A 70,624-nucleotide genomic window follows, 5' to 3' on the forward strand; every position below is an offset into this window, starting at 1 on the left:
TTCATCAAAAATCTCATGGACCAGCAACGAGCTCTTGTCAACCAGCTGAGCACTCATGTGAAAACTGGTGGCTGTTTCTGGGCCCCACGTTTTAGTCCTTATGGGATTTATTTTGCAAAGACACTGGAGTGAGGTCTGGCGTGTGTCCCCTAGGTGGCATCTACAGACCGTGCAGTGACCACGCTGTCCCCGCCGGGGTGGCAGCCCTGGGACACAGCCTGGGACACAGCCCCACACCCAGCAGCAGCACGGTGCCTTCAGAAACCCCTCAGCCAGGCACAAACAGCATCTCCTCGGGGATGATACCCGTTTTCTTAAACCCAGCACCACTCTTCCCCCTGGGCTTGAAGCCAGCTGCTTGTGTTTGTGGTAAGAGACCCCGTGAAGTTCCTGCACACACATCGCATTGGGATCCTGCTCTGTAATTCACCCTGTTAAAAGCATTGAGACACTCTGCTCTGCCTCTATAACACCCTTTACAAGCTGGGCTTAGTTTATAATTTGCTTAGTTTGCAATATGGGAAATGAAAGCACAGAGGAGCCCTGGTTTGCCCAAACAGATTGCTCATAGGACCAAAAAACACTGGAAAAGGGCCTATTTCCCAAACCGCTGCTGCTCTCCAGGAGATGCAGGTGGAGGAAGTTGCACGAGGTCATGGTGGTCTGGGTCCCTCTCCAGGGACTCCAGTTTGGTTTAGCCCAGTTCAGGTTCCCATCTGCCTGCGGTCTGCTCTTCCAACCTTGTTGGTCTGCTGCTGTCACTGCTTCCCTCCTTCCCAGCACCCTCCGATCTTTCAGCAGCCCTTCTCCTCCTCCTCTGTCTCCCCACGCTCCCTACGTGCCTCCTCGGAGCCTGTCCCCCTCAGCCAGCACCCCCTGGGGAGCCCCACACACTCCCAGGCAGGGTGCTGGCAGCCAACCCTCTTTGCTCTGCCCAGACTGGCAAGGGGAAAGGGGAACCATTGGGAAAACCCAGCTTTTGAAGGCAGGAGCTGAGGAAGTGCCAGGCAAGTGTAGACCCCTGCAAGCAAACATCTGATGGATTAAATACACCAATGTCATATTGAAGGACCCTAGAAATAATCCTGGAATTCATCCTCTCCCACCCTGGAGGAGGTCAAAGGGATGGAGGTGCCTCAGAGAAGCAGCTCTCTGACCTACATCGCTGCACTGGAAAGCGGGATGTTGTCTCAAACATGCTGCCTATAGAGCCCATGTGGGAATTTGCTTGGGAGGCAGTTCACCATCCTGGGAAGGGACAGGGTGCAGCAGGCTCCAGCGCTGGCTCAGCACATTGGCAGTGCGACATAAAAAACCGCTGCTATCCCTGCCCATGCTGCTTTGTCTGCTGAGAGCGCAGGATGCATTCCCTATAGGTGTACCACGCAGGATAATAAATGTCCAATCCCTGCCTGGAGGCAGTGACAGATTGGCGATTCATTTCGTTCTGACCTCCTTGCACATGGCACCACTCAGGAGCTGGGGATTCAGCCACGGTGGAAGCCGTTCAGACATAACTCGGCCAAGGACAAGGACACATCCCTCCTCTTTCACAAAATTTTACCTTGCTAAGGCATTTCTTGGATCCCTGTTACTAGACATCTAAGGACACCAAGACCTTAGAGCATCCCTCCGAGGCTGGACCAGGGTCCCACCCTCTTGCAGAGCCTCGACTGTAAATGCCCAGCAGCTCAGTAAGCCCATCTAAAACCCCAGCAGCCCAGAGAGGCTTTTACGCTGGTCCCTGCAAGTGTGGCTTGGTCCATAGGAGCAAAATGAATCTGTGGAGGACACCCAGACCTGAACTGCTTGTACGTGGGGAGGGAAAGAGACCCCTTGGCAAACTCACCACCTACTAAATTACTGAACCTGCACAAGCCAAGCTTAAGGAGACAGAGCAGGTGATGCTAAGAGAGCTGTTGTGCTTCTGGGCTGGGATTAGCTGTCAGAAAGATTAACCAACACTAGAAATCCCAAGAATGGAGGAGAACCACAAATGATGTTACTGGAGACCCAGGTGAGCAGCCAGAGCAGCCGCTGCACTCACAGTCTGACCTGCTTCGCCCTGCCCACTCCCCTGCCTGACACTCCACAGCTAATTTTAGGTTAAAGGCCTTTTATCGGCTGCCAAGCCTCCAGTATGCTCCAGGCAGTCTGTAAGAACTAAGTCTCCTCCCCGCGGCTTTCTGAAGGGAAATACTTGCAAGGTTTTGAGGGCGGCAGAAGTGACAGCTTCCCACGAAGCAGCCGTAGCTCCTGTGATCTGCCCTTGGAAGTGCCCAGGAAAAATATCTCCTGGACCAGAACTTCTCGAAAGGCATTTCTGTGCCTCACTCAACCTGTTTTGGCAGCTTCAGGGGAGCCTCTCACCTGCTGTTGAATGAGTCACCCCCACTGACTGGAAGGCCCCAGCTATTAAAAAGCCTAAATTTCCAGATGGTTTATAAAAAATAAAAGATCCACTTTGGGGTTCTTACCTTCCTACATTGCGTGCCTTTGGGTGATGTTTTTCAGCCTTCTCTTCCCAATTTTCCTGTTTGAATGGAAGGTGACCATTCCTGCAGATCCAGCATCTCGAGCCTGAACACAGACCAGTATTTTGGGACTCAAGGGTAAACCTGAGCAGCACAAACACCTCTCTGCCTAGAAAGCAAACAGAGCCAGTTCCTTCCCGTGGGGGAGGAATTCATGGACACGGCAATGACTTTCTTGGCAGCAGCAAAGCTTTCAAAGTGCAGAGTGCTTTCAAAGGCAGCAGCTCACTCAGCCTTAAATGGGGCAAATTTTGCATTGTGCATCTTGCTGAACACACCTTCCAGCTGGAGGTAGTTTTGAGCAGACCAGTGCACTGAAGTGCCAAGCTGGAGCCAAACCTTGCAAAATTAGTTAATTTAGATGTTTATGCTGAAGTTAATGGCAATGTGGAGGCTTTAGCTGTGTTGAGTCATCCTGTGTAGCGACAAAACTCCAAGTAGAAAAAGACCCATGAGACCACGTCCCTGCTCCCAAGTAGATGCAATTGCCTTTCTGTAAAGCTCACGAGCTGGGACGATGGACTGTGCCTGGTGGAGCTGAGTGTGGGTTTCATCTGCTCACAGGTAAGAGCACTGCCAGTGCACCTTCTGCTGGCACATGAACAAAGAAGCAGCTCCAGCTGCTTCCCATTTCCTTCCTGTGCTTAAGATGTAAACCTGCAGTTATCTGTGCAGCTGGTTTCTGAGCTTCTTCTCTGGATAATTGGTAAAACACAAGCAGCAAGATTGATTGTAGAATTGAATTAGATGCTGAGACTGCTAGCTGCACATCCCGGCCCTGCTCCGGGGTCCCAGCACCCTGGAGGCTGTCATCTGTGCAGCAGGCAGGAAAAAGCAGGGGAGATGGATGGGGAGAGAGGAATGAGCTATAGCAGACATCTGTCAGTGCATCCGTGAGGGCTCTGCTGCTGGATTCAGTCCCACTGAATTGCAGCGCTGAGAGGTTCAGAGATGGTCTCCTGTCTTGTGGCTGGGATACGGCAAGGGAAGACTGCCCTTCCCCAGTGCACATCTGAACCACAACATGAGCTGGTGACCTCGCACAGTCTGGGGCTGACCATGGTGAATTTGGGCATTCGGCTTTCCTGCAGCCCAGCATCAGCACAGATAGAGCCTGACCCAGGCTGCCTTTTCACTAGTGAGCATCATTCCTGCCAGCAGGCATTCCTGGGTAGCCTGAGGTCAAAAACTCCCCATGCAGAAGTCTGGATGTGAAAGTTGCCTCTAGCTTCATACCTGGCTCTGTCCCAGATAGCCTAGGACATGCACAAGGGAGGTGGAGGAGTCAGGCTGCAAGGAAAAGAGATCTTCTACAAGTGGGATACGCTACTTTGCAGAGAGGTGGAAAAGGAGGAAAAGTGGAGGGTTTTTTATTCCCCTCTCCTCTCCCCTCCCCTCCTCTCCTCTCCTCTCCTCTCCTCTCCTCTCCTCTCCTCTCCTCTCCTCTCCTCTCCTCTCCTCTCCTCTCCTCTCCTCTCCTCTCCTCTCCTCTCCTCTCCTCTCCTCTCCTCTCCTCTCCTCTCCTCTCCTCTCCTCTCCTCTCCTCTCCTCTCCTCTCCTCTCCTCTCCTCTCCTCTCCTCTCCTCTCCTCTCCTCTCCTCTCCTCTCCTCTCCTCTCCTCTCCTCTCCTCTCCTCTCCTCTCTCCTTTCTTCACCCAGAAAAGGGAAATGCACAGCTCCAAAGGCAGCTCTGCCCTGTTATTAACTGCTCTGCAGAAGAAATTAGTGCAGTTGCCACAGCAATGCTCCATGTGTGAAGAGGGAGGTGCGGGCTGCCATGCACGACTTTCCCATTCACACACAATGCCCACCACTAAGACATTCCAGAACACATGCTGAAGGGAGAAACACATCCCTGTCCAAACTGGATCCCTTTCTGCAGACCAGTTTGTGATTTCCTCTTTCCTCCTGTAATAAACTGCAGTCCTTCGGTTGACCCTTAGTCAGCAGTTAATTATTCCTAATGAAGGAAGATTCTTGGCTGAGAAATGATGGAATAAAACATGCATGAGAAATACACTTAGTGAACTGTCAAGGGCCTTAAACTCTACAGAATGAAGCATTATAGGTATATTAATAATGTCTGTGCTTCTCATGGAGCGAGGGACTTTATAGAACAAGACAAAACCAAAAGACATACCAAGTAAATGACTGGCCTTTTCCCCCAGGTGAAACAGGGAAAACCTACAGGATCATAGTTAACATGTGTCTGGAGAAAAATATTTGATAGAAAGAGGATTTTTACCTACTTAGCCAAATAATTTTATCACTGCAACTAGTAGGCAAGCTAACTTTCCCATCACTTCCCACAATAACCACCTCTTCTGAACACGGGACACAGCTGGAGAAACAGAGAAGGTGGAAAGTTTTTGGACTCATCAAATATCAGGTGATTGTCTGTGAGGTTATTGTAAAGAAAAGATGTGCCAACATCCCCAAATATGCAAAAAAAATGGGCTGAAAGGATACAAAACTGGACGACACTTTGCCAGACTTTTTCTGACTGCATGTACAAACCATTTTATACCGGCACCATCCACAGTAGCCATGAATGTCTTCCAAGAGCAACGTTCTTGGCCTGAGAAAGATGGAGGAACTTGGCTTTGGAGGACATAGTCATGCAAAACACCTCAAACAACGGCTGAGTCCATTTTCAGGTCGCGTTATCCTGAAGCAGATGGAGACGGGGCCTTGTATGAGTGTCGAGCTTTGAAGGGAGACGTGCCCGTATCAAAGCTCTTTCCCCGCGAGACTGCCAGTCGCCGTCATGCCAAACGGCGCGGTTGCTACGAGAAACAGCCGGCACCACCTCCAACACATCCACCGTCTGGCTTCCTCCCATCTCCCAGCGCAATGGCCCAAGCTGGCTGGTGTCTTGGCACAAGCCCACCCTCTAATTAAGGCATAAGAGAAGGAAGGGAAAACCTTCAAAGAAATCCCACCAACAGCCCTTACAGGAAAGCTTAAGACTGCCCAAGCAATTGTCTGATCTGAGTTCTCTTCATACCCTTCCTGGCATGGTCTTTCTTAGCTTCCCAAGCCCACCTGCCCCAAGGGCACCACATCTCTTTGACTCTGCCCTTCGTGCCACCACAGAGATGCCTTTTGTAGAATTTTACATTGTGTTTGGATTTTTATTTTATTTTTATTTTGCCGCTTTTTGCTCTCTGCATCAAGGCCCTGTGCGTCATTCCTTCTGGGTTTTATTTGATTGCTTTTGGAGATGAGGAGATTAATATTTCATCAAATGTACAGGGAATAAATAACCAGATTTGAAAGACATCCAGAATGTCTCCTGCTTTGACTGGCATTTACAGACCTGATGAGTGGGGAGCTATTTTTGCCACAAGCTGTTTCTGAGGAAGTCACAACGCTTGCCGTGATCTTTGCAGGACATTTCCATCACCCACAACATGTCCATGCCCGTGATGTTGTGTGGTCACGCCCAAAGGAAGGGTGTTATCCGTTGCAACATTTGCAACACTCTGGATGTGGCCATACAGTGGCAGATCCCCAGAGGCACAGGCATGTCCCTGCATCAGCAGAGCTGCACCGGCCACCATGCAACAGCATCGTGTACACCCATGCAACTCATGTACCTCCATGCAACAGCATCATGTACAATGCAACGGGTCCCCGTGCTGCTAATGCAGACACAGCCACCAACAGGATGGCTCTGGACTGACAGGGTCATGCATCTCTCTGTCACACGGTCCATGAAAGCAGAGCACTTCTGGCTGGTGGTTTGTTGGGATCAGTCTCCAGAGTAAAACCGTGGAGTTTTTCCCAACCACAAACTGAGGCGTTTTGTTTAATGGGAAATGCCAATCTGCACATTGGCAAATTTTGGTTGACTTAGCTAAAAGCATTTTTATTGAGGAAAATAATAATTATGACTATTATTATGATTAGTTTAGGATTCTGTCTTGAAGTTTAATTAGCTGTAAAACAAAAGCTTTTGTGTTTCTGTTCTATTCAAAATTGACACTTCCTCCCCAAAGAAATTTGAAAAATATGACAGGCTATTTTAAGAAACTTAGGAATCATATGAGATGTTCAGTTATATCCCAGATCTTTGTGGGTTTCCCAGCTTCCCTGAGTTTGCTTGTTTTAATTTGCAGTTTTGGTGGTTTTGTTAACATGGTATCTCTTATTGATGCACACAATCTGAGGGAGGGGAGAAGAAGGGGTGGGAGGGAATTATCTGTGTACTGAAGGAATCAGTCGTTTACTGCATAGAGCAATGAGTCAGAGCGAAACCCAGCCCAGTGCATGATTTAGTTGGGTTTTCATTCTCCCAAGAGAACGCTGGTTTCTCTCCCTGCATGACTGCATGGACAGCTTCTGCATCTCCAGCAGGGTTTGATGGGATGAACAGGGGTCTGAAGTGTCCAGAGGCCACCCAAGGCTTTCTCAAGGTCTTCAGGACCCAGAAGCTTTTCTGCCAGCACAGCTCTAAGGTAATAACCGTTAAAGGAGGTTGTTGATTGAGTAACAAGCCGTTGGCTTCCCTCCCTGCAAGGTATTCAGCAGGTCTGTGGTTTAAGCTTTCCTGCTCTTCCTTTCAGAGCAGCCGTAAGGCTTGCAGGGACGAGGCAGGCTATGCAGAACAATCAAATACAACAGGGCTACCCCAATTTGGGACACGATTATATGGTGTGGTGACCTGGAATAAGGGAAACCTGGTCCCAACAACCACTTTCTTTTATCAGGTAGAATTTGAAAGCATGTTCTTCCCCTCACTGCTGGTCTAGGAGGAGGGAAAACGGTCAGACACAGGACAGAAAGCCTGAAAATGGTTTTTAAAACTAGGGCAAAAAGCACGTCCCTTGGGAGAAACTTGTGTTGTGGTTGTGTTGGTTTTTTCTCAGCCTACAGTTGTTAACGCAGCTCCACGTGCTGACAGTCCTTCCTCCACCAAGAACACACTGAAGAGCATCCTCAGCTTCACTCGTTTTATGCAGTAAAGAAACACTCCCAACACACTGGTAGGGAAACTGAGGCACATTGCTGATCTCAGCTGTATTTTTCAGCTGAGAAGCCAAATTCCACTCTTCCATCAACCTGATCTACATGTCCATGACGAGGATTATTTTTTTTCCTGCACGTGTCCCACTTGGAAGCAAAGCCCCATGGCCCACACTGCTACCAATGCCCCATGAGGGAAGCGGGGACACAGGTACCGTGTTCCCCCAGTGCAATGACTGGCCCCAGTCTCATCCCTGTTGTGCAGGATGGACACATGGCGTTGCACGTTTTTCCCAAACAAGGGGAGGGGGTGGCTGCAGGGGACAATGTAGGAGCACTGTGGTGGTGTAAGTCACACAAACAGCCCCACAGAGCAGCCGTCGTGGAGCTGCTCAGAAACAGGACTGTCAAACCATATGCAGTTACATAAAATAATAATAATAATAATATACCGAAGGCAGATAAAGTCAGGCTAAATCACTCCTCTCCCTCCTTCCTGGAAATCTGATATTTCTCTTCATTCTCCCCATCCCTAATACCCATCTCCCACGTTTGTCTCTGCACCGCACCGAGGAGTTTGAGATTAACCATGACGAATGGACTGATTTCCTTGTCTCAGGGACTGTTTTATTTTTCCTTTGCCACATCTGACAAGTTGCATTTTACTATAAATCCCCTCAATTAGGCCTTTCAAATAGCACTGCAGCCGTTTCCCTGATATATAGGGAAGGAATTATCTTCATGTCCCTGACAACCAATTCCTTGACTAAAAATAGTTGATGTTCACTTTTGCTTTCCTCCCATCACCTCGCACTTTGGCCACCTGAGAAGAGTGTGGCCACTGCACATGTCCCACTTGGTGGCCATGGGCAGGCTGAGATGGCTAAGGACAATCCCCAGGGTCTTGGCATGGAAACGGAGTCTCTGGTGCTCCCCACTGCAACGTGCCCTGGGGTGCACAAAGCCCTGAGAAGCCCCCGAAAACCAGAGCATGGAGCTGTGTCCTCAACACACGATTCACTCAGTGAATGGGCTGAATCCAGGCTGCTTGAGGGTGCGGGAGCTTTTTCAAGCCTCCTTTAGAAAGTTTTGCATTTTCTATTGGGCTTATTGAAGTGAAAAGTGACACAGAGGTGGCTCTGGAGTGTGTCTCATCCTGTCACTTGTCAGTGGTAGGGGTGTTAGGAGAGCTAAGAAACAAAGAGTTTCCTGAATTTACCAGCGCTTTACATATTTTCAAACATCTTTGCCAAAGCAATGACACAGTTGATTAAATCCCACTAAGGCGGAAAGATTTATGTCTGTGTTGTTTATTCCCTTTAATTACTGGGCCAAGACCATTTACCCTTTGGTGTCTGGGATGGGTCATTGGCTGCACTCATGTGCTGGGGTACAGCCCTGGATGGCCACTTGTGCCTTGGTCCAGCAGATACAGGAAGGACCTTGATTACCTCCTGCCCTCTCCCATGCTTCAGATACAGAAAGCAGCTCCGCAAAGATGGATGGAGGCTTCAGCCATGAATCCATCAAGGGACGCTGCCCTCCTATTGATCTGTCTGCAATACGTTGTGGTCTGCAGCCGTTCCAAGAGGCAGAGGCTGTGGTTGGGACGAAGAGGGGAGCATTCCCCAGCACCCCATGAGAGGCTGTGGGTCGATGCACCAGCATCAGGTAGGGGAAACATCTTTGGTCCCCCCAGGATGGTGACCCCAATGGCAACATCTTCCATCATCCCCTTCCCAGCACCACACCTCAGCTCTCTTTATTTCCTCAAGGAAAGAAGAAACCCTAACTCGCTGCCTGGCTTTCTGCTGCCAGGTCACCACTGGCAGGTGGAGCCTGGCTCGCTCCCGGGGTGGGGGCACAGCAGTCACAGCTGGGACAAACTCCCCCCAGCCCCAGGTGGGTGCAGAAGAGATGCCCTGACACTGCCTTGGCACAGAGGACCAGGTTTCACCCAGGGAGAGATTCACCCAGCTCAGAGATGGACCCAAGCCTGGCCACAGCATCCCCAAGAGATGGGGATGTGGAGGACCCCTCCCCAGGAGCCCAGCGTGGCGACTGCCAGGGGACAGCAGGAGGTGACACAGAGAGGCATGACAGAGACCCCTTAACATCAGGGGTGGGGGTGGGGGGGTGTCATTAGCCAAGACCCCAGGAGCAACATCCAGGCTCCCCTGACTACCCACTCCTGCTCCCCACCCTCCCCAGGACACACATCCCCCAAACCAGCGCCCCTCTCCTCTGTCAGTTCAAGCCCCCCCTGTTCCTGACCCTTCACCTCTGCCTCTTCCACCACATCCTATGAGAAAAACCACCTCCCCACAGCACCCCCACCTCCTCCGTGACTCAGTTTCCCCCTGCGATGATCAAGTGCCCCCAGCACAGCCCCACTGCGTGGAAGGACCTACATCCACCTGCCCCACGTCCCCTCCTTGTCGCAGGAGCATCTCCCTCACAAGGAAGGGGAAAAGGGGCTCTCACCTCCCTCTGTGTTCACCAGCCAGTTTGCAAAGGGGTTGCAAAGGGTGGCGGCAGGAGGGGAAGCCTCCCCTTCCCTCGGTCCCTCTGTCAGAGCCCTGGAGTCAAATCCCCGAATGCGCAAACCCTCCCGCAAATCGCAGCCCCAAGCCCTTTGCGTACCCGCAGGGGACCCCGCAGCAGCAGCTGCAAAATGGGATTGCGGGGGGCAGAGAGGGGAAAGTCTGGTCCAGGGGGAGCCGGGGGGGGGGGGGGGTGCAGCTGGGTGTCCCTGGGCCGGTGGGACGTTTCTGCTGCTAAAGATGCTGAGGGAGGGAAGGAGAAAGGGAAAAAAAAAAAAAATAGAGTTGGAAGGCACTAGGGAGGTGGAGGAAGGAAAAGGGGAGGAGGAAGAGGAGGAGGGAGAGAAGCGGGGAGTGGGAGGCTGGTGAGGAGGGATGTAGCCCATCGCCAGGAGCTGGAAGGTGGGAAGCCAGAAGACCAGCTCCCAGGGAGGTTATAAAAGGCAGGAGCCGGTCGCTGAACAAAGGCGAGAGCGAAAGGTCCCTGCCCGCCTCCGTGCAGCCCCGCCGGGACCCGGACACGCTCCTTTGCACGAAGCCCCGAGGATTTTATCCCCGACGGCAGAAGGAGCCCAGCAGGAGTGGGGACCGCTGCCAGCCATGCCCCGGAGAGCTGGGCACAGTGGGAGTTAAGGATGGTGCCCAGCCTACGTCCTGCCCTCCTCCTCCTCCTGCAGGTAAGATGCTTTTTAAGTCCTCTTCTCCCAGAAGAGCCCTTCTGCCTTCCTCCCCATCACCCCTCCGCACCCTGCACCACTCGCTTTCTCTGCAATGACTTTTCCATTTCTTTGAAGGAAGGGAAAAGTAAAAGGAGAAACAGCTACACAAAGGGCCCTCGGGAGAATTCCTCCAGTCGAGGCACAGCAGCTTGGCAAAAGCTCACGATGCCCAAAAACTAGCGGGGAGGGGGCTGGAGTCACTGAAAAGATCGTTAAAAGGGGTGAGACTTGCAGCCAGGTCCTCCCCAGCACAGCCCAGCTCTCCCAGCAGCTCCCCGCCTTGCACCTCCCAGTGAAACCAGCTGCCACCAGTTTCCCTTAGGCTGCTAGGAGGGGGAGGCTGCTCTGGGGGTGTGATGGATGGGGACAACACAAACGCAATGCCTCATTGTACCCCCTTAATTGATTTTCTTAAGAAACCTCTCCTTTTACCCCCACCTTGAAAGCACAAGACTTTCCTCTCTAAATCGCTCGTTGTGGAACTGTAGCCACTGCTAATTTTGCAGCTCTGCACAAAATGCAAATGCTTTGTCAGAAGCAATATTCCTCCTCCCCGAGGGCTCATCAAGAAAGAAAATGCTCCCAGCCCAAAACATGTTTAAATCCCAAACCCTCGGGAAACGAGGAGACAAAAAGGTTTCCAGTGAAATCTTGAACATTATTTGAACAAACCCATGTAGGCAGTTAAACAAAATGATCAGGTTTTTGATTAAATCTCTGTGTCAAAGAGGGTTAAAAGAAAATATTTTCCTGGGTCTCTGCAAAATGCTGTCTCAGTGGCCCGGCTGTGACTGCAGAGTTAGAAGGGCAGAAGAAGCAGAGGGTCAGCCTTCCCCATTAGCACTGTTACGGTTTACCCCACGGGCTGGTTTCTCACTGTGCATCGCCGGTGGTCGGAGCAGGGAGGAGCATTCAGCTGCACCTTTGGGATAGGAAAGTTCTCACCTAAGCGATGAGATGAGCTAAATGCACCAGGCGACCTCCTTGCCAAGTTGGTGTTGCTTTTAAATGCTCCTCTTCTGAGCAGCTGCTTTCCCCTGTAACTGCACACCCCTAATCCTGTTTTATAGGAGCTCTTTTGCAGCTATATTCCTTGGGTTTTTTTGGTTCTGATGTAAGAAATGAAGGTGAGACAGGGCAGAATCTCTTCCCCCCAGCCCAGGTCCTCCTTGGGCAATATGTGGGGACACCATTGGCAAAGCCACAGACCCCGCATAATAGGGGCAGGGTCAGAGATGGGCACAGCCAAGCGAGCATGACAGCTCCCCATAGCTACTGTGTGAGCAAAAAGTGGTCAGAAAAAAAGCCCGTTAAGTGCTGAGACACAGGTCCCATTCTCTGCTAAACCTCCTCAGGCTCAGGGGTTTCCCTAGCCATCCCTAGGTGTTCCCCAAGGATGATTTCCTTGTGATGACAGGGGGCCAAATTCTCAAAAAGCTTCCAGAGTTTCAGAGCAAAACCACCCTTGTGCTGTGTCTGGGACCAGGAGGGGGTCACAAAAAACAGCCCAAGCAAAGAGAAGTCTCTCCCAGCCAGCTCCAAAAAGAAACACCCAATCTACAAAACACCTCTTTGCAGTCAAACTATCTATTTTTCCTTATAGCCATATGCATTCAAAATTCAGACCCTTTTCCAGCACAATCCCAGCCCTCTCCTGGGGACAGCATGGGCTAAAGTCCAGCCTTAAGTGAGCGCATCCCTGCAGCCAGGAGTACCCACAGCTGCATCCAGCCTGCGAGCACAGAGACTTGCAGCAGTCCAGCTCCAATGGAGAGCTCAGCAGGGGTGAATGTCCCCTGCTTGGGAAAATTTTGCAGCCTGCAGATCCCTGGGCTGGCAGAGCTAAGGTGTTTCCCACGCATCTGGCCAGCAGCTCCAGTTCAGCATCATTTTGTCCACCTTGCCTTGCTGGGTAGACATCCTTCAGGGGGTCGGACAAACAGACCAGGAGACAGGCAGCCAGAATTGCTGCAAAATGCTCTTTGGCACCTTACGAGTCATTTCAACAAACTAAACAAGTGGTTAAAAAGAAAGAGTTCACCTGCAGCTCTGCCAGGAACTGATGACATTTCTGGGGCTGGTAAAACTGCTTGCAAAAGCATTGTATGAAAAAACAGAGTTTGCTGCTGGGGGTGGAGAAGTTTCTCCTCTCCCTTGATCAGCCAGAGCAGCCATAAGCCCAAAAACCAGCCCCCTGCCCCTTCGCTGCTCAAATCCTTGTGCAAGACGTGAGCTGCACTAGCAGGACACGCTGACCCTGGGGATCTCTTCCAGTCCTCGCTTTCCTTAAAAGCTGGAGTTGATTCAGTGTGTATGAAATCATCCCCGTGGTTTCGCATCTCCAGTGAAGGAGTGAATGGAAATGGCACAGCCCGTTCCCAGAATAGCTGCTCTATCACCATAGGATGAATATATAGAAATACAATGAGAATAGCCTGCACAGCCGGCTCAACCCTGCCCTGAAATACAGCTCTGCTCACCAGAAATCCTGCATAGGGCTGGCCCAGAAGTTTGTTGCGAGTGACAAGCTCAAGCTGAGGTCCGAGTTTGCAGCATTTAGAGAGGCTGCATCTGTGGTTTTGCCTTGGAGAACAGTATTTGGACCCAAATGAAAGCTCAGATCATGGGGTTCCCTCAACAAACAGAGCCCAGGAGCCATTGTCCAGTGCTTGAGAGCTGTCACTTACGAGCTGGTGGCTCTTTCTGAAGATGGTATAACATACCCAGAGGCCCATCTGTTGTTTTCCCTTTTTTCCCTAACTGTATTTTGAGCTAATAGAAGAGATCATCCTCTCTGCGGAGTGTCCTGCTTTATCAGTGAGTCACCCACCCAGAAGCAATCGCGTCCACTCAGATGGCGGAGCGAAGGGCGTTGGCCTTTTGCAGATCGTAGCCCCTCTTCCACCCTGAAATCCTTGGAAAGGCAATGGCAGATGCAGCTTTGGTGTGACCAAGCTTTCCCTAGTTATGAATGCAGATAAACTGGAGGCAAATTATAGGTGAATTAAATGGTGGATGTTCAGCCCAGGGTATGACCCTAAAAAGGTGATGGGTGAAGGTGGAGGCTTGGGGCAGCTGAGATGTTGGAGGCAGCTGGGGAAAATAAATCTCCAACCCCAAAATGAAAATATTTGTGAATGCACACGGGTCCCACATGTGCAGTCTGCAGGAGAGTTTAATACAACCACCTTAGAAAAACCACCCTCCCCCATTCTTGTGTCCATCGTTCCAACTTTTCTTTAGCAGCCTTTCCTCTGGCAAATCCGGATGCCACAGGAGCCACTTTGATTCATGCAGTGTCCCCTTCCTCGGCTTGTTTGTGCCTTTAACTTCCAATAGCCAAATACCATTATTCATTTTTCACCTGTCCCCAAAAATCCATTCCCCTTTTGATAGATAAATGAAGTCAGAATTATTTATGGCAAGCGAGAGAAACCAGAGCTTAATCCAGGAAAACCTTTAATTGCTCATAAATCAGGTTTTACAGGGCATTCACTTAGCCCTGATTGATATTCTTTTGTTAGGATCTGCATCCAGTATGCTCAGAGAGAGACTCCAAACAGAATAAATACTCTCTCCAAAGCCTCTGTCTACACACAATGGGGACTGGCCCTCTAATATGGCTAAATTCATAAATTCACAGATTTTAATGCCAGATGGAGGCATTCTCACTGCCTGCTCTTTCCCCCTGAGTAACATCAGCTGCAGAAAATCCCCCCATGGTTCTTGCTTAGAGCCTCGTTCTGCTGCCTGCGCTTTGCCTTGATGCCTTGACTCTAGCAGGGCTTCTGATGTGGCTTTGCACGAAAGGAAGTGAAGGAGCAATGGGGTGCTTGTTCGTAAAGCGGGGAGTCTCGGAGAATCTTTGAGCTCAGGGAGTGGCAAAGCATGTCATGCCAGGGCTGAGGCAGGGGGGTGTATAGGGGGTCCTTCACAGACCAGAGGCTGACTGGGGGTTTCATTCATGGCTTGGACTGGGGATGGGTCATATCCAACTGAAAGCCCTCAAGGTGGAGGTGGTAAGAAGCTCACCAGCTGCAGAAGACAGTGCCTGGAAGCCAGAGGAGACAAGGACAAAGGGATGCCCCACAGCAGAGCGAAGGCAGGGGACAGGGAGGGCTGGGCAGCAGGGGCTGGAGGCACCCTGGCCACCTTCAGCATATTTGAGGGGGCAGCTCTTTCGGTCAGGCTTTTCAAGGCCACCTCCAGCCTCTGGCTGCGGTGTTGGCAAGAGGTGCTGCTCTGTGCTCTCCCTTTCTGTGCCACTGATGTTGCTCTGCCAGCTGAGGTTGACATCCAACTCTTTTAACATTCACCGTATTTAACACCCAAAGTCTGACACCTTTTTCTGCAGGCTCGAGGCCAAGAGCAGGCTTGATCCCAGCCTAACACCCCAGGGAACCTCAGCAAAGGTCCAGGGCAGAGACTGTGCTCAGCCCTTCCCCTGCCCGTGTGTCCCAGGAGCTCTTATTCTTCCACACCAAGTGTCACAGGGGACACAGCCAAGCCGGGGAGCAGAACTGATGGGTGAGAAAGGTCCCTACAGCACGGGTGACTCCGGGGTGGCTGGTGTTGATCCCCCTCCCAGGGAGGTCTCAGTGTCCATCACCACCCGCTGGTCCCACTGACCTCTCCAGCTTTGCAAAGCCACTGGCTCGCACTGCTTCATCCTGCTAATCGCTCCACTCCCCAATTACAGCCCTGTCAGCAGTGGAAAACCCAAGCCCCATCTTCGATTGCTAATTAGGCTACGAGCCATCTATCTCGCTGCTCAGAGCTGTCAGTCCTTCCTACCACGCAGATCCGATCTTGTTTGAGGCAATAAGATATCAAGGGGGGACAAGCCTGTCTCTGGGTAGTGCGGCGTGGGGGATTGATGTTTGACTCGGATGTGAATATATTAATTAATATCCGTGGATTGCTTTGGAGAATGAAAACACTGCAGGGGGACATTAATTCCTAATTGTTATTAATTGAATTTTACTGCTAGGTCAGTGGCAGGTCACAGAGACTGAAGGCCGTGCATGTGTGTGTGCGTGATTGTGCTGCTCACACCCATACCAGCCGCGAGACCCCCAGCCCCCTCGTGCCAAAGAGCTGACACTGTCTCAGCCCACTGTGCTGCATCTCCTGGCCCAGGGGACCTGCCACCCTGTGCCCCTCATGGGGCGTTCCACCAGGACACAGCTAGTGGGTCTGGATAAGAGTAACACATGGTGTAGCACAGCCTGAGTGACCTCAGGCAAATTGTACTTAGTGCCTCAGTTTCCCTTCTGGGACAGCCTTGACTTGGTGGGTGGTGGGACACCGACTGCAGCTGGTGTTTGCCGTGTGTGGGACGCAGTAAACACTGAGCAGCGTCAGGTTTTGGTGTCTGGGCTGTGCAGCGAGGACTGGTGGAGGCTGGCTGATCCCGCTCCAGGAAACGTGGGGGTGAAAGGAAGGAGCTTGCTGCTCTGCGAGGTCTGAGGTTAACCCAGCACCATCGGCGTCTGCTGCGATGCCTCCCCGTGTGTAAAACGGAGATGTTAGCAGAGCCTGGAAGGGAGCTGGGCAGATGCTGAGGCAACGGCAGTGGAACCATTGTTGATGGAGGAGAAGCTGCTGCCAGTGCATGGCCTCATGGGGCCTGTGCGCCTCCCAGCAGAACCATCATCCCCATGGGAGCAACTCCCCAAGCTGACCAGGACCTCTGTGCAAAGCAGCTGCTTCTAGAAAAGCAGATTGCTTTTCTTTCCCGTGCAGCTGAATGCTCAGCTGAAGCTCTCCAGGATTTTGGCAGTCTGAGAGAGGTCACGGAGGTGTTCTTCACTGCAGAGCATGATTTGCCGTAGCCTATCTCAAAGAAGGGCTGGCAGGGCAGAGGGACACGGCCCCTCTCTGGCCCGAGCATGACCCACTGTCATTTCGGGGCTGCTGAGGTGTGCTTGGCTCCAGCCCAGCCAGGCTGGGACCTGCTGGGCGCCATGTGGCATCTTACGGCAGCGATGCTCTGGCAGGCGAAGCTCTTCATGAACGGAGCTTTGACCTATTCTCTCTGCAAAGCCTGGGGAGGGGTCAAAGTAACCCGCAAAGAACAAAACAGAGAGCCCGACCGTCAGGGTACCACATCAGGATGCTTTTGGCTTGTGCAAATCCACCTGCAGTCGCCACCTTCCCCAGATTATCCCCCATGAGCTGGGGCTGACAGGAGTGGGAAAAAACCTCTGCTCTGTCAAGTGCATTGGCCATATTGCAGTGAGACAAAAAAAAAGCTGGTAGGGTTTGTTGTGTGTCGGGGAACCTTTTTTTCCTTTCTTTCTTTCTTTCTTTCCTTCTTTGCTTCTTCTGTAGCTGTTTCAGCTCATTTACAAAGCCTGCAAAGAGCCAGAGACTGCACTCCATCCATACCCCCTCTAGCTGTAGCTTGGTCCATGTTGCTGCTCAGTGCCAAGACCTCTCCCTGTGTCTGGAAGGAGAACAGGCACTGCCAGGCTGGAGCAGGCTGCAATTAGGAGAAACACGTCCAATTAACACTTGAGAGCCTGTTCAGGTAGGCAAACCATCCCAGCCCCTTTTGAGAGGAACTCTTCTGTCCCAGCTACCCCTGCAAAGAGCCATCAGGTCCTCTGGGCACCAACTGCAGGCATCAATGCAGAGGGGAGACGACCCTGCTACACCTCACTCACCCATGTCTGGAGTTTGAGTGGTCTCAGCTTTCAGCAAAGAGACCAGGGAGGTGCCTGGTTCCTGCAGGACCAGCACCACAGGAGCTCCATGCAGCACCCGCGCTCAGGGCAGGGTTTTGCTGCCGGATCCCCTGTGCCATCTGGAGCAGTCATAACAAGGAAGCTATTCTCAGCTCCATTTATACGTCTGCCTGACATCTCTCTTGCTGTCAAAACCAACTTCCCAAGGCAGTAAATAGTTGTTTGGAAAAGAGCAAGTGGGTGCTGAGCTTGTCTCCCTGTCTGAAAAAATCCTGTTAATGCTTTGGTATGGTGAGGGGACTGCTGGGTGTGCCAGCAAGAGCAGCCAGTGTTTATATGTCTAAAGGGCAAGAGGAGGACTGTCTTCTCCCTCCCCAGAGCAGTTTTGAAGGTAAACGGCACTCAGGAAGAGAGATCAGTCAGTAGGGACCAGCCCACCGCCCTGGGGAGCTAAGAGCTTGCTTGCAAGTAGAGGAGGCTGCAGCCTTTCCTGCCTCTAAGACTCAGGTTTGAGTTTCCTGAGGGATCTGTATGTGCTTGTATTTTGGGGCATGGCTCTGCCGCTCAGTTAACAGTGAGCTTTCCTCCAGGGGTTTGGTCAGTCCTTGCAGGGCAGCCTTGGGGTGAGAGAAGTGGAGTTTAGCCTCATCCACCACTGGCATTCGTCCCCTGAGCAGAAGGGATCAGCCCATGTCACCATGTCACCAGTCTCTGAGCCAGAGGAGAAAGTGGGAAGCTGCTCTGGTAGAAATTGATGTATTTGATAAAACAGCAGGTCCCTCCTTCCCCCATCTGCCTCCCTGGTGAGCTTTCGATCTGACAGCACCGTCCCTCTGCCGTCTTCTACTTACAATTGCCTGCCTTGGTTTTAGTTTCCCCAAACTCCTGCAAAGGCACAAAAATTCACTAGTAGCTTTTCCAAAATAACTCCCTATGTCAATGGTTTTCACTTGCAGCAGAGCTGCCCGGGAGCTGCTCCAGAGAAGGGATGGGATGGATGCTGGTCAATGCTTCCCAGTGCAATGGGAATGTCAGTGTTTGCAGACAAGATTTTCTCCTGAAAAAAGGCTTTAGCCAGACCCGGTTGACTGTGGATCAGATCTCCTTAAGGATGTGTCTTAACATCTTTCCACTGACAGCTTACAAGGCTGTGATTTTAATAAAGTATTGAAAATCTGAGCATGGTGTCAGGCTCATCATGTTTCCCCTGTCTGCTCTCAGGATGCAAAGATGCTAAAACTAAAACTGTTGATTTAATTGCTAAATAGCAGAAGCTCCCACGACCCAGCAGGGGCTGTGCTGGGCTGCAGTGTGGCTTGCTGAGGGGGATATTTGGGGCAGGAGAGGATCGGTGGGTGGGAAACAGAGCAGAGAGCTTCAGTACTACAGCCCCGGGCTGAATAAACCCAGCTCCTCTGGGCTGGGAAACTTGCAAACCCATCCTGCAAATGGGCAAGTGTCAATCGTGCAGCTTTTTGGGGGGGCATCCAGCAAGACATGGACCAGCTCAGGAGGGACTGGGGGCTGGGGAAGTGGCATATTGCACATATAACCCTGCCTGTGGTCTGCTCTCTCCCTGTGCAGGCGTTTCTCCTCTGGGATAGCCCAGTTGCAGCCTCCATCCAGGAGCAGTACTGCGAGAGCCTGCCGCCCGTCACCAACCACACGGGTGAGTGTCCTGCATCCCCAGCCATCCCCAGGGGACCCCAGCGGCAGGGATGGCTGGACAAGGGTGTATGGGGGTGTCTCTGGGCTGATCTGCAGTTGCCCGGCTCCTTTTTCGGGGAGGTGGGTTGTGCTGAGGCTGCGTTGCAGCCCCGTGCTGGCTGCTGCAGCAGCCTCTTTGCAGGGTGACAGTTGAGGCAGGTAGAAGATGCAGAGCTCAGGAGAGCTAAAAATAGAGAAAATAAATGTCTGTTGGTCTGGGCTCAAGGGGGAAGTGAGCAAAGAAACATCTGCCTGGCCCCTGCTCCTGCACTGCCTGTTCTCTGCCATGCCCAGGGACACCAGGACACTGTCCCCTATGTCCATCCCCCTCTGCCATCCCCCTGCCCAGGGGTGACAACTGGAGGTTGTGACTTTCTGCGGAGACCACATCACCAGTGCAGTGTGGCTACCATGTGCTCAGGGCTCGGCCACACTCTGTCGCCCAGCACTCCTAGATGTCTGCCACTGAGCACTTTGGGACTCCACCAGCCACGAGGAGCTTCTGGGGACGTGGCCATGGCCAGGGCTGGCTCAGCTGAATTGGGTGAGGCCAGCAGGGTCATGGGCAGCTCACTCCCACTCAACACCCATACATGGGCTTGCATCCAACCAGGCCAGGCCCAAGATGTGTTTGTGCCAAAACTGGCTTTTAGCCTATATTCAAGACATGACTTGGATGTCACCTCAGCAGTGACAGGTCTGGTTCTGCGACAGGTTTTGGGGGAGGAAAAGTGGCTGAGGGAGAGGAGAGGAGCTCACAGTGACAAGGAGGAAAGTCCTCTCCAGCTCAGGGATGCTGCAGAGTTCGTTTTCCAATGATTGAATGAAGACTAGAGCAGGCACGAACCAATTGCCAGGCTTGCCCCAGTCCCTGCTGCTCAGAGCAGCTCTCTCCATCAGGGTGATGGATGGCCGTGGAGGCCCGGTGCTGACGGATGGCTGCCCACCACCCGGCTCCCATTAACAGCAGCATTAAAAACTCCTTCTCAAAAAATAACATCTTGCCACCAGCTGATTCAGTGCCTGGCCGAGCCCAGGCCACCACGGCCCTGCAAGGAACGTCCCCAGAGCATCCCCAGCCCAAGAAATGGAGGCAGAAAGCAGAGGGAGAGCAAGGCTGCCAGTGGAAGTGGAAGTGGAAGTGGAAGTGGAAGTGGAAATGGAAATGGAAATGCCTGTGTGCTTCTAGGCTGGGCACAGTGCAGATGAGAAACCTGGTCATCACTCATGTGCTTTTCTCCCTGAAGGTTTCATCACTCTACTCAGGAAGGTGGTTGTCCTTGGCCATGTTAGGCTGTGATAAATGGCATTTGTTTTCTTCTTACTCACCTCCCCTGGTTCAACATGTGTCCAGCTCCGTGGGCTCTGACCCACAGAAGCACCGGCCAAGCACTGCAGGGCCCTCTTGTGATGCACGGACCCACTGGTGGGATGGCCATGGGTAGCACTCAGGCCCCAGAGCCTCCTCACAGGCTTTGGCACCCGCTGCTGGAACCTCCTGAGCCCAGGAGAGACAGCAGAGAGAGGGGAGAATTTCGCCATGGCTTTGCTGATACATATGCCCTGCAATCACCACCACCCTCAAGCAGTGGGTGCTGATTTCTGTAAGGATTGGGCTTTGCTCAGTAGGGATTTATTAGTGTGAATCCCAGCAGGATTTAGTGCACCCTGGAACAGGGGAACACAACATGTCAGGCTTCAGATTTACAAAATCTCCATCGCCTCCACGCACCTGACCTGTCAGCCCTGAGTAACTCATCCATTTGGCATGGGGCTGGTGCATCTGAGAGCCACTTCCAGCTTGAGGAAGGGGCTTAGAACAAGAGGTAGAAATGAAACTAATTGTCTGATGTCAGCTGCTTGGTAAGTGGAGCTCAGTGCCAGCCCTCATCCTTGGGGTCCATTTAAGCCCTGCCTGACTCAGGCAGCAATTCCTAGGGAGGGATATTTACAAAACTGAAAACTTTGTTTTGAGGCTATTTAACATGGAAAGTTGTTAGGATGATGCTAATGAGAATTGCAGTGAGGCCATGAGACTTAATTTGTTAATGTCTGCATAACCCTTGGGAAATGGCACATGCTGATAACACGAGCCCCGCGGTCCTCCAGCACGCAGCTCGGCAGGGCATCGGTTGGATGCAGGGAGGGGCCCTGCCTCGTGCCTGTGTACAGCATCTCTCCTCTGAAAAACAGCCCAGTGTGGGTTCTCCTCCTCTCTTGGGTCACCAGTCCCTTCATTATTTAATCTCACACTTTTTAATGAGAATGCATGGCTGGACAGTGATATCACCAGGGTGTCAGCACTCTCCGAGGTGCATGCACTGAGTTGGAAAGGTCTCTGCTCACAGCAGTGTGGTGGTGGCAGACCCAGGGCAATGCTCACCAGGCTCACGGGGTGAAGGCATTGCAAGAAAGCCCTCAACCCAAGGAGGGAACAGCTGAGCCCCACAGAGCTCCCTTGTCCTGCCTTCCTATCAGCAGTGATTTAGCCATCCTCCTCTAAGCACTCCGTCTCCACGCAGGGCAATGTCCCTTGGCATTCAGGCTCCCTGCACAGGTGTGATGGTCCAACCTGATATTTTAGATATGCATCAAAAATATTTCTCAGTGAGCTCCTGATTCTGGCCACTGCTGGGACACATGAGCATCCACTCACAATTGGTCACCCCATCAGAAAGGCTGCTTTCCTCAGTAGCCATGAATATTTTCTCCTCCAGGCAGAAATCGTACCAGGCTGGACTTGAGGTCAACATGGTGCATCAGGGAAGTCGGGTCAGCTGCACCCCAAAACATCTGGAAGGCAAGAAATTCCCAGATTAAGCTTAAAAAGGAAAGCAGTGAGGATCAGCATCCCTTGTCCAGGGTGGATAGGAACCTGTCCCAGGGGCTCCCAGCCTACAGATTGGCTCAGACCACAAATTTGTCTTCCTGATGATTTCAGCTCCCCGGGGTCTGTGCACAGCTGCTTCCCACCTTGCCCTGCCCCAGAGCACCTCAGGAAGGGGCAGGGTCATTTCACCCATCGGGCAAAGCCTCCCCTGGCAGCTGCAGGACCACTTCCCATCGGGGCACTTCCCTGGGGAAGGAAAGGGGAATCTGAGCAGATGGGAAAGGCTCTTCCTAACGAATAGGTGAGGCTTTTCCAAAGCAGCCCAGCAGAAAGCACTCGAGTGGAGAGAGCTCGGAGCGCTCACGGGGTTGTTTTGCCATTCGTAGCAATCAAGTTTGGATCAGCCCAAGGAGTTGGCATCCAATTGCTAATAGCCCCGGTTGGTCCTGGCTGCACGTTTCACTCCGTTAAGCTGTTAAACTGTTATCACAAGAAATTGTTATCCTCAATCCCGTGTGTGCGCTCGGGAGAGAGGGGAGCACAGCTGATTCCTTCCCAGAAGATGTTTCCCACCACTGCAAGTTCACCTAAAGCAAAGGAAAATTACACCAAAGGCAGGCAGAACTGAATAGAAATGTCTTTTTTTTTTTTAAACTGGAGGTTTTTTCAAGGAGGGGAAGGGAGCACAGCTTTGCATTTAAATAAAGCAAATCAAGTTGGTCCAGATATAGCAGAAGTCTGTGGCTGAAAAGCACAGGAGAGCAGCAAGTGATGAGAGCATTTCCTTTGCAGGCACTTTATCAGACAGGTTTGGAAACATGTTTCACAGCGGGTGACAGTTTGACCAAGAGACTTTCCACCCGCTCCAGCTCAGCTCCCCAGACCACTGATGCTGCTCCAGCAGTCCCTTCTCATGCTGCTGCTGTTTCATTCACTCACTGACTCCCCTGGGGAGAGACTGGAATTTAAATTCATAAAGGTCAAATTAACAACATCAGCACTTCTTTTCCCTTCAGCCTCGTTGGCATCTCTCCCACCAAGGCAGAAATACTAATAAAGGAGCTGAGCAGGGGCTAAAGAGGCAGCAATGAGTCCTGGCAGAGACTTAACACTGAGGGATAGCCGTGATGCTGAGGGAGGTTTGGGAACCAAAAAATGTGAACTTACCTATATGGAAAATCATAGTGTTTTAAAAAAAATCATAGTGTATGCTAGTATTGATAAAGAGATTGTGCTCCATCATCTAGGAAACAGGGATGTCAATAGAAACTTGCTTGTATTCATAGATATTATTGTAGTGGAGGAGGGAAGATGACGAGGTTTTCTGGTAGGAAACAGTGTCCTGGCACATCTCAGTGTGAGCAGCAGCTACGGCAGTTAAACTGTACTTTGGACTGGATGCAGTAAAATTGTTGCCAGCTACTCGGTTCAGTTGTGGCCAAACTAGAAGTCTTTGCTAGGAAAACTCTGCCAGCAAGGGATTATGCGTCTCTGCTCACCCACCAGCAAAGCCCAGCCAATACCAGGGAATAAACCACTTGCTGCCACCCTTAGTAATAACACAACTCCAACCACTCTACGGGTCATATCAGGAAAACAAGATATGCCCCAAACCCAACCCACCACATTATATATTCAATAAATATATCTGCTCCACAGAAGCTGTACATGGATCGGTCTTAAGTGACGACATTGAGCAGATGCATCAAATACCAATGGCAGAAGCTAGGTTTGATGCCTCCTATTTATTCTTCTCCAGAATAGCGGCAAAGACCCAAGGGGACAGTCAATGATGGTGAATAGCAACAAGCCAAAAATTCACTACAAAGACACTTTGCTACCATAACCTTTAATTAGCCTGTATAATTATTTTTCATTGAGGATCATGGAACTTGAATACTTGGGAGGATTGCTGGGGATTTTTCAAGGACTGGACTCTTACTATGATAAATAGAAACACACAATGCCACCAAAAGCAGTGCTGGAGGTAGGGTGTGAGCAAGGATCTAAGTATTTTGAGACTACCACAGTTGCTCCCAGTCATGTTGAGTACCCAACCTCAACTCAGAGGGAAGGCAAGCAGCTCCACCACCCCAATTTCAACCCTGTGTTAAGATAAATTGTCCCCCCAGTGCCGTTTCCCTCAATGCCTCAAGAAGTTGAGTGGCTCTGCTGCTGGGATCAAGCCACCCCTCCTTGGCACATCAGCACCTTGAAATAAGAGCATCCCCTCAAAGGCCCTTGCTTTGGGGCAATAAGGTGGGAAATGGCTCCTTCTGCTACACCAGTGTGGTGGAGCTGCCTGGGGGAGATGAACGACCTTTTGCTGGCTGGCTCTAGGGAGTGTATTTTGATTAGATGTGGAGATGAAGCCCTGATTACCAAATGCAAATGCTGCAGCAGGGACACCCTCAAGGAGCCAGAGGCTTCAGCCTGCCAGAGGCAGCACCAGCAATGCAGTTACTGAGGACATCGGGGATGACAGAGATAATTGTGGTTGAGTAAGAGCTCAGGACAGGTAGAGATATGAGCTAACATCTTTTGGCTGTTACTCAGCCTCCTGAGACACCTTAGATAAATAACACGATCACTCCCAACCACAGGAATGAGCCTGTGGTTCAGTTTTCCATCGTCTCTTCTGGCTCCTTTGCATTGCACAGGAGGAGAGAGGCTTCACCCTTCAAGCAGCCTTAGTGTCATTGGAGGCACAGCAGCAGGGTGGGGTGCTGCACTGGTGCAAAGCTTTGCCTGGTGTGAGATGACAACATGTTTACTGGCAGTTATATCAGCACAACCTTTGCTTTACTCTTCTTCGTACCACCTTAGCAATGGTTTGACGGTACAGTAACGCTTCAGACCTCCTGGCATCAGCGCAAGAGCACTGTGGCCACATGTCTGGTGGGGCTGGACCAGGATAAACATGCTCCATCCTCTTTAAATTTGCTCAAAATCTTTTGGCAGATTAGCTGGGGCTGGAGAGCTTTACGCTGCCAGGCTTCACACGGCTGCACGGCTTTAGCTTGGAGCCATCTCAGGGGCCTCTGCGAGTGGTGGAAGCAGGCTGGAAAGGGATGTTTTATATAAACAGGGGGATATTTCTATAATTATCCTGAGACAGTTATTGTGATACAATTGGCTCAGTGTAAGTCCCTGGACAGGCACTTTTATTCTTCAAAAGAAAGGAAACACTTTATATTGCTTCAAAACACCACAACCAAAGGAAACAAGGTAAGAAGGGATTTCAGTGTCTTCTCTGGTGTCCCATTTCCCGTCTCAAAGCAGGACCAGCTCCTTCCCACCCCAAATGCCATGTTTCTGTGTGTGAGGGAGCCAAATCAGCAGGATTGGGCACAAGTAGGACATTTATTGACCTTTCTTGCTGTAAAGCTGCAAAGACCAAAACTTTCTGTGCAGCCAATGGTGCTGAGAAAGCTGGAGCAGACATCTGCAGAACCTGGGAGAATAATCCCCCTGCAAATATGGATGGGCCGCAAAGCAGATATGAAAGCATTTAGCACTGATACATATAATTTCCATGCTAAACAGTGCTCTAAATGCTGGGAGCCATGTGCCACTGGGGAGCAGCTGGAGCAGACGGGTCCTGCTGGGCAAACGGGATGTCACAGCCCTCACGGCACTCTTCGCCTTTGCTGTTTTACTTAACCCTTCCCCAGCAAAATGTTTTTCTTCCCTATATGCTGGAGAGAGCAGAATGAGCAACATCTGCTTTCTGCAGCTTTTCTTCATCGAGCATTTCTCTTTGAGAGCCTGGGAAAAATATTACAGCCACCTACTAGATTAAAAACTGGTGGGACAGACCTCAAAATGCTGCCTACAGTGGTGCTGGGGTGAAGCCTGCTGTGCACAGGATGAAGTCCCAGGAGCCTCCTACAGCCTGGCTAAGCCTGACCTTGCCTCACCCAACTGCAGCACCCAAGCATGAATATCACCCCACCCCACAACCCCGACCCATGGCACGAGGAGGGGGCTGAGCTCCTGGTGATGCCGCTCCACCTTCACCCCACATCCCTGTCGTGGTGGCACTGCAAGACCCATCCACTCAGTTTGTCATCTAGTGGGTGTCCATAGCTCTTTAATAGGAGGGTCAAGAAGCATTAAATCAAGTGCCTTGGAGACATGTGGCGATATTAAATCCAGGCTTGAGCAGACATATAACAGAATGATGCCACCTTTGTCTGACCACATCATTTCCATGATGGTTTTGGTTATTAATGTCAGTGCTGTGGTTTTGTTTTACTGGAGAGTACCGTTGCTACCGCTCTCTGTCTCTGCTGACCGTTAATTACTGAGTCTTCCTGATTCTCCTCCCTGAGCAGTCTGCATCTGTGCCCCAGCACAGTCCCTGGGATGCAGGAGGGAAACTGAGGCATGAGGGGATGGGGAGACAATAGAGTTTGTGCTCAGCCTCACCAGTCAAAGGGATGGTATTTGATGACTGCATGAGCTGCTCTGGGCATAGCACTGTGCAAGCCCCATTTTTCTGTGCCTGGTTATTCCCAGTGAAGCTTTTCCTATTCCAGATATTCAAGCAGCTTCTCACCTGGAGGGATTCCCAGGTGGCTAACAGGGAGAACACTTGCAATTTAACTTTGTCCTTAGTTGAAGCAATTACCCGTTGCCTTTTCTCTATCTGGATGAATATTATCATCAAATTTTAAACAGGGACTTCATTTTCTGTGACCCTGTATTTCTCTGTCAAATTTGGGTAGAAACAATTAAGGAGCTCAACAAATGCTAATGGATGCAGATAAGCACAGACAAGAACACTAGACGTGATAAAAAAGCACCTAAGAAATACAAGCTTAAAACAGTTAACTTAAAGTGAAGGTTGCTGCAGCAACCATACACATTAGCAAAGCTAAAAGCAAAGGTCATCGTCAAAATTAATTTCTCACTACAAGCTATGGGAGGCAGAAGGTAATGCTCACCATGTGTTGATGCTTCCCCAGCTCACATGTTTGGAAGTTGTTTTCCCTTGCAAAGATGCTTGAAGAAAGCCCTCCTTTTCCTTGCACTGAAAATTTGCTCCGAAAACATCCCAAGAAATCAAGAAGCCAATTTTTCAGATAATCAGTGAAAACAAATGTTCCCCCATGAAAACCTTCATTATATTAATAACACAGTATTTTGCTTTTTCTGTTCAGTTACTCTTTAGCCAGCTTTATCCATAGGAAGTTTTGGGAAAAGCATTCAAATAACAACCATCAAGTCCAGGTGGAGAGGAAACACTGTGTTCTCGTACCCAGAGAGCTGCGAATTGGGGTGTTTTGTCTCTGCACCGGCAGCACAAACATCTCTGGTACCCAAGAATGGTTTGCACGGAACTCTGCCCCTTCCAGGGTCTGCAGCCTATCATCTGCTGCTTGTCAAGGATCGTATTATATGGATATTACAGTCATTGTGCTTCCTACCTCACTTTGAGATGTAGCTAGGACATATTTAGCTACAGTACACGTTGTACTAAATATACACAAATTATACATAAAAAAGCCTGCAATCTGGCCTACCTAATGCCTACGTTAGCACACTTGTGTAGCTGGGAAAAGCACATAAGTCCTGTTTGAAATCTGAAATAGCAGCAGCAGGCTTGGAGTTTTCTTCCTGGGAAAGGCTGGAAGAGACCAACAGGAACAGCTAGAAAGGAGATCTTTCAGCCAGGAGGCGTGAGAGGGTTGGAGGGGCTCTGAGGAACATCTCACCAGGCCCAGGCTGGAATCACCACTGGGAAAGAGAAAATCTGATTTATTGCTGGCTGTTGTGGGGCTGGATGCCAAAGTCATGGTTGAAGAAAGGAGCAGGGCTGGAAGACCAGAGCCAGGGAACCCCAAGCTGACTTGAGAAGCCAGGTCAGAAAACTAGACTTGTGCCAGAACTGAGCTTAACCCGGGTGCTCAGACAGGACCAGGGCAATAGTCATGGCCAGGATGGATCAACCAGGCCTTGGGGAGTCGGCACAGACCCCATTTGGTGTCTGCCATGAGGCTCTTCAGGGGGCTGAGCTTGCAGTGACCCACCAGCTCAGCCAGGACTGCAGTCCCAGCTCTCCGAGCAAACCTTGACCCTTCAACAGCCTGGAGGTGGCCCACAGACCTCCACTAACCCTCTACCCTTTTTTCCCACAGGTCCCCAATGCAACGCCTCGGTAGACCTGATCGGCACATGTTGGCCCCGGAGTGCGGTGGGACAGCTGGTAGCTCGCCCCTGCCCTGAATATTTCTATGGCGTGCGGTATAACACCACGAGTAAGATGAGCAGCACTGGTGGGGACATGGTGGGTGAGGGATGGGGGAGTTCAGAGAACCACGTGCGTCAGGGTCTGCAGTAGAATGAGGGACAAAACATCTCTGAGTACAGAGCTCATTGGAGGGCTCTGTGGGATCCATCAACCAACAAAGAAAAAAGCCCTCATATCCCAAATTTCAGGGAGGGTGGTTTCACAGCAGCAGCTTTAGAAGCAGATCCTCCTGGATATGCCCTTGTAAAGGGGGAGAGGGCTGATGTCCCCATCTTGGGGACAGGGAAAGAGAAGTGAGCCTGCCCTGCTGCGGAGGTGGCACAGAGGTCTGCAACCCCCAGCTGAGCAAGGACTGGGCAACCTTGTGGCTCATCCCTCCCCGCACGGGTGACTGCGTTGTCACTGCTGGTGATGACATGCTGGGAGCAAGGGACAAAGCGAAGGCACTTGAAAAGTGCCCAAAGCCATTCCTAGCACACGGTTGAGCTTCTGACCACTCAAGCACTGCTTTTGATGAAAGAATCATCTTGCATCCCACAGAAAACATCAATTTTTTCCATCCCACACCTTTTTGCCGCAGTGGAAGATCGCACGCATACGGCTCCTGCTTCGTGGTGCCTCTCATGCCTTTTCAGGAGTCTCTTTGCATTAATCCATACTTGTGCCTGCCCAAGAGCCATCCCCATCCCTGTCCCATCCCATTGCCCTGATGAGGCTCACGGTCTCTCCTGTTAATAGCACCCCAGCACTGGCATCACCCTGGTGCTGTCACTAATCGGAGGCTGCTCTGGGGCTCTCGTGGCCATTCCCTCCCCATTAGCCTTGCCACTCGTCGTCCTTGCTGAGAGGCGAAGAAAGCTCCTAATGCAGGGAGAGAAGTGAAAACTTCACAGTGCGTCGCAGCAGGATAACACAGGATCGCTCGAGCAAATGGCACAGAGGAGGGGGAAAGGAGAGTGGGACTCGTGCTGCTCCCACTGCATCTCAGTGGTGGGAGGTGTTGGGGTCCCCCAGCACCAAGGGACAGCGCTGGTGCAGACCCAAAGCCCTTGAGTGGCTCTGAAATGTCCTGGGGATTTTGGTCCTGCAATTGTAACCAAGGCAGATCTCAGCTGGTATCAAAGCTAATGATGCCGCTGACTTGATGATCATCAGATCACATCCTTATGCACATCTCCATGCACCGCTAACCCTTCGATGGGCTCCTCTCTTTCAGATAATGGCTACAGGGAGTGCCTCGCTAACGGGAGCTGGGCAGCACGAGTCAACTATTCCCAGTGCCAGGAGATCCTCAGTGAAGAGGTAGGACGTTGGTAGCCCCTCAGCCAGGCTCTTGGCAGGAGGTTGAGGGACAGACAATGGAGTTCTGAAGGGCAACAGCATCCGGGGCAGGAATGGCCCAAGGGAGCTGTGGGCTGGGCATGCAGCAGCATCCCAGATATAAGTTTGCATGCAGCATATATGATCCCCGTTTTGATTTGCATTTTCATTCCCTGCCAAAAATAAAGACACGCCTGTTTCCTTCCCTGTTAAAAATCCAAGAGGATTTGCAGTGTGAGGTCTCCTGGCCCCAGGGGGCAGATCAGCATGCCCTCCAGCCCCATCACCCTCCTCCAGCTCCCTCCTGACATAAGCACTTAGTGCAAACCTGGCAACAGAATAGAGATGTTTAGGAAGCTGAAAGGGATAAAAAAATGGGGACCAAGAATTACAAGTGCCTGAGTAGGTCAAGGCACCCCTCAGAGCAGAGAAGAGATACAGGCTGTTCATTTGCAGTTGATAACCACCTCTGGTATTTAAGAGCTGATATCTCTTGCCAGGAATGGTTTTCTCACTCAGTTAATTACTAATTCACAGGTTGGATGAGTGCCTAACAGCAGGAGCAATCAATTAATTTAATTATCACTCACACCTTCCCGAGATCCCCTGCTCCCTCTGCCCAAATTCATCCCAGCCTCTCAGCTGCCCCCAGGGCAATGGGGAATGAACTGAGACATCAGATGTCATGTTTCCAGCGAGCTCAGCTGAATTACAGCAGGATTTCCCCAGATGAGGGGTTGGGGATGTCCCAGTGCTGAGCAGGGGTAGTGTAAGGACAGCAATCATGAGCTGCCCTGGCATGGGTAGGATATGAAATGTCTGGGCTCTTTGAAGGGCCAGATTGGTGCTTCTCCTGTCCACGTTAGCCCCATCTAACCAGCTGTGTCCCCTTCCAGTCCCACCTCCACTGTCCTGCACTAGGTGGGTTCCAGTTGCTTTCTGAAAAAGGACCCAAATTTTGTAGTGCAGCTCTTGGAGGTGACGTGGTGGAGGAGGTAGGTTTGTGGTGGTACCTGGGGCTACTGCTGACCCCCTCCCCATCTTGCCCCACCAGAAGAAGAGTAAGCTGCATTACCACATCGCCGTCATCATCAACTACCTGGGGCACTGCGTCTCGCTGGGGGCCCTCCTTGTGGCTTTTGTGCTCTTCATGCGCCTGCGGTGAGTGTTCTGATCCGCTGCTCTGCTCCTGCCAGGGGCACGAGCCCAGGGAGGTCACCCCATGGCCCTCGGGCCGGGAATAGGCCCAGCCCTTGTGTTTTGCTGTATAGCCCCATGGCCATCGATCTCCAGTCTGGAGGAATCATGCCTATCTCAGGGTTATTCTCCTCCTGCTGTTTTTTTAAAGCAGCAGGTTATGGAGGCAGACGATCCTCCTTGGTGCCTTCCACCTCCTGGCCTTGGTCCTGCCCACCAGGGCATGGCCCCAGCAGTTCACCCTTGAGGTCCCAACAAAGACATTCTGCAAACAGCCCTGTCCCCCAGCCCACACATGGCCAGCCCCCAGACACCCACCACGCTCTGATGGCCCCTTGTCCCCTCTTCTCCAGGAGCATCCGGTGCCTGAGGAACATCATCCACTGGAACCTGATCACAGCCTTTATCCTACGCAATGCCACGTGGTTCGTGGTGCAGCTCACAATGAACCCAGAGGTGCACGAGAGCAACGTGGTAGGTGCAGCTCTGCCAGGCAGCTGGCCTGAACCTGGCCCTGAGAAGCTGGTTTGTGTGGGGAGCTTGAGGATCCTAGATATGAGGCCACAAAAGCAACTTGAGGGCCCAAATAGGGCTGCCTCGTGGTCGGTGGACAACCCAGGCTTATGAGAAGCATGAGCTCAATTGCTCTGCTGGGGTCTGTGTTAGTCTGTGCATCAGTTTCACTGCTGTAACACAGAGCTCTGCTCTTCACCCTCCATGTCTCCTCTGAACCCCCTTGGCAGGTCTGGTGCCGCTTGGTCACTGCTGCCTACAATTACTTCCACGTCACCAACTTTTTCTGGATGTTCGGTGAGGGTTGCTACCTGCACACGGCCATCGTGCTCACCTACTCCACAGACAAGCTCCGCAAGTGGATGTTCATCTGCATTGGCTGGTGTAAGTACCAGGATTTCCCTTCACCCACCAGGCACCCAGGGTTTTAGTGATGGGTGATGCCCACCTCCATCCTCTGCTCCGGATCCTCTTGCACCCAAATACCTGCAAAAAGGCTGCCAGGAGCAGGAGGATGGGATTTGCATGGCCATATCATCTCACCCAGTGGTTTGCCCTGTGTGAGAAAATCCCTGTTACAGCACGATTTTGTGGCAACGTTGGACCCCTGAGACTCACCTGTGTGTTCATCTGCAGGTATCCCCTTTCCCATCATCGTCGCCTGGGCCATCGGGAAGCTGTACTACGACAATGAGAAGTGAGTCTGATTGCTCTCCTTCCCCATTCTATCCCAATTCTCCAGAGATCAGTTGTGCCAGGGGCTGCGGCAGGCACGGATCCTGTCTGGAAGGGCTGACACAAGACAGGGTACATGGAAAAGGTGGGAGGAAAAAAAGATAATATTCTTCTGTTCTTTCTTTTATCTCACCTTTAGGCTCTCTGTCGCTCAAGCCCTGCCTGCAGCTGCCTGCTGCTGCATTTTTCTCTTCAAAGGGCAAATGAGATTTTTAAGGGGGAAAAGGCAAGATTAAGCCAGAGCTCCTACAATGTGTTTGCTAAATGGAGCTGGGATTTAATCTACCAGCAGAGATATAAACTACCACCACCTGAGCCATTTTCACAGAGACTTGCTAATGGAGGTCTTAACAGGCACTTGAGAGTTCATCACATGGACTGGGAAGTTAAGAGGAGCCCATTTAGGTGAATGGCAGCTTGTTTTGTTTTTCAGTGCTAGTTTTGCCCCCTGACTTCAGCAGCCCTGTGCTACTCACGCAGGCACGGTGCTGATTTAACAAAACCAACAAGGTGCTCCCAGGACACGGCTACACCTGCATGAGCTCCCGCAGAGTTTGCTGGGGACAGAGCCAACCCGGACCTGTGTATGTGTAAGGTTGTTCCTGCTCGTCCTACGATAACCAGTTCCCACATCCCTATGAAGGGAAAGCTCTTTGTTTCACCTACAGGGCCCATGGACACCCCCACAAGCCCCCATGCACCTCCATATGCCAAGTTCCCAGGGAAGCTCTTCCATAGTAGCTACAGTGGTTCAAGTTGTAGTGCTTTCACCCTACAGACAGTGACTTACAGAGATTGTGCAAGGACAGGAGTAAATCCAGGTCACTCATACTGAAGTCTTGTCCCTGACACTGCTTGTCCTTGCCTTGCAGGTGCTGGTTTGGGAAGCGAGCGGGAGTTTATACCGACTACATTTACCAAGGCCCCATGATCCTGGTGCTTCTGGTAAGAGCAAAGCAACCTTGTTTGCTAAATATAGGGTCCTTCTCACCTGCATGTGGGATAACACCGTTCCTGAACAGGGTCTTGCTCCCTGCTTTAGCTTTGCCCTGCTGCAGCTGGCTATGCTGCCCCACAGCAGCAATGCCACTCACCCTGCGAGTCCAGCGACCTGCACCCCAACCACACCTTGAGCAAATGTGGGCACCTAACCCACAATGAGAAATAGCATGCCTGGATCCTGCTGGCTTGGGATGGGCTAGAAAGGGAGCCTGGAGACCTCACTCCAATAGGGATGTCCCCATCAGCAGACTCCCACATGCATCAGTAAGTCCCTCCATCCCTGCCCTGGCAATCTTTGGGTGCAGGTGGGTGCTTTGCCAAGCATTCACAGCAACCTGGGGACCTCAACCCCATGCCCTGATCCACATCCCTTTGCTCCTGGCCCTTGGCTGGGCAGTGATGCTTGAATCAGGGGTCATATGGACTGTAATTTGCTGGGATTTTGCCCTTTTGGGAAGGGACAAAGAGGGGCAGAGTTGGCAAGTCACAAGCAGCAGTGCCAGGGTCCAACCTGTGTTTGAAGGGTGAAAACTGCACGAGGTCCCACGGCTTTTCCTCCCTCCTTGTCCAATGCTGAAGAAACCCAAGGGAGTACTAATCACCAGCACCAACTGGCCTCCCGGAATAATTGAGCCTGGTTCTCATTTCCCAGCCCATCAGGTAGCCAGGCCTCTTATAATTTGTGTCAATTGTGCTCAGCTCCCAGTGCTGCCCTCCCAAGTCCTCATTAGTGGTTCGACAGCTGGGAGAGCGGCCAAGCAGCTCCTTGCTGTGATGGCAGCCACTCTCCCAAAATCCCCTCAGCTGCCTTATATTCGTCCTCCCCCTCCAACCTTTTCACCTTCAGCCCTTTCTCTAACGCTTGCCCTTCCTTGCCAATCTTCTGGTGTGCCCTGCTGACCCACTCCCTTGAAAAAACTCCTAAATCTTATTGCTAAAGTGCTTTAAAGATGATAAATGCAGATGTTCTGCTTCAGTAAATGGAAGGCAATAGATGAGGTTCAAGAGGAAACATTCCTATTTCCCCTGGCATGGCCCATTGCCTCTGCTGAGGAAATGGGAGGAAACGTTGGGGGAGCAGGCACTAACCAGGTGCCCTCTTCCTTCTAGATCAACTTCATCTTTCTCTTCAACATCGTCCGAATCCTCATGACGAAGCTCCGAGCTTCAACCACGTCAGAGACAATCCAGTACAGGTAAGAGCATGAGCAACCCTGCAGAAAGCAGACCTAGAAACTGCATTAGCATGATTAGGGGGGATAGGAACAGTCCCATCAGTTGAGCATTCAGGGGATGGGAGCATGGAGAGACATCTAAGAGCACCTCAAAAGCTTTTTGGAGACACGTGGTTATTGTATCTGGGATTGTCGAAAAATCTTGGCCAGTGAGAGCTTTGCAATGGAGAACGTGGATGGTTGGATCTGCCTTTGAAGGGAGCCACTGGGAGCTGAGTCTCTTTGCAAAAGCTGATTCTGGTGGGACCCAATCATCTTGCTGAGCTCAGAGCTGCAAATCCTGGCACGGAAGTGAGAATTAAATTGCTGCTTGACAGCAAAGCAAAGGCCAAGGATGAAGTAATGAGTCAATGCCACCCCAAACACCTCCTTGTGAAGCTGCAAGGAGAAGGCAGCACCAAGGCAGGAAAATCTGACCCTTCTCTGCTGGGGAGTATTTTGCAGATAACTTGGGAGGTGCATGGTCAGAGCAGCTCTCCAAAGTACCTGGAACAGGAGAAGACACCTTGGTCTTCATCAGTGCTTCTCTTTGGATCATTTTCTGGGCAGGAATCAGGGAATGTCACTGTGTTCTGGGTCAAGAGAAGTAGGTTTAGGGTAGAGGGTGGATTTTTTTCAGCTGCAAATGGGAAAATTCACATGCTCTTATTGGGAAACGCCAGCTTCCTCATCACGGAGTATGGAGCTGGGATGAACAATTCAACTGGAGATGAGCAAAGATAAAGGCTATTGAAATAAGATGGTTCAGTCAGCAATTTTGAGACACTTTTGGTTTTCCAGTATTTGCCTAACTTTGGCAGGAAAGGTTTTTAACTTTTGTGCAAAAGAACATTTTAATTTCCCAGAAACATCTTGTGGGACAGGAACACTTGGAGACTTCAGTAGGTTATAAACTGTGCAGTCCCACTTAAACCAGGCAAGGGACAACCCTGGAGGGGTCCTGCTCACCTTAAACAATGGCTTTTGGTGAAAAGCTGATGGATCCCCTGCTACCATGGCTGCTCCCCTGGAGAAGCTACACGAGCGCATGTGCTGTCCCATAGTTTGCCAGCCTGAAGATGCTCATGTCCTCGGTTATTCCCAGCTCCTCTGTGCCATCTGCCAGTTTGTGTCAGGGGCTGTGACTCTCCTCCAGGTCAGTGATGCAGCACAGTCCCAGGCTGCATCCCTGCCCAGCCCAGACCTGCCAGGGGTGACTTTTCCTGTGTTCAGCTAATGTTGGAATCTGTCCATTAATGGGATCTTTAAGAAAAAAGTGTTGCCTTGGCATTGTTCTGGTCCCCTAATCCAATCAAATGAGATGCCAAGTCCCGATCCTTCCCACACTCTTGTATCAGCACTATTACTTTTCACAAACTGCTCTTGTAATCTCATCAAGAAAAAATATCAAATTAATTAGCTGAGATAAGTTTTTCATAAACCCATTTTGAAGGGTGTGAATTATTTTACTCTCCTTAATTCTTTTTTTAATCGAGCCTTAGATCAGCCAAGCAATCATTTTGTGCCAGCTCAAGGTCAGGTCTCCACTATCCACTGCCCTTTTCTGGATGGAGAAACCACAGAAGGTGCCCAAACCAACTCAGTCACTTGGAAACTGCATTGGAAAACAGCTCAGCTCTGCTCTGTCCTCCCCCAGCCACTGGTTTGCCCAGACCAGTCCCAGCCATGCTGGTGCTGGGAGTGGGAGAGCCCTCATGTCCAGGACTGCACTGCAGCAGCTCAGGTCTGTGTTTTCTCCCCAGGAAAGCAGTCAAGGCCACGCTGGTGCTGCTGCCCTTGCTGGGAATCACCTACATGTTGTTCTTTGTCAACCCGGGGGAGGATGAGATCTCCAGGATTGTCTTCATCTACTTCAACTCCTTCCTGGAGTCCTTCCAGGTATGTTCCTCAGTACCATCTCAGTCTCCCTACCAAGGGATGTGGAGGACCCTGGCCTGGTCAATGCCTTCCCCCACTTCTGCCCCCTTCCAAAACCAGACCTCCCCAAACCCCAGGGTTGTTCCAAAGATCCCGAGCCTGGGGGTGTTGCTGGCCATAGCTCTGCAGTGATTCTGCTGCTTGTCTCCTTCCAGGGCTTCTTTGTCTCTGTCTTCTACTGCTTCCTGAACAGCGAGGTGAGCACCAGGGGCTGGGGGTGCTTGGGGGAAGTTACCAAGTCATATATAATTGATGCAGGAGAAAAAGGGACTGGACCAGAGCTAGCTAGTGACCCAGGAGCATATCACACCATACAATTCATGGTCCTTCATCTCTTGGTCCCAGCTGGGCTGGCTGGGGATTTCAGTGTTCACCCAACCGCACTGTCTCAGCCGCCTGCCTCCAGTGCCCATCTCCCAGGGCCATCCCACACTGCAGTCGATGAAAAGGCATTTCTTCACTATTTACCTGCCACACAAAGCACTTGGGCTGTCGTAGGGCAGAATTAATGTTGAAGAAATGCCACTAGCATGAACCAGACAAGCTATAAAACCTCCCCGACTGTCACTTGCACCTCTTCCAGCCCCTTGCAACATCCAATGCAGTGTGTAAGATGCTGGCTCTCCTGCAGAGCCCCTGCTCGGATTTATTTCTCCCTCTTGTTTCCATTTTGCATTCAGAGGCACCATCGGTCAGATTCACCTCTCTTCACAGCTGCAAAGGCTGTGTTTCACCAACATCTTATCATACAAGACTGGGTGCCCTGGGAGGCGACAGGGGCTCCTGTTACCCTCCTTGCCCCTGGGGAGCTGAGCAGGGTTTCAGCAGCATTTTTGGTTGAAAGACTGAGGATGAAGACGGCTGGTGCCTCTGAACAATCTCAGACAGTGGTGACTAACTGTCCCCTCCTCTGTCTCACACCCCCAGGTCCGGTCAGCTGTACGGAAGCGGTGGCACCGATGGCAGGACAAGCACTCCATCCGTGCCCGTGTGGCTCGGGCCATGTCCATCCCCACCTCCCCAACCCGTGTCAGCTTCCACAGCATCAAGCAGTCCACGGCTGTCTGAGCCGGGAGCGAGCTGCCGTACGGGATGGGGGAGCTGGTGTCCCCGCTGTGTGGGACCCCTGACATGACACAGCACAGGAGACGGGTCCTGCCTGCACCCACCAGTCTCGCAGAGGGCACACAAACTTGCTGCAGCTATGGGAAACCCTACAGAAGTTTCTGTCCCACTTGCTGGTGGAGACCTGTAGGATAGGACAGCTGAGATGCTGCTTTGTCATCTCCCTGGCAGCAGTGTGACCTGCTGGGGCAGCAGAAGGAGCCAGAGGAGCCTCAAGAGGTTGCAGCAACCTCCCTGCCTGCCTCCATCCTGGGCATAATGACCCATGTCCCATCGCTGCCTCTCTTGAGTTCGTCACTGCTTTGAGGTGACAGGACATCAGGACATTGCTGGGACAGCTTATGGGGCTAATCCCTTGGGAAGCTGGGTCAATCTTCCAGTGGGTGCATGCTGGGGTGCTGCTGGGGGGACAAAACCTTCTCGGGTGGCCAAAGCCCTCTGGGTTGACAGGGGATGGATGGAGAGCCCTGGACTGACTGCAGACATCACTTTATGAGGTTGTGGTTTTGTACCACTGGGGTTATTTGAGCCCTTCCCCTGCCCCTTGCTATGTCCCCAGGATGTCCTGTAACTGCTGCTTGCTCTGACTAGGTCATTTCTCATCTCGACACCACAGGTGTGAGGCAGAGCAAGGGGGTGGGAGAGGGCAAGGAACCATGCAGGGGACAAGGATGCATCCCAGGGCCTCTGAACAGCCACATGGAAGGGCCTTGGTCTGAAGGGAGGCATGAGCTTTAGTTAATCCTGTGGTCCATCTCAGGCCAGATGGATCTACAGATCTTTGCAAAGCCCCTGGTCCTCAGGCTGACTCCATGCCCCTGCTCAGGGGGTGGAAAGATGAGGAAGCACTACAGTGAAGCGGTGGCTGAACTCCCCAGAAGCAGCTACTGTGGGGCCATGCCATGGCTTTGCTCCCCTCCTCCCTGCCCTGCTTTTACCCGTGGACTCAGTGCCAAAGCTGTTCCTTGCTCTTACACAGAGGATGGGGCCAAATCATTCCTGTGCTGGGGTTAAGTGCCTTGGAGGGGCGGCAGCCTCCCTCCCCATGCTGGGGACCTCATATCATCCCCCGTGCAGCTGCCAAGTCCCTGATCCGCCCCCAATGCCCTGATTCATGTGGTCACTGAAAGCAGCTGAGCAGAGAGGTCTATGCAAGGTTTTGTCCTGACCTTCTCAGAGCCACATTTTGCCTGCCCCATATGAGGTCTGGGAATGCCTGGGCAGGGGGAGGATGCCAGAGGGGTTATGGACTGAGTCTGCACTCTGCATCCCAGCGATTTTGCTGCTGGGGCCCTGCAGGGTCTGGCATGAGTTCCTTCACATTTCTGTGCCTCAGTTTCCCCACTATAAAGAAGAGGCATAAGTACTTCCTGCCCTGGGGAGATTTAAGCATCTTTGAAATTGTAGTACTCTGTGATTTCCTCAGGATACACCACCAGAAAGGAATAAAATTTTTCCTTTTCTTTAAAGGGAGGCATAGGTAAAAACCTCCAGGTTCTTTCCTTAAACATTTGAGAAGTTCAGTAGTTTAAAGCAAACTCCTCTCATTTCCTTCCCATTGATATTTCCTACCTGCATGTCTACTGTGCAGTCAAAACCAGAAATACCCCATTGCCTCCAATAACGTGCTGGGAGAAGCGACAGCTCCCAGTATGATGGAGTGACCACAACGAGGACCATACCCTGCACATGGGTCAGGTTTTGGTACCTGTACAAGCTCATCCATCACCGACAGTCCCAGAAACTGCCCCTTATACAATATGTGGGTGAGAAAAAGACCCCCAGAGTTATGCAATGGGAAAAGTGGCAGCTCCCAGCTTTACAGACGCTTTCTGCTGATGTCCTACAAGAAGTAGACTTGTGCGTCCCCCACCGTGGGTCAGTTTGATTTCTCTGCCAGGTGCTTTGGCAGGAGCTAATAAAGTTCTGCTGGCTACGGAGAAGGGGAAATGCCCCAGGGAGATTTTTTCATTGTACATACAAGTGATGTTACCAAAAAGTGACGTGCTATATGTACAATATGAATTTTTCTAAAGTGGGGTAATTTTTGGTGGAAAAGAAGCTGGAAATTGAAAAACCAAAGAAAGAAACCCAAACAGAAGCATCTGTGTTCACATCACTGTTTTTTCCTTTTTCTCTTAGTAGTCTGCTCTGACTGACATGACTTTGCTTTCTGTAGCTGGAGAATTGTGTGTATTCTCAGCCTTGTTTGATTAAAATTACTTCGATTCCTCTCACAAGGGCTTTTGGGGCATGTTTATCTTTTGGAAAAGACAACCCCAGCATGGCCCCTTCCCACTTCCCATGGGAGCATCCTTGTGCTGCAGCAGGCTCAGCATCCCACAGAGGCACCTGGGGCAGCTGGTGGCTTTTTTGTCTCCTCTCTATCCCAAGTCCACATGCCCATAGCATGGAGGTGGGATACAGGCTCTCTGTGAAGGTATCAACACCATCTCACTAAGGGAGGTGAGGAGCACCCCGTGTGGGTCTCGCACACAAGTACCATCAGGGCTAGAGAAACTCCTCCAAGTTTTCCGTGATGCTCCCTCTCACCAGCTGAGCTAAGACAGAATAAAAATGTAATGTGCTTCGCAGCAGGAGGGAGGGCCAATTAAACTCGAATTTCATTTCATACATCAATGTTTACGAGTGAAATTTAGACACAAACATCTTTCTGGTCAAGCTCTTCCGTTGCAGAATTAATTTGTTCAACTCACAGAGCCTTGGAGAGCGCTGTAATTTGGTAAGCACCATGCACATAAATAATAATTACAGGTTCCTGCTGATTACATGATTGTATTTAAAGTTGCCAAGTAATTCTGAAATTAATGACCTGCCAATCCTGTGCTCTTGACGAGGTTGTAGCCTCTTGAGACAATCCTGCATTAACCCTTGATATTATCCTGACACTTCTCAGGGCTGGAGAGGCAAAGTGGGACCCCGAGGATGGGAACTCGTGGTGCTATGGGACATCCCAGGATGGGAGTGAGGCAGAATCACAGGAGCCTCTCCAGCACAGAGATGGAATTTAATTTAGCTTCTTTATTTGATTAACACATGAAATCCACCATGGAGGTTGCCTCCAGCCCTGAAATCATTCCCCAGCCTGAGCCCTACCACCCAAGGTCAAAGCCTGGGGGTCCTGACTGTCCTGAGCTACATCCCCAGCAAACCAAGAGCCAGCGAAGGAGAAAAACCTGCCATCCAGAGCCTGAATAGAGGGAGAGCAAGCTCATGATCCTGATCCTCTGTGGAAGATCTGAGCTTTCATCCCACCTTCCAGCCAGGCTGCCCTGGGCAAACATCCCCACTGCCAGAGCCAGGACCTCCCAGTTCTCGCTCCACCACTACGGGCATGATGCACTGTCCATCAGTCAGAGGGTTTATAGCTTGTATTTAAAGCCAGACTGGACTATCACTCCCCTCCCATCCATCCTGGCTCACAGACTCCATTTCTGTCTGGTTGCCCACAGCTTTGGACTATTCCTGGATGTTTAACCCTCTCTGTACCTGCCCAGGTTGGCAATGATCCTAGAAGGGGTAGGAGAGGAAATCTCGTGGTGGTTTACTGCCCGATGGGCTCATTTATGGCTTTCAGCACCGTCCGCCCAAAGATGCCTCTTGCCTGCGATGTGTCATCCTTCCAGCACTGCCAAACCTCCAATAAATATTTAATCCTTTAATACCGATGCCCTCTCTCTCACTGCTCTCCCCACAGCCTCAAGCCTCCCGCTGACATTTGTCACTGCAGTCGCAGTTAAATGGTTTTCAAAAGCATGTGGCGGCAGGAGACAGGCAGTTCTCTGCCACCCTCATGAAATTTTCAAAGGGCTGTATTTTTCCAGTTTGGAGGAAATCTAAAGATCAGAGATGCAAGTGCGGTTCCCACAGATCCTGTTAGAGAGCCTGTCTGTGCAGCCCTGGAGAAAAGGCTTTTCTGGCCGCTCCTCGAGGAGCCCCAGGGCCATGTCGAAGGCAGCAGAGGTGCATGTGTCACACAACGTGCTGGAGATGGGCACCTGCAAGGAGCAGCAGTGGGTTGGTCCCACGACCAAGAGTGACTCATGCTCGTGGCTCTGGATTTATCTGCAGTGATCACCCACACCCAGCTGGAGCCCTCAGCGATGCTCCCAGGGGGATGTGCACCAACAGTTGTCCAGGATTTCCAGGTTCATTTGGAAATAGTTTGACCCCTTGCAGTCCCCAACAGACTGCTTCCATCACAGCACCAGCAGAGCCTCTGCAGGCACCATGGCAGAGCTCCCCTGCCCTGCCCTCATCCCTATCAGGCAAAAGTTTCCATGGGAAGCTGTTGCTTGTAGTCTGCTCAAATCTGCTGCTGAGCCTCCTGCTAGTAGGGGAAACTGAAGCATGGATTTGCATAGGGAGATGCTGGGCTCTGCCTGGTGAGCACCATCCTGCCAGACACCTCTGCTGCAGGGCATCCTCCAGCCCCAGTCATCCAGGACTGAGACCTGCTTCAGGAGACATCAGTGTGACGGGGAGCTCAGGACCCTTCTCAGCAGCCTGCAGCCTCCTCCTGCCCTGGAGGAAGCAGCCCCAGCGGGAGGTACCCCATCCTGACCCAACCAACAACCCCTCAAACACAATTGCTTTCTGCTCCGACAGCAGCATCCATTTCCAGCCAGCTTGCTGATACATCGAGCTGCCCTTCCTGGCTCTCACAGCAGGAGACCCTAATTTTGGGTGCAGCAGGAGAAGGGTCACAACTTCCCTTGCTCAGCGCTGTGCTCATGGGGATCAATTCCCGCTGGGGTCCCCCAGCAGTGCCAGTGGCAAGTGCTTGAGATCCAGATGTCCATCCCTTGTGGTCCCTGGCTACTTCATTTGCTGCCTCCCCATTTATGCATTGAGGCAAATTACAAACAACTGGTCCTCACCTGCCCTTTCCAGCACATGGTGTCAGTGACACAGCCATCACGGCTCAGCCAGCACAAAGTCTTCAGGGTTTGTCTGCTGAGTGTGGCTGAGCTCTGATCACAAGGTGTCAGGGCTTGTGGCTCAGTCCCAAAAGATCATCTCCAACTGCCAGTGACTATTAGCATCTCTCTGCTTCCAGAAGGGCTTCAGCTTTTCTTGGGATGAAACCAGCCTTCGGGAGAGCAGATGATCCAGTTGTGTTGCAACTAGGAGGGTGTCCTGTCCTGTGCTTGCAGCTCCAGGGTGCTGGGTGAAGTCTTGGAGGCTGGATAAGGTCCTTCTTGCAGGAGTATGACTTCAGCGGGGTGGCTGGAGAGTCCCAAGGAGCTGGTGGCTCTGGAGAAGCCTGTGTGTATGTGAAATACAGGACAAAAAGGGGATCCCTGGCTTAAGCATTTGCAGCGTTCCTGATTGCAGAGGGGTTGTCAGCACAGCAGGAGCCAGAGACCTGGAGGAACACAAACAAGGAAAACCGCAGCTTGAGAAGGACGTGTAAATGAAATACACTGCAAACACAGAAGCAGGATCTCAGTACAAACCAGGAAAAAGCAGTGTGACTGTGCCTGCTGGTTCGAAAGGAAAATGAGATGAGATATTCAGGAAAAGCCTTGGATTATGGGCTAGAATGATTACACCCTTATTGAAGTTTGACCGGTGCTGCAACACTAACTCAAAGCCATGGTAATAGAAATGCTTATGATTCTGATCAAAATTATTTTGGTGTCTAATGGGAGCTGTATTTTAATGCATTAATATGATTAAGATATGTTTAGAGACAGCAGACTTTCTAAGCAGATAAAATAGCCCTTTTTTTGCTCAGTGGGGAACAACTCGTTCCATAGCACTTTCTACACAGGGATCTTTCTGGCTGCTGCCTTTGTGCCAGGCGGTGTTATAGGAAACTCATCCGATTACTAATGATAAAAAAAATTTTCAAGCTGCAACCAAGCAAGCTCTCCACGGTGACAGGGAGGTGAGCTGAGACACTGTGGCTTGTCACCTGCATGCCCTGGAGACTGCCCAGCCTGGCTGAGAGCAGCCCATGACCACGATTGTGGGGCAGCCTCCAACCCGCGTTGATGTGTCCTGTGCAGGTGCAGCCTTGAATTAACTGCTACCTCCCCTCCCTGCTGCCCAGGTGCTGGTGGTACTGCTGGTCCCTCCCTGGGATAGCTGGGACATGTCACCATTCACCCTCAGCATCCCCAGGGATGGCTGGGATCACCAGGCAGATTCCAGCATTTCTGTGTTTCTGCTCCATCTCCCCAGGCCAGCTGAGACCCAGCATTATAAACTGGGTCTAAGCGCATCTCACCACCTCCTGGAGCAGTCTCACTGCTTCCAACAGCAACACGATTGAGTTCACCTGGGTGATTGTACCCAGCTCCTTATCAAAACTCTTAGTAGCTGCTCTGTCTCAGTGGCAGGGAAGCATTTGTCCCCTTCCCTCCATGGTGCTAGCCCTTGCACACAAACCCACCCTGAAGATGAGCCAAGCCCACATATTTTTATTCAGATCAGCCTACAAATGCTTCATCCATCTCTTTTGACCCCCAGGGGAAAGTTTTTTTGCCTAAACACTAAATTCTGGTTGGTTTTGTGTATGGCTAAAGAAGGTGTGTTTCCTGCCCCTAAAATTCCCCATCTGCGTGTAATTCCCATGCTTTTCTATTTCTTCTTCCAAAAGCAGTGCCCAAATACACTGTGTGACAGCAAGGAACAAAGCCTAGCCCAGTCCCCAGAGATTTTCTCCTATAAAAGCTGCATCTCAGGCAGGTTACACCAAAATTGCATAGAGAGATTTGAAGGCCGCAACACAACCTGAAGCACCGCAAATCCCAGCTTGGCAAAACAAGACGCGAGTCAAGCACTGCTGGAGAGGAGGAAGTGTGGAGCCAGTGCCATGGCAATAGAGGAAAATCTATGCAAAATGGGTAGCAATTAAATGAGAATTAACCGGGTTGCAAGAGAAGAAAATTGCTTTTTTCAAACCCTCTTGATTATAGAGTTGAAATGGCCCAGAGCTCCCATGGCTTATCACCGGCGTGAACAGATGAAGAGGCTGTTAATCAAGATTGTCAGAAGCTTTCCCAAAGCCAAACATCCTCGCTGGAGCAAGGGCTTGGCGGGGACCTTTGCTTTGCCACAGCTTCATCTGCTCAGATATTAACTACAGAAGCGCTGGCTGGAGAAGGTGGATGACTTGTTGGTTTCTCCAGAAAAGGGCTGGGGATTTCACACTGGTAGTCGGGGAGGTGACACTTCCAGTGGGGTGGGATGGAAATGGACCCTCTGCAGCCCATCCCCATTCCCCGCAGCCCTCCTCCTTCCCTGACATCCTGAAAGGCCAGTGGTGTCTGTCATCAGTGCTGTGGTGCAGCAGGCAAACAGGGTGTTTTGTCAGACTCTCTCACCAAAAGCCAAGCTTTGACACAGGCTGATGACCTGCCAAGATGGGCTGGGGGCCAGGGAATGGTTAGGGGTGGGCAGACGTGTGATTCCTCCCCCTGTCCACCCTCACCCCCCTGGCACAGAGACCAGATGGACAGTCACATCTGACATACAGCCCTGGGGAATAAAAGACTTTGGGAGAGGACCTGCATCCAGCCAAGGTCAGATCTGGTCCTCTGACCCCCTAAAAGAATAGACCCCAGCTCCCCCAGTCCCACAGCTCTGGGAAGCAGCTGGGACACTTCTCATCAGCTCCCCTAAACAGCTTTGGGAGTTTGAAGCAAGGACAGAGGGTGGAAAATTGCTTTGCATTGCAGCTGAAGTGAGCAGAGAGCACATGTAGGGACACAACCAGGAATTGTCACAAAAACCAGCCCATCCTGTGCTTGGAGAGGTGACCACCAGTCGTCAGTTCTAACCGTGCTCAGATAAACCCCAGAATAGTTGCCACTTGGGCTCAGCAGCTGAGCTGCAGCTGCCTTCTGTGCCAATTACATACTTAGGCTAATGCCACAGCGCTAATTGCATTAATAGGAGACTAATCACACACCTCATGGATGTAAATGGGAGCTAATTACCTGACAGTGACACCGTGCTCACCCAAGAGCTGTGTCAGCTAAGCGTGGTCATTCCTGAGAGCATCTCACCAGCAGTCCCGGGTGTCTCCGGGTGCCGCAGCCCCAGGCAAGCAGTGGTGAACCACAGCGTGGCCCTTGGGACACATCTGCTCCTAACCCCCAGCAGGAATAGTTCCCTTATGCCTCATCTGATGCTTCCGGGTGCAAATTAAGCCTGATGCATTGGCTAGGAGGTGTGTTTAGGTGGAGAGCACCTACAGGCAGAGGTCTCTGACTATGTATCCAGATCAGAGAGGGACCTGGGGGGGGTTGATCGATAGCCAGCTGAACATGAGCCAGCTGTGTGCCCAGGTGGCCAAGAAGGCCAATGGCATCCTGGCTTGTATCAGCACTAGCGTGGCCAGCAGGGACAGGGAAGGGATCTTACCCCTGTGCTCGGCACTGGTGAGGCCGCACCTCGATGAGTGGGTTCAGTTTTGGGCCCCTCACTCCAAAAAGGCCATTGAATGACTCAAGCGTGTCCAGAGAAGGGCAACGGAGCTGGTGCAGGGTCTGGAGCACAGGTCTGATGGGGAGCGGCTGAGGGAACTGGGGGGGTTTAGTCTGGAGAAGAGGAGGCTGAGGGGAGACCTCCTGGCCCTCTACAACTCTCTGAAAGGAGGGTGCAGAGAGGGGGGATGAGTCTCTTGAGCCAAGGAACCAGCGCCAGGACAAGAGGGAATGGCCTCAAGCTGCACCAGGGCAGGGTCAGACTGGCTCTTAGGAAGGATTTCTTTGCAGAAGGGGTTGTTGGGCGTTGGAATGGGCTGCCCAGGGTAGGGGGGGAGTCCCCATCTCTGGACGGGTTGAAGAGTCGGGTTGAGCCAGCGCTGAGGGATCTGGTGGAGTTGAGAACGGTCAGTGTGAGGTTAGTGCTTGGACTGGAGGAGCTTCAAGGTCTTTTCCAGCCGAGATGATTCTGTGATTCTGTGATCACCCATGATGAAGGGTGATGACAGTGTCCCTCAGGGTCCTGCCCTTGTCCCAGGCCACCAGCACCCTGGGTATGACCAGAGGAACTGGGTCCACCCTGGGGACACCTGGTATGCCTGGTAAGAGAGTAGGAAATGGGTTATTCATGCTTGGAAGGAGCAAGCAGGAGCTGGGGAACGCAGCTCAGGGGCTGCTCAGGTGCTGCAAGGCCAGGTTTTGCACCACGTTCCCATTTCTGATGTCCGGCTCTACACTCCCCATGCTTCACAGCCACTTGCTAATACTCATCCCTCAGGGTCCTCCAGCTCCCTGCCTCTGGCACATGAAAACTGAGCCGGAAACTTCACATGCCCGCAACCACAGCTCCTCTTCCTGGGGAGCATCACAGCCTGGTGCTAAGCAGGCAGCAAGCAGGATGGTCATGCAGGCTGCTTTCCTGTGGGCTCTGTGCCCTTCTTCCCCTCGGTGGAGGGTAATTAGTGCCTCTTGGCTTGATGATGTCACAAAATTGCAGCAGTAGTGGCTCTAGCAGCAGTAACAGCTCTTTGCAAGGGCAGTGGAGGGGGAGCGGGAAGCAGACAGGTGTCAGGACTCCTGGCTTCAAAATCCAGCCTCAAGCAATTGAGTCACCCGCTCAGGGTTTTGGATAAGTTTAAACACTTTTACCCACCCATAGCACAATGCTAAGTCACTCAGGGGATGTTTGTCACTTGTTTAGACACCATTATCAGCCCACCAAAGCAGTGCGGTCCTCCAAACTTCCTTAATTCTGCCCCTCTGATGCTGTGCAGGAACCAAAGTGTTCAAGAAAGTAAAACGTGTTTGGGAAGGAGGGGAAAACTGGATTTAGAGGTAACATTTTCAGATAACTGGAGAGCCTGTGTAGTAGTTGGGCTAAAATCTACTGGAACTGTTGGGCCAAGGCAAAGATGCATTGAGGAAGAGACTGAACAAGGCTTTTCCCAGGGCATGTGGCATAATTAAGGTTGGGATGTACCTTAGCAAACCATGAGCAGAAGGAGCATAATCACCCACACCGTTACAAACAGGAGAGGCAGCTTCTCTGTCAAACAAACTCTGTTCCTTGCAATCTTGCCACAGCCGAGGCTGAGCCAGCAGCTCTGCGCCACTGCAAGCAGAACACGGCGGTGCCACTCACTGCAAGTGCTCCTGTGCTGCAAAGCAATTGCGGAGAAAGCCCCGGCTGGGCTCGCACTGTGTTCAGAGAGGGCGATTGCACGGCGTGAGAGGAATCCTAATGGGACAGCGAGCGGCTGCGGCAGCGTTTGTCATCCCAGCAGTCCCTCCCAGGCAGCACAGGACTACACCATCACCGGTGGGGCACTGCAGGAAGGGGTGCAGGGAACGCTCTCAGGGCGTGAATAGTGCAGAGAGTCATCATCTTTTTTTCATCATGATGCTCAGTGCATAGAGTCGTGGGCTCCTTAAAACGAACAGGGAGGCACTGGATTCCCATTTTTTGCTTCAGGAGGATAGTCCAGTGTTGCTCCACATTGATCTGGCAAACTTGGCCATCCAAACCACACTCTGGAGCTGCACACTTGCACAAGTCAAGAACATAGCTGGGATTTAGAAGAGGGGTGGAAGCTCAAGTAAAGCATTTCTTTCACCCCTTCCCCAGCACTGACTTTGTTTTGGGGTTAGATATTCCTCCATGGATGAGAGTGGCTGTCCAAAAAAAAAAAAAAAAAAACCCACTAAAAAAAGGCTTTGGAACCAAATTTCCACCCAAATCAGTATCCTGGGAGGGATCCACATCATGTAATTCCAAAGTATCACAGCAAAATATTTCGAGCTTGAAGAAAAAAGTAATTCTGGATTTTAGGGGAGTCTGACAATTTCCATCAGAAGCCCTACACATCATGGTGTGTGCCAGAACTGCTCATAACACAAAATATTTTTGTCTGAATTCATATTTCCAGCCTCAAACAGACATTTTCCAATGGGTACAGACCTGGGCAGACCGGCTACATTTTCCTCTTGGTGGAACATTATTTATTTTCCCACGCAGTTAAACCTTTGTGGCTACACCATGCTATCGACCTCTCTCTAAAGAAGGGGCTGCATTTCATTAGCCAGGAGAAAGCATGCAGCTTGCAAAAGAAAATCAATACCTGTCATCTGTATTTATGTATGAGCTTTTATTAATGTGGACTTTGGAGTTTGGCTGATGTTCTCTGTATCTGTCCCTAATACCTGCTGCTCCATGTGCTCTCCTTGCTCCAGTCAATAGCCATTCCTGTTTCCAAAGAGATACACTTTAAAAAGCATCTGCATCGCTCACTTTACCCAAAGGACTGGGATTTTTTCAGCAGTTCAATAATATTCATGTACAATGTAAATGAATACAATATCCTTTGATGCCCTAGCCAGGTTGATGGGTTTTCTCTCTTTTCTCCATCTCTTTCCTACAGTAAAGAGAAAAAATTAGTCAGGGCTCATCAAATGCTCTCAGTCAAAAATATTTTTTTTTCTTCAGAAGCATTTGGGGATTGATTACTGTTTTGTTCTTTAATAAAGTACTTATTTCTTTATTGTTTTTCTTTCCCACTGGAAGACCAAAACCCCAAGTGTTGTTTTATTGGCAAAGTTTTCAGCTTTCAGTTGCTGAAAACCTAAGATGTTTTGGCCTGGAACCAAAATCATGAAAGTCTTTCCAAGGAACGTTTTAAAACCTCGAAACTCTTCTTAGCTTTGTAGGTTTTCAGTTAAGATTTATTTTTAACAAGTCCTGGAACAGATGTAGGCTGGGAGAGGGTTGTGTATTCATCACCTCTGTCTACAGGTCGCATCTTCCACTGCACTCATGGCATAGCAGGACGAGAGCTGAGGATGCCCTGACATGTCCCTCCCCATCCCAGTTCCTTCTGCACAGTCACTTCTGGGTTAATTCAGAGCTCTGGGCTGGTTTCACCTTCCCTAAGCCCAAGCAAGGATCCCAAGATGGGACATATTGGCAAGGCATCTGTTTTGGGTAGCAGCAATGCGCAAGCAGAGGCAGCTTTCTCACTTGGCATCTCTCCACAGCAGCAGTGAAAAATAATCCAAAAAAATGAAATGGGAAGAGAGAAATCCAGAGACTCGATGCCTTCTGCCTACAGCGGAGCTGGACCTGCCTTTCTCCCAAGGCTCCTGAGGATGCTTTGAAGTCCTGGACCCTCCCTGTCACATCAGGATCCCCTTTCTCTCTTTCTTCACCTCATTCACTGGCCAAGAGTGGATTTACTCTTTTGAGTTGCTGGTTTTCCCTTGAAGAATTATTTGATTTAAGCACTCTCATCTCTCGATCCTCCCCCAACCCTCCAATCCTCCTCCTGCAAAAGGAAAGCGATAGCTGGATATCACGTGTGTGGCACTGTTGGCACTGGCCTTGGCATGCACGGCACGGCACGGAGCAATGGGCCATGGCAGCGCTGGGAAGCTTGATTGCCTTCGAATTGAAAATGAATGACTGAACATTGGTGTCTCAGTGCTGGAGAGATTTTCTCCTCATTTACTCAAAAACAAAAAGGAGAGGCAAGGTGAGCTTTGCTCACACAGGTCCTTGATGAAACCAGAGTGCAAGGGGCTTCTTTTCATTGTGTTGCTCTCCATGAAAGAGGTTCCTCCAGCAAATACTGAATGCTGGAAAGGCGGTGTGGTGTGACCCCATTCCCTTTTTTGCTATTAAATTGCTTTCACCTCCTATTGTAATCCTTACCAAATCAGGGTTTTTTTAATTCACCTGGAAAACTCCCTTCTGCTCCTTTCACTTGAAAGGAAATTGCTGACAAAAGCTCTTACCCATGGAGGAAAAGCTGGAGGCAGACCCAGCGCACCCCATGGTCTTCTCTGGGGCATTTGCATGCCAGACATCTGCACCTCTTGTTGTAAAGAGGGTTTCCCATGCTGGTGGCAGCAGCTCCCCTCTGCTGTGACCCACACTGCTCTGCAGCACCTCCTGGAGTGTGGTGGGGAGGGTCCTGCAGCTCCAGGCTGGTCCTTGAGTGTCACCTGAAGTCAAAGCTCCCATTGAAACAGCAGCAGCCAGGATACCACATGGATGATGTGTACAGGCAACTGCTTGAGGATCCAGGACAGGAATAAATAGGAGACAACACCTTGCTGGTGCAAGCTGCACAACTGGGGTCAAAGTGACAATGCTGCCAGGCTCTCCTGGCTGTGACGGCTCCGAGGAGATGAATACACAGAAAAACAACAGCACCGTGATCCTTTTATCCCAAGGACAGAGCCACTGATGCCTGCTGGGACCCCCGTGCCGGGGACCGGCCACCTCTAAGAACCACAGAACTGGTGGCTGGCTCAAAATAAATACGAGAGGCTGGGCAGGCTGCTGACCCCCAGCAGCTAAACACAAGCAGCTGGGCCCCTGCCAAAGGAGATGGAGACCTGCTGATTTTTTAAAGCACTGGATAGATTGACACGTCTCAGTGAGTTCAGGCAGCTCAGACAGTTCCTCTCTCCACGTTTTGGGAAGAGAAGAGCAGAGGTAAAGCGGACTCCTGGCCCTGGAGGCTTTCCCCACGCCGTAATTTCATCACATAGACAGGACGAGCATTAATCGGTTGGAGGTGAACACCCGGCATATTTATTGCTGTCTGAGCCAGATGTACTCTGAGCGGAGCATCTTTCCTCCCAACACAGTGCTCAGAAACGCCTGGCTGATTAACAGAGTAAACAGCCAAGCGAGGAGAGGCCTGAGATGGGATCTAAACTTAGAAGGGGTGGCAGCAAAGCCGAGAGGCAGTTATATATGACAGAGGCTGCATAGGAAAAGAAGCCAAAAAGGAGCTGAAAAGGAGACTTGTGGAGAGCTGGAGGTGGCATCAGATGGAAATTCCCCCTAGGATTGCAACCACCCGTGATTTTATCCAGCTCCTTCTGCCTCCCTGGGTAGCCTATTAACTCTGTGTGGAATAATCAGGTTTTCTAGTTTCATTAACATGCAGAGACAATCTCCATGAACTCACTCCTACTCTGCAGCGAGCTCCTGGGAGAGCCATGCTTGCACACCTGCGAAATTAAAGGCATCACATTAGTTCAGTCTCCCAAGCGCTGGGGAGAGCATGTGGCCGCTGGCACCCGCGTCCAACCTAACGCAGTGTCAGAGCCTCCACATCGCACAGCAGCATCAGTTCAGGCAACTTGGTTTGCTCTTGCTGGTGGCCCTCTGAGGACGACACCTCCAAGGAAGCCCAGCATGGTCCCAAGTGGGATGGGGTGGGGAGTGCAGCTGGAGCATTGCCACCCCAGCCACATGGCATGGTTGTCACCAGCAAATGTGTCAAGGTTATTTCAGAGCATCTCCGCCTGCAAGAAAAGCAGAGCTTTGGCATGTGGGTTTTTTGGTACTTCCAGGCTGAAGCTGCCGCAACAAATCTCCAAGGTGCGGGAAGAGCCCTGCAATGCTTCCTCCCAGCTCCGACCAGCCACGGGTGCTGTGTTCAAACCTCTGAGTGTGAGCCTGAAGCTCTCTGCCAAACCAGGTGTCTGCTGGACACTGCTGTGTCAAAGATACAGGCACCTGCAGAGCCATCCGTATCCCCCCCTGATTCCCAGGATGATGGGGATGCTCTGGGATGCAGGGCTGTGAGCAGGGAGAGGGAGAGAGAAATTACCTTGTTGCTCTGCCAGTAAGAGGTTTGGCAGGGGAATCCGTGACAACTTTGCTGACAGCTGAGAAAAATTGCTGCTGCAGTCAGTCAGCCTGTTGTTTGCACAGGGACAACACAGTGTTTATCATTGGGCTGTTTTTTGTTGGCTTCTCCCCTTCCTTCAGGCAGGAGAATGTCAGCAATGCAAAGATGCTGCAGGGTCTCTAACAGCAGGTTAAATATAACAAACCGCAGAGATCCTCAAATCAAGCCATGCCATCGCTCGAAACCAAAACCTGTGAAAATCCATTTGGGAATTTATGTTATATAGGCGGACAATTTCTTGGCCTGCATAGAGATATGGGTGAGTGTGACAGAGCATTAAAACACCTCTTAGACGGGTGATAAATAGGAGCTGGAGCAGAAAGCCAGACTCAGCACATGTAATGTGATCCTAAGGACATTTTACCGCTACCTTTAACTTCCTCTAGTAATTACTGAATTTATTAACTTATTATCCCTGCTCATTTTCAATTGCCCATTCTCCATTTCTTACAGATGAAGTTTATCTTTAAAACATCCTAAACTGGACCATTCAGGCAGAGGTTAATGCAGAAAGAAGGAGCAGGAACACTGGCCATCGCAGTGCGGCCAGAGGAAAGCTCTTCCCAAGGCTGCTCCCTCTTTCCTGCCCGGGATGCAAATGATTTAGACCCAAGCATGAACTTTTTTCTGACTTACACTCTTCCATGGGAATTTTTTTGCCCTTTGGTTCTTTGTTCACAGTTATAAACCCAGAAAAAAACTTCATCTGCTGCAACCTCCAAGAACATGCTGAATGTAGTGCCTTTTTCAGTAGGTGATCAGCAGCAGTGGGTTGCAGAGATTTCATTTACCTTTATCTACCTCTCTGTTATAAGTGTGCTTCACTGGGTGTATTTTATGTGTTAATTACAATAACTGCTCCTACCTAATTTTTGCCCTATTATCTATTTTTCACTGGGGCTATAAAGAGCCCACCAGCTGCTAATAAATTGTATTAAACTGGAATTGATTCCACAAGTGTAATCAGAAATATGAAAAACTCCTGAAGGTATATCAAGGAATCCCGCAGCAGTAAATACCCAGTAGTTCATCGTATGCGGGTACCAGCCATGCTGATGCTCTGTAAGACCTGAGATCCTTAGGTTAAGGTGTCCAGTACCGTCCCACTTCAATCACCATTTTTCCATGGCTAGAGGAAGCTGCTGCTTGAAGACAGTGCTCCCATCGTGCTACCAAATGAGGTTGCTTCTCTTCTGTGCCCATACTTAGGACAGGTGTAACTCCAGAAAAAATTCATTTAAAATCCATGCGGAAGCTGTGGTGGGAAGGAGACAGGGATGCCTTTGCCACCAGGACAGCACTTGGGGTGATGAACCCTTGTGCGATGGAACAGAGCCATCCCCTGGTCCATGGGATGAGGCATCGGAGCCCAGCACCTGAATGGATGTGGGCTGAGCTTGCAGGGGCTGTTTTGAAACAATTTCTCCAAAATACCTTCCTACAGACAAGCTACACTGGGTCACATGTGCAGGTGTTTGACTTCAAACAGCTGCCTTGGCTTATTTCCCAATATTCTGGGAATTTCAGTGGGAACTGATTTCAAAGCTGTGGGATTTGCCTGTGGGAAGCGCTCCAGCTCCCAGAACTCAGCTCCAAAATCAGCTGAATGTTTTTGAAAACATCCTGCCTTTCCCTGCTCAGTAAGAATTTGCTATTTCGAGGTTGGATCACCCACCAGTGCTGGCAGTCGCCTTCTTATCTGTCCCCCTGGGGCTTTCCAGTCCCCTGTTCCTCTGTACAGGGAACAGTTAGTCCACCCTGCTTACGGCTTAATCTGTGGGCTCGACTCTCCTTTACCCAAAACAACATTAGCAGCTAGAAGCAGCATTGAAGTGAGACCTGTCTTTGCTCAAAAGCCTCTCAAAACTGCCAGCCGGATCCAAAAACCAGTCAGCCCTGGTCAGGCTTAGATGGCCAGTGCTCCCACTCCATGCTGGCTGCCTCCCAGCGATTGCAGCCAGAGGGAATTTGCTGTGGGTCTGAATTAAGTATTTTGTTAACACAGCTAATCTTGGCTAAATCCCTGCCTAGCCCAGCTCCTACTTGATTTTATCACCTTACAAGCTAGTTGACAGGAGCCCATTGCTGTCTGCTTTAGCAAATGGATCCTGCTCAGCTGCTGCCAAGGGATGGGCACAGACAGTGGCCAGGAGGGGCTGGGGTTTGGCTCGTTGCCTCTGACAGAAAACCAGAGTTTTCTCAAATAGGAACACTGGTACCCCTGGGGCCAAAGCCCAGGCTTGCACAGAGGTTAAGCCCAGTCTTATCTAATAATAGCTGTGTCACAGCTTGTGCAGTCTGTCAATGTTGGGGAGGTCAGGAAGGTACTTGGTGTCCCCAAAACCTTGTGGCAAGGAGATTCAGCTATGTCTGTGGGAGTATAAGGGGACCAGATAACCATGTAGAAGGAAATTCAGAGTTGTTACACAGAGGAACCCCTCTGTCCCACAAACACCTTAAACCACAAATAGCTGGAGGCCAGCAACACCCCTTTGTGTGCTTCTCCTGCTCTTTCCCCAGCACTTGCTTTTGGCCACTGTCCACATGCTGTGTGGTGACAAGGACCTCTACTGCGACCCATCAGGCTGCTCTTATGCTGGGCAGGAACACGACTGAGATGTGGGGACCTGATCTCACGTCTCAGCCATCCACTCAACCCCAGGGCCAAGCTCGAGCTGCCGGTGTGGCTGTGGGAGCTGCTGTAGCCTGTGTTTGCTGGAGGAAGGTGATGCAGGAGCATCTCTGACGGCAATGTAGAGACTCACAGATGACAGCAGCATCCCCCTCCTGGTGTTAATAGGCCCTCAGGCATCAGGGTAATAACTCAGACAGACAGGATCAATCTTTCTTCTCTTGCTGGAAATGGTGAGGAGCAGGAACAGAAAGATCCTGAGCCTGCATTTGACATCAATCAAATATGCATGAAAATAGTTTGGTGGCAGCAACAAAACAGAGGGGAGGAGGAGAGCAGGGAGGTGCTCATGAATCACAAGCCAGGCACGAGAAGGGGGTGGTCGGCTGTGCGGCTGAAAGCAGCAGCCTGAAACCTGCTCTCCGCTCAGCCCTGGAGCCATGCATGGGCCTGGGCTGTTGGTGGCCTAGGGAGTCCCTGCATCCTGCCCAGCGCTGCTCTGCCAACCTACACCCGAGTGCTGCCCAAGCAGGGTGAGATGCCTGGAGGTAGACACCATACTGATGGGCAGTAATGAGCACCTCCTCCTGGGGGGCTAATGGGTTGTGCCTGAGCTAAGAGGGAACCACATCAGACACCCCAAGGGAGTGAGCAGATGCTGTGGATGAAATGAGCAAATCCATCTTATTCAATCCTGAAACTGTTTGGGCAGGCTCTGAACAAGGAGAGATTGGCAGCACCATCCTCATCCTCAAGCTCTGTAGGGCCACTCTGTACGAATGACTTCAGGAGCTGTCCCAGGGTGTCACCTGCAACCAAGGCAGAAAGACAGTGGGTTAACCAAACCAGCGAGCACAGACAAGTCTCCCTCCAGCCTCTCCTGCTCTGGCCCTATCGATCTCCAGCCATGCATAACCTCCATGCTCTTCCTGGCTCCTCTCACATTAGTTTCACACCACAGCTTCTCCCTCCAGCTCTGCCGGTGCTTTGCACATGGGCTGTGGCATCACTGTGTGTCCGTGTGCTTTCCCTCTGCCTGCTCCTATGGGCAGCTGCAGAGGAACTGCAGGATCGTGGAGAAGATGGTGGAGAAGTCTTCACAAGAGCGTGCATCGGTGACAACTCCCTAATAAACCAAGTGGGTTAACAAGGATGCAAAATAAGAGCTTCTGCTGGTGGGAATTGATTCTGGGTCCCTCCATCAGGCTGTTCCCCAGCAAAACTGGCACCCACAGCCCTGAACTGACTCTGCTCCAGTTCAACTGCAGTCCTGAACTTTTTCCGTCTGATTTAGCAAGAGAAAAAACTGCAAAGGTTCACCAAAATCTTGCAGTTGTAAAATCTTCCATCTCCAACGAACAGTCATTTAGATGTAAACACCCTCCTGTGGATCCAGAGCTGCTTACACCAGACAGATGATGGGGATTGGGCTCTTTATGGCATAAGGCTGTGTTTTATTTATCTGCCTTGGCAATAAAGTCTGGAGGTTGTTCAGCAACAACAGTTCAGCAGCAGTTTCTCGTTAGAACTGCCGCACTCACCTTTAATTTTATTTTGTCTGTGTGTGTGCTTTCCTCTCCACACTCCTGTAAAGCCCCCGGGTCGGCTGCAATAAATCAGTGTTTCCCAGGTGATGTCAATGGTGCAAGGCTGATTCACATCAGCTACGGATCTGTCCTGCCCCATGCATTTGGCTTCCTGGCACAAAACAGTAAGACTTATAACTTCTGAAGGAAGCAGTTATCGAATGGGGGCAGGATTTATTATGAAACGAGGGGATTTTTGTGATGCAAGGACACTGCCAAGGTCACCAAATCAAACCCACATCAGGGTCCTCTTCTCTTTACGTTTGGTTGTAGAGGTCTCTGCAGCGTATGCAGCAAGGGAGCGTACCCCTAACAGAAACATTTCAGTTCATCACTTTCCATTAAGAAAAGCAGCACACACACAGTCGAAGTACCTCTTCAGTAACAAATCCACTGATGCAATCAAATCCTTCTGAGTAATGTTGTGATCATAAACTTCCATCTAGATTTCACTGCTCTTATGCCATCAGACAACAATCAGGAAGAGTGGCCAAACACCCAGCAGCACGAAGAACACAAAGAACCACCGTCTGCAGCTTGATGTTCTCAAGCACCCGACGCCGACCAGCACCTGCAAACCAGCACACATTGGAAATGCTGCAGCGACAAGGAGAAGTTTGACATGACCCCATGCAGCCATGAAGAGGGGTAAAAGGAGAGAGAGATGGAGAATTGCCCCCAACCATCAGCTCCACTCCCCAAGGAGGTATCAGGGACACAAAAACCACCATGACTGGGGAATTTCCATGTACGTGTAGACACAAGGATGGATCACTCATGTGTGATGATGGTTTATTGGCTATGACTGTCCTCCGGTCCTCAGTTTCTCTCCTTCAGTGTTTGTGGGTATCTCTTGCTCTCACTGATGGTTTGTTGAACCATTTCCAGCTGCTGTGGAGCAGGTCTGAGCATACAACACCTGGTGCATGCCCTAGTACCCCCAGAAAGTCCCTGCTGGCCTTGTCCTTGTGCTGTCCAAGGCTAAATGCTGCAGTGGCTCTTTGCATACTGCCCAGAAACTTATTTAAAAGGGGCCTGAGCTCCAACAAACTCATTTCATGCAGGTTAGAAGGCGTTTGCAGGTGGAAATAACTTTCTGTCACTGTTGGCCTAGATGGGGTTGAATCTGAACTCCCACCCCATTCCTCATGCCAGAGCTTGGACTTGAAGGCAGAAATTGCCACCAATAAGTAGGCCAAAGGCTCCATGTCCCTGTTCTTGTGGTTCAGAGGCTTGCAATGAGCAGATGCTGGTCCCAGCCATCCATCTTTGTAATTCCCTATGTCATCGTCTTTCACCCAGCTTCAAAAGAGATTTCAAGGCAGACCTTGCTTCTGTTATAATGTTAGAAAATTGGTGTTCTTATGGATCCAGTGTTTTATGCATCAGTGGAGTGTGAATGCACATCTCTCCTCCCCACCACCACTAATATCACGCAGGATGCAGTCAGGTTTTCAACAGTACAAGCAGGTTGCCTGAGGATAGCCTTTCCCTACCTCCCCAACTGAAGATGATTCAATTATTTACAGGAAGAGGTTACAAAAATGTACTGAAAATGACTCGAGATTAGGTGAGGCTTTCTTCAATAATAGGGGCTCTCTTTCTCTGTCTCTATTGATTCTGCAGTAAAAAAATAAACACAAAGTTTACAAAAAGTTTTCAGCTTGTTTTTTTCTCAAGCTTCTGAAAACTCCAGCTCCAGGGAGGCAAGAGATGTGAGCCACAGCTTGAAAAGCAAATGGGGCTGATGATAGGTGTGAGTCTGGGTCTTGGCAAAGCTTCATGATGATGCCCCATGGTCCCAAACAGCAACTCTTTGCCCTTCCAGGGGCTACTCAACCACAACCTCCCAGCGATGCAGGAGGTGTTACACTGCCCTGACCACCCTTGGCAAGCAACAACTGCTTTGCTGGGCTAAACCAGGACAGTCACTTGGAGCAGCCCTTACTGAGGGGGTGGTGTTGCTCTATAGCTCATCTCACTGACAACAGACATGAGGAGGAGGATCTTACAGGGTTTTTTTTTTCTATACTGACTCCTGGCATTGGAGACTAGCTGGTTATCAGTCCAGGAGCCCACCAGAGAGCCCAGGAGTCCTGCTGCTCCACCACCAGTAATTGAATCTTGGAGGTGTGATTTTCAGTGCAAACTTTCAGCTGAAGGTTATTTAAACATTTTTTTAGCAAATAAATCCTCCAAGGAGGGGATTTTTTTTTCTGCCACTGTTCTCCAGGGAGAAAATATCCCTGGGGGAGTCTGCCTCCCCATCCCACTGAAAGTCGGCTCAGCTGCCAGTTTTACCATCCTCCGGGTGCCTACAAGCTAAAAATACCCTGTGTACAACCAACCTGCCACCCGTTAGCCCCCGGCGATGGGACTGACAGGTGCTCACGAGCTGCAGCAATTTAAATGAGAGCTCCACAAACAAAAATGAGTGAGATTTCAGATGTCTCACTGTGCCACACTGTGAAATTCCTCCACGGTGGGCAGGGAAGGGCTTTCAAAGCATCTGGGAAGTTAATGCCAAGCGAACAAACATCATGCAGAGTGGGGTGCACTGGTAGAAGGCTGGTGATGGGCTCTTCTCCAGTGCAGGACTTGGGTTTAATTGTGGTGCTCGACCCCAAGGGCTGGCTCAGCTCTGTGCACAGGAGCCCATGGATGACCATGGTGAGCACAGCTTTTTACACTTCTTGTAGCAAAATGAGGGTGATTCAAGGAGATATCATGTCCCTGATCCTCCAAGTTATCAGCACCAAGGGCAATTTCAGGGTCCCCACATCCTGAGAACCCCTTTACAACAGGTCCATAGCACTTCTGTGCTCCTCTGACCTATTTGAGGGGTGGAGGTGAAATCTCAGTGAATGAGAGTGCTCCACTAACTGGATCTGCTCTGGCAGCAGAGGAGTTTGGGGACCCCAGGTTGTCTGTGGCTGCCAGCATGGGTCAGATGAACACCATCTCACCCAGAGTACCAGCTGTCATACATTGGGATTTTTTTCTTTTGCAGGGGGAAAAAAAAGACTCTTTTAAATACATGCTGCTGGACTGAGGAGCTGACCATGTTGGCCAGCAAAAGCAGTACTGCTCGGTGCGTAATGATGGCCTGGCACCAGTTTCCATGTCACAGTCACTCCTGTTGTCACCCACTTAAAACAATGACTGACAACAAGAGATGCTCAAAGTTCACAAAATACTGGATTTTGCCCGGCTTTTACTTTATTAGCAGACAAGTGTCTTCTTGCAAACTGCCCAGAATATCTGCAAACCCCCAAGGGTTCATCTGGCCCAACTCTTGCCAGCTCTGCCTGGGCTGACAAACCTTCCAGACCTCAGTGAGGAGTCAGCCAAGGAAGATCATCAAACCAGGGCTGTGGAATAAGCTACAGATGAGACCCAGCACATCATGAATCTGTTGTCATGCAACTGTCCCTGTGAGAGCTCGTCAGGTACGGGAGAGCAATGGATCCGTAAGTGTTGTTGTGAAGAGAAGAGCTTTGGTTCCAGGCATTGTGATTTAGACAATTTAGTTGTCACAAAAGATAAAGAGGTGACTTGCATACAGTGGATGAGACTCTTCAAAGGTGAAAATACCAGATTCCAAAAAGCTTTTTCATCCAGTAGGGAAAAGGTATAGCAAAATGTCAAATAGTTAGAAGATAGACAGAGACCCTGACGTTAGAAACCAAGCATGAGTTTGAAGAGATTACCATCGAGGGCTTTGCCGGGCCTGGCAGCGACCTGTAAAGAGACCTTCTGCCCACCAGAAAGCCCCAGGGGCTTGGCTGGGGTCTGCAGGGGCCCAAACAGGGCCCTGCTGCCCTCCAGGGACTCACTAACTAGAGCAGGGCTGGACTCATCCCTTTCTGCTGTTGTCAGATGGAAGGCAGCAGTGGTCCTTGCAGCAGTGTTTTCATGCACTACACCACAGGCCTGTATCAGGGGATAAGTTGACATTCCCTGCTCTGTGTTCATCACAAAGTCAATTAAAAGAACCGATGCTCCCTTTTAAGGTGTAACATGTAGGAGTACCTCTGTGGGTTGAACAGCTTTGGAGTTGGTCATCTGAAAACTCTTGGCAAAAATTATAAGATAATATTTGCCAGAGAGAAGTTGCAACAGAAGCAACATGCTTGGCATCTGCTATGAGTTTACCTGGTTCCAAACATCACAGCTGAGCATGTAAGAAAAGCCCCAAGGTCCCAACTGCCACCATCAGCTGCTTGTCCAGTTCTCAGCTCACCCCTTGAGATGGGCATCATTGTCACTGAGATGAGTAGGGAGAAACACTCTGGACTGGGTATCTTGGCTTGTTTTTCTTCTCTGCTTTGCTTTGACTCACTCAACAATCCCATCTGGCTTTTCTGAGCAGCAGAGTTACTCACCTTGCACTTTATGCTTTCCTGGGGATCAGTAATAAACATCCCTTCAGTCAATAACGAAATAGCAAGGAAAATTAGCAGCACTTCTGCCACAACCTCAGAGCCAGTAAATCCCAGAGAAATGCCATGGCACTCACACAGGGTTCAGACACCTGCTGCGACTGATCCCCACATCTTCCTTCTTCATCTTTATCTCTTTACTTGTAGCTATTCTTCATGTGATGCTGAAGGATGTCCCCATTGCAACGGTGAGGCTGCAGCAAAACCTCCATCAGGTGGCCCAGCAGCAGCAGTTTGTGTTCCCAGCCCCCCCTGCCAGGATGGATGTGATTCATTTCAGACCAGTGGCTCCACAGGAAATCTATTATTTCCTGTTCTTCCAGTGAGTGATGTTTCTCCCTCTAAATTGACGCTTTTCACAGGAGCTGATGGCTCCTCCATGTATTTCTCACCTCAAGGAGACATTTGGCAGAGCTTTAAAATCATCCAAGTATTTTGTTACAGCTGCTTTGAGGTGAAAAGCTAGTTTTCTGGTTCAAAAGATGTTTTGGCACTAACGGCTAATGATGGTAAAATAAAATAAAAATTTAGATGCAAACGGTCCAAGGCAAAATGAGACGTCATGAATCACTGAACTGTTTGGCCTGATTCGATTTTCTTTTTTCTTTTTCTTCCCAGTTTGAGAAAAGTTCTGCCTTCGCATCCCAATTTGGAGAATTAACACACTTTGAACATCCAAACCAGTCAACTATTTTCCATCCAGCCTTGGAATTAGTTCATTGCTGTAATGCACCGTGGTTTCTACTATGTCTATAGTGTCTTACTCAACCATCATGTGGAGGAGGAACGAGTGTTAGATGATTAACTCCTCCATCCTGAGGGGCAATGAACGGACACCAGCAGCGCTGCTGCAGGACCACGAGAGTTTTAATCTCAGTTACTGACACAGTGGAGGGAGCTTAAAGCTTAAAATTGAGAGCAGGGAAAATCTCTAGGAGGGAGCCACATCGAGCCGCAGCAAGGCAGATCCAGCTGGCTTTGTGATGACTCAGCTTTAGGGAGATAATTGCAATCTCCAAATATCAAGGGATGTTGCTGCCAAGGAAGGAAAGGAAATATTTATGGTGGAAGAGAGTTCAAAGGCAGCATAGCTGAGCTGCTTGTGTGAAAACAGAGGTGAGATGATCCAGGCTGAGCAGTAAGGAAAAGTATTTGCCTGTGAAATTAGCCTCCTGAGTTTGGAAGAGTTAGAAACTCCATCATCTGGGATGCTCAAAATTACACCAAACAAGATCTGAGTGAGTTTCTCTCCAGGAAGCAATCATGCACCAGCTGAGACAGATCTCTCCTACCTCCCCACCTCTTCATTTCACTACATTTTCTCATAACTGCAGGTGTCAGTAAGAAAACTATTAGATCCATGTCCCCAGCGGCCCCATGATGATCCCTCAATTGAAGCTACAAGTTCCTACACCCTCCTGCCAACAGGCTGCGAGATGGCCCTGCCAGACAGGTGGGATTCGTTTCCCCAGGGCTGTTTGACCTCTGCAAGGAGGGAAATTGGATGCACAGCCTCTGCATCCCTCACCAGGCTCGCAGCATGCAGGCTGCCCCACGTCACATCCCTGGAGCACAGTTGTCACAGCACTGCCACTGACTGCAACCAGCTCCAACACCACCTGAGGACAAGGGAAGCAGTTTGACACCACCCCTGCCCAGGCACCACCGGTCTCTCCACCATGTTATCAGGGGAATGGATAAAAAAGAGCAGGAGAGGAATGGGAGAGCCAGAGGTTCCCAGAGGAGCTTGGCAAGATGCCTGTCAGGAGCCAGAAAATAAACCCAAAATCTTTCCCTGAACAGCTCAAGGATTAAAACATCTGTCCTGGGGCAGGCAGCATGAGGACTGGCAAAGGTTGGACACCGCCAGATGTGAAAAATCTTTGTCGAGGAAAAGCCTCACCATCCAAAGAGAGGAAAATAAGAGCCTCAGCTCTTGATGGATGTGTCTGCAGTGAGCAGCAGAGGAGAAGGTGCCCTTTGCGTTCACTGCCAGCTTTTCTCCACAAGAAGCAACAGAGGATGAAAGCTTCACTGCAACACTGCTGAGATGGACAGAGGGCAGACTGCTCCCAGATCTACCCAGCAGCTCCCTCCTACGAAAAGCAGAGACTGTTTGCAGTGTCTGTGCTGTAAAAGCCTGCCGCCCCTTTGGTGTGACCCCTGCCCACCTCTAACCTGATGTCCCTGGGCTGCACCACGTTCTCTGCACCGTGGTCCCTGCTGTAGCTGGACCCAGTGGTTTGGGTGCTGCCTGGTGGGTGGTAATGTGGGAGGACCTTGACACTTTATGTTAAGCGAACTGATGGCATCAATGCCACAGCCATCTGCGCCCCTCTGGTCTCCTGGGGCCACAGTCTTCCTCTCTCCACACTCCCTAGGGATTGCTACATGGTGTACTGGCACTGAGGCCAGTGTTTGGTATGTGACTTTGGCAGAAGATAGGATCCTTATCCCCATCTTACAGAGGGAGGAACTGAGATACAGAAAAGTGACTTGGCTTGGTTCAACTCAAGCACAGCAGAGATGGAAAACCACGCTTCCCAGCTCTGAGCAAATAATCCAGTCCACAGATGCAACATCCTACCCTGTTTGCCAACCACTATATTTTTGTTTGCTCTTGCTTTCAGAGAGAGGCTGAATTACCCCTAGTTACAATTCAAATTAGAGGAACTATAGCTTCTTCAGCCATCAGCACAGGGAAAACCAGCTGGAAAGGAAAAGGCGCTATCAGCTATGTCAGGGATTCAGATTGATTTTTCTCCCTATGTTCCAGAATATTTTGACATCAGAGAGAGACCAAGTGAGGAGAAATTTTCATCCCAGAAGAGCAATTGTTTGCTTTAAAAAGGTTTAAAGCTGCTAGGAAAGAGACTTAAATTTGAAGTGACCATTTAGCCATAACTGCAACTTTGCCACCAATTTGCTATAATGTGGAATGACTCAGAAATACAAAACCAAGGGGAAAATCTCTTCCTTTGTTCAAGGGGGAAAAGAGATGTATCCTTCTTTAAAACAGAACTGAAAGCTCTGCAATATTACATTGAATTCAGAGCAAAAACTGCAGAGAAAATACTCCTGAGTACCTGGTCCCAATCCTATCAGTCTCCCTCTAACTGTTAATACTTAGTCCTCTTATTCACAACAGAGGAGTGTAAAATGGGGTGCGTAAATCAGTAAAGAACCAGATAAATCAATTCTGAAAATCACCTGCACACTGTTATTTTCCTGTATCAAGTGATGTTTCAAGCTGCCACTTTTCCAGTTGGGTAGAAATCGCTGTGTCCCATGGCCAGGGGAATGTGTTTGGCTTGTGGGTTCCTGTGCAAGGAGGGCAGGATGGTAAATCTCGGGTCTAAATGGGGAATATGGACCCTATAAGCCCAAACATGCATCTCCCAGTTGCTCTCCAGTTTGTGACTTCTCTCCTACTCCATGTGCCTGACACGTCAGACCCCATGGCCATGGGCCAAAATTTAAGCAGAGCCTTGTAGTGATGCAAGCAGCACGTAAGAGGTTTACTCCCAAATGCTCTTCTACCGTCTGTAACCCACTTAGTGTGTTAAAAACTCATCATAGCAATAAGCAGTGGGGATCTCATTAAGTGCCACCTATCAACACTGAAGATACTGCTCTTGTATCTCTGCAAGAGCCTCTTTGGCAGATGACACGAGCCTGAAAACTGCTTTCACCAAACTAAATATGCCTCAATGAGAAAGCGCCACTCCTTCATACTTGGCAGAGTCATCTACAGTCATCATAAAAATAACTCAGCGAGGATTTAAAAGATCTTCTGTGAAGAGCAAGGAACAGCCATATCTGTGCCCTGGGATACCCCAGGCACCACCAGACCAGGACCAGACGCTGAAGCTGTTCCCTCCCAGCACCCAGAGCTCTGTGCCCTTTTCCACACCTAAAAATCATAACTCCCCCCTCAGCCAGAGCCTGGGAATGCCTGACACACACAGCCCCGCTCAGCCAGCTCGCTCATGAAGATGAATGATCCTATTTGATGCGATGACACGAGCCAGTAGCTGGGGCCATCTCCCAGCTGCTATGAGGGCAAAGCAAAGCATTGAGGCTGACATGGAGAATGAGGCATCATCTGCATCTGTGGGGAAGGGAGAGACAGATTGCCTGATAATTAGCCCTGGGGGGCTAATGACACTTAAAGCATTTACAACCATCCCTCCGCCCAGTCCCCTGAATTGAACAGGGAAGCTGCAGCATGCAAAGGGCAGCAGGAGACCTTGCCATGCCAGAGGTGAAGTCTCAGCAGGACAAGCTGTGCTGGGTTGCAGTGGCAGGACTGTGAACAGGATTTAGGCACAGAGCATGGCTTTGGGTCTTCCAGTATGAGTGCAAATTAGTGCTGCGCTTATGAGTTGTACTTGGTTGGCTGTGTCCATAAGCATGAAGGAAATCTGCTTTCCCTCTGAACCAGTGAGACCAGATGTGGCCTTTGGAGGATAGCCAGGGAAGGGGATGGGGGATCTCCACCCTTGCAATCCACAGGCACAACACCACAGCAGAGCTGGGCAAAGCTCAGACCTGAAAAGTCAGGAAGAACCTGCTCAAAAAACAACCAAGATGCAACATTGTTACCATTCCTGGGAAATTAATTCCCCACACAAAGAAGTTTCTTTTCATTTGGTCAAAACCTTCCACTCTGATTATAATCAAAGCATCACATTCTGCCTTGTCTTCTCCCTGGTGGTGATAGGGTCACTGGTGATATCTCAGCAGGAAATTTCTAAAGGAAATGTCTTTCAAAACAAGCCTTTGCAATAAGAACATATCCATCTTATCAAAACGCCTTGTTCCCTGTTTTATTTTTAAACAAAATCTGCCCAGATGTGTGCTGTGAATCCATACCAGGCTGCATCACCCAGCCGTGCCTGTGGCTCGCTACAGCCCTGCGAGGCCAGGAGAGGAATTCAGGCATTTGCTACCCTCTGCTGTCCTCCTCCTGCTATTTCACCTCCCTGTAGCAGAGGCCACTGCTATTTTCCTCTCTCTTCTATGTCCCTATTCACCTGCCAGAGAAGAATCATCATCCTTTACATCAGAAGACACTGAGCCTTCCCAGGCGCCTTTGGGCTGAGCCTGCTGCCCCCACAACCATCTGCTCCCCCAAACCACTCAGACACATCTCCCACATATGATCATCTCCACACGCAGAGTGCTTCCCTCTATCCCCCAGACTGCTTTTCCACACTGCCCTTTCTGCTTTCCAGACAGTCCCCCTGCCCCTAACCCTACCCTTGTGCCGCTCCGCCCTCTGCATTACTCACAAATATGAAACAGCTCACAGGAGAGCTGGACTCTGACCGGCTGAGCCCTTCTACATGTCTCAGAGAACGGCCTGGCATCACCAGGGTTAATTCTGAGGTGGTATCAGTGCAGTTCCTGCCTTTATTAACAACCCTTGACCCTTCACGGAGGAAAACAAGCCAAGAGATAAATGCCAGCCTTGAATCTTCGGTGCCCACGTTGAATATTTATCACCACCAAGGTCATTTATCACAGGAAGAGAGATCAGGGCATAATTCCTTCCTAATGAGCCATGTTCAGCTGACTCCTGATAGGATCTGAAGTGTGGAATCCCTTTCTCTGAAATCGGTTATTTACCGCAGCTGCCGAGCTGTGCTGTGCTCCCCTGGGGAGCCGCGCGCCGCTGCCTGTCCCAAGGGTTGGGAGTTTCAAAGGGAGATAAATGCGACCCGGCGCTGCTAACACAACTTGTGGATTCCCTACGATAACCAGTGTCGCTGTCTTTAGCAGAGAGATTATATTCTGCTCTCCCCTGGAGCAGAATATAATCACCAAATCATTGGTCCCAGTCTGAAGCCCAAACCTAGTAGCTATGGTGACATTTCTAGGTGGTGCTCCCTGGATCCGGTCTAGTTGTTGCTCTGGGGCAGTGGGAGCCCAAAGAATCTCTTTAGGAGGCATCACGATCTCAGGAGATCCAGCTCTGGCTTCCATAGGCCCTCAAGGGCTGCAGAAAGGGGCACGTTCCCTTTGTGCTAAACATCATAGAGGAATCAGAATCTCATGGCCAGGAGCCAGCCACCAGCATAAAGCACTTGTTCCTCTTGTAGCCCTGCAGTAGTTCCCTGGATGCCCTTAAGGAGTCCCCAAGGGACCGGGGCACCTTCTCATTCAGTGCTGAAGCTGATGACAGTTTTGTTTGACAAGTTTAATCTCCACCAGAGATCAAACTTGGGCACCTCTGTCTCCTTGTGAATTTGGATTTGGATGTACTCCAGCCTTAGCCAGATTTAACTTAATCTCTGCAATCCAGGTCTCCCCAGCCAATTTTAGGGGACCGATGTGAGGACATACAGGCTGAGATCCCGTGAGATCTGCCAGCAGGGAACAGGGTGCGACAGTGCCAGAGGCAGAAAGTAGGTCTGTGTTTGTACAGCACAATAGGATGCTCCTCCATCCCTGGGCACTGCTGCAGTTCATACAAAGCCAAGGGAAAATGAAACCTCCTGGATGCAAAATGTCCACAAATCCCAGATCCCTCCTTTCCAGCCATGCAGGGATGCAGAAACTACTGAGATGCTCCTGTATCAATTCTCATTTATAAATGGAATTTGCATGTGAGCGTAACTCGCATCTCTCTTTTAGGGGGAGGGAGGAAGGTTAATTCCTAGTCAGAACAATACAGGGAATGATCTTTCTATGTACTTACTGAAGCAGTGGTTGTGCTCTCTCCAGGATAAGCAAATGAATAACAAATGCTACAAGATGATAAGAAAGTGAATCTGTATTCTTGGCATTTTACTATGGGTGACCCAAGTTCAGCTTCATATGTGAGCCAGAATTTTGCATTTCAAGCAGACATCCAAGCTCTTTGCTATGGAAGAAGGGTATCCCTTCTCCTGACGCCGCAGCAGACGTTCTGTGACTGCTAAACACTTTTTCTGAGAACTCACAAACAAATCCCTTAATGAGCTGATGAGCTAAAATGAATGCAAAAATAGGAAATTTCAAAGTGTCACACCTGCCTCAGATCATATATATTTTTAGCCTGGTTCCCTCAGGAAATGAGTCCATGGAGTTGTTCAGAGTCTGTCCTGGCTGGCTGCCCTCTTTGTAATAACTTTTGAACACGAGTTTCAGTCAATTTTGACAGAGTGGAGATCTCAAAGATACTATCAAGCTCCTACACATTTAGTAAAAAGAGGTGATCGCAGAGAAAAGCCACAGCTGTGCCATGACTCAGCCTGCACCAGGCAGGAGGCGACGCGCAGCCCTGTACCATAAATCGAAAGGAAACCTTCCTTCGTTCTGCTGCTAGTCTGTGTTTTTATCCCAAGTGATTTCAGGCCAGACTTGGTTTATTTATGCTAAAACTGTCAGAGAAACTTGAGAGCTGGGGTGTAGGGGGATTTTTATTTTTTTTTCTTTTTAAAGAAACACTAAAGATTCATTCATCCCATTATTCAGCAGGGCGAAGCTTTCTCCACAGGCACAGCCTGAAAACAAACAGCCTCCGGAGATGCTTGCTCAGCCCTGCCCTTTCCTTCTCCTCTCGCCAGGACGGAGGGGTGAGGCTGCCCTCACTGGATCTGGCCCCCACCCCTCCCGGCCAGGGGACTGCAAAATGTAAGGTTTTTCACTGATTTTCTCATGATTTCATCATTCTGGGAGGACAGGGAGAGAGGGCCGCCTTCGCTTGTCATGATCTTCCCCAAGAATAATTGCTGGTGCTTTCTACTGTCTCTAAGTTGTTGCGTGCTCTGTAGTTCTGTTGTATCTTAAACAAAGTGGTGGGTGTTTTCTGATTTCTCTTGGGTTTTTTTAACTTGTGCTGTTTTCTCATGTATACATTTTTTTCACAAGCCAGTAGGATGATTTGAACACATTTACCCTAAAAGCACTTCTCCCTCCCCCTACATCTCGCCTCCAGAAACGCTGGTACAAGTGAGAAGGAAATTTTAGCTTTACTCTTCCCAAGTTTCTGGCTGGCTGCGTATTTTAGCTCTTCACTTTTAGTTCTCAATGGACAATCATAGGAACCCAAATCTCATTTCCAGAACAAACAGGAACATAAAGAAAACACACCCTTTTTAAGAGATTCCAAGAGATTACCTGAAGTGTCCCAGGCTTGAATACAAACTTCCTGCTGGAAGCTGTGGGCTGAGCTCTTGCTTAGGATCCACCCAAGCTGGCAGAAAGAAATTCCCTTCTGGTATGTGGCCACATTTTGCTCTCCTTTGCTCAGCAACTTCCGTCATTTCTCCCTCTGAGACTTTTGGTGCATGTCATTTCCCCTCAAAACCACAATTTCCTATTTTCTTCAACATGTTCTAATTTTTCCAGATACCCTCCACAGCCAGTTCTAGGTACCCTCATAGCTGGAGGCCCTGGAGTCTCCCTCTTGAGTTATGGGACAAACTCACCCTCAACATAGGCTTTCTGGGTTTTCCCCACCTCTTGGTCTGCTTTCCACCAAAAAAGCCTTGCATAGCACTCTCATCATCTACCTCTTCCTCCTTCCCTCTCTCTTACCATGTCTCCTCTACTAGGTTATCCCCAGCTATATTCCCTCTAGTGCATCCCACCCAGATGGTGCCCAGAAGAAGGGCCATGTTTCCCACAAAGTTCAGACCTGGTGAGTGTGACCGAGGTGGGCAGGAGACACGATGCTGCCCAGCCTGTGAGCGATCACTAAGGTGACAAGGAGAAGCAGCAGATTCCTCATTGCCATGGTAACAAAATATTCCACACTGCGCAGCGGGGCAGAATGCTCTGTGCTCCAGGTGTCTGGCCAGACCTTGGGGGACCCAGGGTGTTGGGGACCATGGGGATCCTGACTTTGGTGCTTTGTAGCTGCTCAGGTAAAAGATGAGGGTGGAGGTGGAGATATTCTGCTCTGACTCCTTGGAGGGCCGAGGGCCTAGAAGAGGAGACCAGAGTGAGGTGAGCACCCTCCAAGCTGAGCCTGAGCACTGCCCCTCTGCTTTCCTCCTAGGACAGCCAGCGTCCCTGCCAGCCATCTCCAGCTGGGAACACCAAGGGGGTGAGCTCTGCAAAGCTGGACCTCCCTGAGCCCTGCGCTCCTCCTGCCTGGGTGAAGTAGCCTTCCCATCCAGCCTGTCTCCAGGGGCTGGTGAGAGGACCCTCTCCTCACTGCCCACTCCACCAATGACCTGGGCAGAGGATGTGGCATCCCAGTCACAGCCAACACGAGCAGAGATGGCCCAGTCTGGTCTCCACCAGCTCTGCTTACCACAGCCGCACTTCTTGCCACTTATTCCTCCAGCTCCTGGCCTTTTCTCTCCTCTAAGCACATAAACAACCCCAGGCCTCCATGTAGGATGGTCCCCAATGGGCCTGGGTCCATCCACATGCCACACAGGTTCCCAGCCTGCTCCAGCGGCTTCCCAACCCTCCTCTCTGCTCAGCTCCAGGCCTGCTTTTTGCAATGCCCTGAAATTCCTCAAATGTGTCCCCAGTTTTTGTCTCTCTTTCTCTGGACTAGGCCTTGTCTTCATCCACACGGCGAGCAGCCTGTATTCACTGACCTGCAGCCCTATCAGGATGGAGTCAGCTGATCACACCTACCACTGGGTGCAGGACAGGGCAGGTAAGGTCCCAGCTCCTCTCATCTACACAGTCAGGAGCAAGCAGCTGCAATGGGCTCTGCTATTGTGAGGAATAGAGGGGTAGGAGGGGAAACAGCCACCCAAGGAAGAAGCAGGTCTGTGGAGCAGGTGAGGGGCACATGAAGACTGGGATCTCCTAAGACTGCATGTGTTGGGGGTTGCTGAACTGCAAAAAGGACATGAGTTATGGGGTAATACTTACTCCTTTTTCTGTCCTAATAAGGTCTGAGAAGTTTTGTTAAGAAAGTTTTCAGGCATTTGGATGGTTCTTTTGTAGAACTTGACATTTCTGGCAGAAGAGAGGGCACTGGGTTTCTTAATTTCTTCCCTCTCCCTCAATAACTTATCAGAGAAGGAAGGGGAAGAGCAGCTTTGGGGGTCCTTGTAGA

General features: G+C 50.5%; 1 protein-coding gene across 1 annotated transcript; it reads left to right on the forward strand.

The window, feature by feature from the left end:
* The first annotated feature begins 10,456 nt into the window (after positions 1-10,456).
* CRHR1 (corticotropin releasing hormone receptor 1) lies at positions 10,457-39,530 on the forward strand. Its single transcript, XM_074891787.1, has 13 exons — positions 10,457-10,722; positions 19,038-19,122; positions 28,134-28,253; positions 29,463-29,548; positions 30,621-30,727; positions 31,117-31,237; positions 31,507-31,660; positions 31,913-31,973; positions 32,884-32,956; positions 34,124-34,209; positions 35,991-36,126; positions 36,321-36,362; positions 37,093-39,530. The coding sequence occupies exons 1-13, from the start codon at positions 10,681-10,683 to the stop codon at positions 37,231-37,233; spliced, it is 1,254 nt and encodes a 417-aa protein (XP_074747888.1). The 5' UTR covers positions 10,457-10,680; the 3' UTR covers positions 37,234-39,530.
* Positions 39,531-70,624: the final 31,094 nt, after the last annotated feature.

Source organism: Strix uralensis, chromosome 22 (genome assembly GCF_047716275.1).
Source record: "Strix uralensis isolate ZFMK-TIS-50842 chromosome 22, bStrUra1, whole genome shotgun sequence".
In the NCBI taxonomy this organism is placed as follows: domain Eukaryota; kingdom Metazoa; phylum Chordata; class Aves; order Strigiformes; family Strigidae; genus Strix; species Strix uralensis.

Excerpts from the sequence above, each read along its gene's own strand:
- CRHR1 (XM_074891787.1), top strand. The coding sequence starts at position 10,681 with ATGGTGCCCAGCCTACGTCCTGCCCTCCTCCTCCTCCTGCAG. Across the intron at positions 36,127-36,320 it reads CCTTCCTGGAGTCCTTCCAG|GGCTTCTTTGTCTCTGTCTT; the intron begins GTATGTTCCTCA and ends GTCTCCTTCCAG. Across the intron at positions 36,363-37,092 it reads ACTGCTTCCTGAACAGCGAG|GTCCGGTCAGCTGTACGGAA; the intron begins GTGAGCACCAGG and ends TCACACCCCCAG.